The sequence below is a fragment of the Malania oleifera genome, chromosome 3 (genome assembly GCF_029873635.1).
Source record: "Malania oleifera isolate guangnan ecotype guangnan chromosome 3, ASM2987363v1, whole genome shotgun sequence".
NCBI classification, from domain to species: Eukaryota; Viridiplantae; Streptophyta; class Magnoliopsida; order Santalales; family Ximeniaceae; genus Malania; species Malania oleifera.
In genome coordinates, this window is record NC_080419.1 from 126795923 (window position 1) to 126868011 (window position 72089).

At 35.7% G+C, this 72089-nt stretch overlaps 2 protein-coding genes across 3 annotated transcripts; both read left to right on the forward strand.

The window, feature by feature from the left end:
* Window positions 1-3568: 3568 nt before the first annotated feature.
* LOC131150397 (la-related protein 6B) lies at window positions 3569-14233 on the forward strand. 2 transcript variants are annotated; one of them, XM_058101099.1, is made up of 10 exons: window positions 3569-4183; window positions 8911-8992; window positions 9508-9602; window positions 9723-9794; window positions 10600-10679; window positions 10780-10879; window positions 12676-12723; window positions 12807-12875; window positions 13189-13338; window positions 13741-14233. In XM_058101099.1, the coding sequence occupies exons 1-10, from the start codon at window positions 3668-3670 to the stop codon at window positions 13993-13995; spliced, it is 1467 nt and encodes a 488-aa protein (XP_057957082.1). In that variant the 5' UTR covers window positions 3569-3667; the 3' UTR covers window positions 13996-14233. The 2 variants fall into 2 exon arrangements, with proteins under 2 accessions (XP_057957082.1, XP_057957083.1); XM_058101100.1 differs by lacking the exon at window positions 3569-4183 and adding an exon at window positions 8377-8441 and having other exon boundaries at window positions 8564-8992.
* A 7488-nt stretch (window positions 14234-21721) lies between these two features.
* Window positions 21722-46184, forward strand: LOC131150398 (outer envelope pore protein 37, chloroplastic). Its single transcript, XM_058101102.1, has 6 exons — window positions 21722-22482; window positions 23742-23831; window positions 24076-24252; window positions 24732-24826; window positions 44383-44503; window positions 45745-46184. The coding sequence occupies exons 1-6, from the start codon at window positions 22075-22077 to the stop codon at window positions 45874-45876; spliced, it is 1023 nt and encodes a 340-aa protein (XP_057957085.1). The 5' UTR covers window positions 21722-22074; the 3' UTR covers window positions 45877-46184.
* The last annotated feature ends 25905 nt before the right edge of the window (window positions 46185-72089 follow it).

The following is a 72089-nucleotide window of genomic DNA, read 5'->3' on the forward strand; positions in this document are numbered from 1 at the left end:
TACCAGAGTCTATACAACTAAGACATACATTCCCATAACACAAAACATACCCCAGGTGTCTACAACTGTCCCGACAACCTGGATACCAAAACTCGTACCTAGAAGGTACTAGCAGTAGCTACGATACTCTTGCTTCCACTCGCTAGGATGCTACTTACTGCTACCTGAAGGCCTTGAAAAAATATTGTACGTACTTTCGAGGTGAGACACCTCTCAGTAAGGAAGAAAACAGTTTATATCAATGTGTGGCATACCAGTGTTATTTTACATACGTCATAACACTATACATACGATATAGTTGAAACAATTCGTACAGTTTCATACATATCCATACAGTTCCAGTATTTTCACAAAACCATTCCAGTTCATACGATACCCAACATACATACATACATACGGTCAGTGTCGTCACACTAGTTCGCAACTACACCAAGTCACCCTATCTCACAGTGATTACATTGCTACATACGCAACTACGCTGCGACGATCAAGGCCTAATGGTGAATCCATTGCTACATATGCAACTACACAAGGACACCCAGTCTCACAGCGGTTACGTTCCAACACATGTAACTATGAAGATCTACGACTTAGGGCCAACAGTGAATCCATTGCTACATACGCAACTACACAAGGTCACCTGGTCTAACCCTGATTACATTACCATGTGACAACTACGCTGCGACGAACCAGGCCCACTGTGAATCCATTGCAACATACGGTGTAGATCACACCTTCGGTGACCAGCCGAACCATACTGGTGATATTTCACACCCTGGATATAGAGCCAGCCACTCTCGGCGTATGGTAATTAGCCATCACTAGCCGATTTCACAAAACCTGGAATCATTTTGGGAACTCACGTCCCTATACATTTCAGCGTACAGTAATAAACCACCACATAGCTGTTTCACAAATATCTGGAACAACATACATATATTCATACGTACCACACTTATTTGGTTTACGGCAAATCAAATTGTTTACAATTCCAAGTATACAGTTTATGCAAATAAGGATTATGATCACCTCAATAATACAATTTAAACAAGACAAACGGTTTCCCAAACAAGTAAGAGATGATACCCGAAATCCCCAATTTTCCCGAAAACTGTAACTCGAAAAATCCCGTGTTTTCACCCGATAGATTTCCACAAATAAGTAGTCAAAACATACATACGATCGTAGCCTACAGGCTTACCGATCCTGATTTCAAAAATGGACTAATATAAACGGAATCCCCTTACCTGAACCGAAATCCAACTACGAACTCTACGGTCCCCAAACTACGAACCGAGACTCCGAAACCTACAAACCGCAGTACTAAACATACTTACAATCCGTACTATTACACATATACCAAATCAGAAATGAAAACCGAGCCTTACCTCGATTTTGGCCCGAAACCCGAAAATCTCTGAAACGAGATTCTGATCCGTAGAAGTTGTAGAGAATCCTTCCATAATCCTCGTGGTAATCTCAAATTTTCGATTCTATCAACGACCAGCAAGGAAATCTAGAGAGAGAGAGAGAGTAGAGAGAGAGTTTAGAGAGAGAGAGTAGAGAGAGAGAGTAGAGAAACTTAATGAAGAAGAAAAGTAATTTTCCTTTTATACCCCCTTTGACTTGACTGGTTTTTGTCGACGAAATGTGCCTTCGTCGACAAAAAGTCAAGGATTTCGTCGCGGATGTCGGCAGCCTCGTCGACGAAGTCTGATATTTAAAATTTTCCAGACCTCTTAGCTTCTGTTCGTCGACGAACCTCTGAATTTCATCGACAAAAAGTCTACTGCCTTCGTCGATGAATTCTGGCTTCGTCGACGAAATCTGCAGAAATCTATTTTACATTTTCCGGGTTCTTACAACTAGGTTATAATAAAACAGTGCATATAAATACAGAACAATGTAAGTGAATACAAAATATATGAAGCCAGAGGATGTGAAATGTGATAACAGAGTATGTTATAGGAGAACAGAGCATGTGAAAACAGAGATTATGAAGAGTTCGATTTTATAGAGATAACAACATACACAGTAAAGTAACAAAGTATTAAATGTATTAAATATAGTAGTATTATATGTATTTGGGGCGAAGTAAACTCTCCGCTTGAGGGCTTGTTGAGAAAGGTGAGTGCCCTGCTAAGTATCAATTGTAGCCATACTAGGTTGCATAACGTATTAGAGCAAAGGGGAGTTACATGTATGATGTAATCTCCCATATTCTCAGGAACTTTCGCTTGTAAATAATTGCGTGTGTGTGTGTGAGAATGGTCTGAGAATGATTTTATAATTGTGGTTAATTAACAACTTATGATATTTTACATACACTAAACTTATGATAGCCACACACTGGTAATAATCTATTCCGTCTGACTGAGATGTGTCTCACCCTTTACGCAATTCATCTTTTTTAAGACCTCTGCGTGATCGAGCTTAGTGAGCTCAGGACTGGGTTTATTAACATAGCATTTTTGTGAGAGGGTGCAAATCTTGGATGTATTTTTGGGTTTATGTTTTTTTAGTTTTCTGAGATGTATATATATATATATATATATATATATATATAGATATTGGATGTTGGAAAATTTTTGGAATGTTTATATAGAACTCTGATATATTATTAAGGATGTTTATTTTATTTTCCGTTGCATGATTGAGGCCATAGTATCAGACACAGGTGATTGAATCACATCACACCCCAGGCCCTACTTGGCGAGTTCGGGGCGTGACAATCTCTCATCCCCATTTAACCCACATTACATTGTCACCCCCTAACACCATGGTTTATTAATTTACTAGGACATTTTTTTGGTTTAAATTTTGAGAGTCAATTTATGTTAATCTTGTCACTCTTTTGACAAGGGATAAAATTAATTTATTGAATTGCTATGTTATCAAGGGCATATGTCAAACATACCAATTGTCGTCATTCAAATCGACCTAATAAGACATCATAACACATTAGTTTGGATGATTGACAATCATGTCAATGATGAGTGATGAGGAAAGCATCAGTATGACAACTGATATTCCGTTAATAACAAAATGAATAAATTTCAAAAGACAATTATTTGTTTTAATAAATGATATACTTTAATGTGCCGATGATGACATGTTTTTTAAGAAAAAGATAATAACACAAATTATTGAAGACAAAATTAACATTTAAACAAAAAAAAAAAGATGAAGACGTCAAAAATTAAATTCACCATTTCTTGGCACATTTTAAAAAAAATGCTACTTACATTAATATATCTTGAATTTTTACAACTTTATTTGTCTCAAAATTTATATTAAAAAAATTATTATTCTATGTCCAAACTTGCTAATTTATGTGAGCTTGTAACAATTTTTGAAGGCTAAAAATTCAAAATTTAAATATGTGGTCTTATTTTTAAAAATGGAAAACATTTTATTCCCAAAATTAGTTATCACTTCGGCCTTTAGTCACTTACTCTTTTAAGTCCAAACAAACTGCTCATTTTTTTTAATTGCACCGTACGTAGTGGGTTGTTGGGTCCCACTCCTCCCTCCCAACTATAAATACCCTTGCCCCAAGTCCTCTCGAACCCGAGAAATCCTCTCCATTGTCTTCGCCCTCAGGGGCTTTCTTCCCTAACCAAAACCCTAGATCCATCGTGAAAACCCCTCGCCTCTACAGTCCACAATGGCCGAAGAAGACTCTCCTCTATCTCCTCATCCTCTTGATTCGCCTCCCCTCACTGCCGATCGCACTGACGCTGACCAGTCCTCCTCCTCGTCTTCCTCTTCCGATCCATCCCTGCTCTCTCGCAACTCATCTTTCAGTCGCCTAAACGCTCAGGCACCCGAGTTCGTCCCCCGCGCTCCAACTCGGTCTGATCTGCAGCAGCCACGCCTCGTTATTCCTCCCGCTCCTCCCCCCGGCATCGTTCACGTCTTTCCCCCTCCGAGTTCTCCTTTTCAAGTCCCGATTCAGCCTCCCGTCCCCGTTCCTCACCATCATCATCACCCACATGTTCAGTATCATTCCCACCATCATCATCCTCATCATCACCGCCCTCAGTATTACGGCGGTTTTGCTGAGCACGAGGCTGTTGTTCAGTCTCAATCTCAATCTCAACCATCGCCTTCTGATCCCGATCATTCCACTGCACCCAGAAATGGTTTATCCGAAGAAGCTACTCATAAGATCTTGAATCAGGCATGTTCCTATTCTACCAGATCACAGTCATTACTCCTTGCTCCCTTCCTTGCTGTTTAAACCTGTTGTTTGGATTGAACCGATGCAGCTGCATGTTTGCTCGTTTGTTTGCTTTCTCGCTAACAGTGCTTTTGTTCTTTTGGTATTGTTTCAATTATTTATACTTCGAGATATTCATTATTGATGAGTGCCTCATCCTTCGGAATTGGAATTCAACAGCAAATCCCATGATTTCATGTTAAAGTGTTAATTATTATTATTATTACTACTACTACTACTACTACTGCTACTCCTGCTGCTGCTGCTTCTGCTGCTGCTATTACTACTATTTTTATTCCTTTAGTGTTACGGAGAATCATTGGATTACATCATACATTTGTTGAAAGTCGTTAATACTTACATGGTCTTATCATTGTCTTCCTCATCTGTCACAAGTGCAATTCAACAAATATGATGAGTCATTTACAAGCTTCTATTTTATACAATTATGATTTCGAGCATATTTGTTGCACTGAAATCCAACTACATCACTTGATGAGTTTGTTGACTTTTCATTGTATTTCCTTGCTGAAGGAGTACACAGCCTCAATATTCCAGCACTTCTTGCAGATAGTTATTGTTTTGAATACGATGTCTTTGTTTGGTCATAAATTCTCATATATGCAGTATCATAGAAATTTACTTCTGCATGGATTTGTGCAAAAATGAGAAGTTCCCTCTACTTGTCTAATTGTTAAAATGTTCATATATTAACACATGCATATTCTACACGCTCATCAAAGTGCTTCTTAATAAAAAAAATGATTTCACTGTGATTTGTTACATATGAGTAGACTTTAGGCTTTTGTTTTTTCTTTTGTTTTCTTGGTTCTACCACATACAGTTATATATCTATCCTTGGGTACTATATAGAAAATAAAAGGGCCTTTCTTGTAAGCTCACTAATCTGTAACGCCAATACCATATGCTGGGGAGAATTTATAGTTCTTTATAAAGTTAATTGGTATAAATGTTAGAACTTATTGGTAAAATCAATCAGTACACCTCTTTTAGTTGATTTTTTATGATTTTATCAGTATTTGTTTTAGCTCAAATAAAACTCTAGAGAAGAAGTTGAATTAAACTCAATTAACATTAGTACCAAACCCTACTCCTCCCTCTCCTGGTTGCCATTGGTGTTCTTTCCAGTGTCTTCTATCGTCCTAATTATTGCTGTTATTGCAGTGTCCATTTTTGGCACTTTCTGTTACTACTTTACAACGTTTATCACCTTAACACCACAGATGCATTCCTTTGTTCAGATTAGCTGGAGTTTGGACATTGGAGGGTACACCTCTGTTAGGACTCCAGGATCCTGGACTAAGTAGTAGTGTGTACTATGACTATTTAGGATTTTAGCTTTCCTTTCTCTAATCATGTTTGTTGATGATAGGGGGGAATGGTTTGAGTTTGATGAGGGCCTGGATGCAAAGAGGGGGAAGAGCTGTGAAATTTTAGCTTTGAAAAACTTGTAGGTTTTCTGCAAGGTGCCTTGCCTTTCCAGCCCCATATAGAAAACAAATATGGTGCCATAATACGGGTTTTGGGCAAAAGTAGGTGGTCATAGGGTTGAGATCTGGTTCTTGCAGACGTGCTTCGCAGGGCATTCTTCCTTGACCCCACCCATTTGCTCTCATCTCTTCCGGCCTCTAAGTGCCATTATATTTTGCTTTCTCATTTCTTTTGTTCTCATAAAAAACATGAACAATAGCACTATGACTGTTGCACTCACTGGCATAGCATTTATTGAACAACACTACCAATAGACAACCACGGTCACACGACTATAACAAGTGCACTATTACTATTGCCCTCACTGGCATAGCATTTATTGAACAACACTACCAATAGAACCACGGTCACGACTATAACAAGTTTCACCTTACTACCAACTACTAAATCATGTTCATTCTAGTTCTTATAGTTAGCATTAGCCTAATTTATTACTATTTTTTTAATTTTATTTTTCTTTTATGCATCAAACTCAACTACACCTTTTAATACCAAATATTTGAGAACAGCTGCTTGGATTCTTTTAGTCATTTAGAGCTATTTAAGCGTATGCCTATCCCTGTTCTCGAATCAAGTTTTATTGATTCTCGTTTTGTACTAGTTTTGTAATGCATTCTACTTATTTTAATATTAATGGATTGCATGTAATGGATAACAAATCTCTCAATTGATTCTGTATCTACATGCACAAACACATTTTTGTAAATATCACTTGTTATTAATTTCTGCTTCTGATGTTGTTTGGTTTTTGGGGGTGGGATAATGCAATAATTAAGCAGATTTTGGTTGACTGCTTGATAATGGGTTTAGATGAATATGAGAAATGCAAATAGATGCCATTTTTTTAGAAATTTCAGACCTAATAAAGAGATTTTGATGTTCCCTCTTGAAAGATGAGAATGCTATGATTTTGATGGGGGGCTGGATGTAAAGTGGGGGGAGATTTTTGTGTATCTCTGAAAAACCTGTAGGTTTTCTGCAGGGTGCCCTGTCTTTCAGCCCCAAAAGGAAACAAAGATGGTGCCATAGTACGGGTTTTGTGCGAAAGTGGGTAGTCACAATGTTGATCTCTGGTTCTGGGGACCTTGCCTTGATGGGCAAGCTTCCTTTACCCATACCCATTTCTGTTCATCACAGACTCGCCTCCAAGTGCCTTTACATTTCACCCTTTCACTTCTTTAGTGCTCATATACTAAAATTAATGGGATTCCTTTTTGATGGTTAATTTGGTCTCATTATTCAAGTTCCTAAAATACCCCTAAAACTAATAAACTTTTCCACTAAGCAAAAGGGGGTATGATAGTAAAAATAACATTATGGTTATATTCTGGAAACTGAAAAATAGGAAATTTGGGACCCGTCTATGTGTGTCCCAATGGCCAGTCCTTTTAATTAGAATTAGCTTGATTTCTCTTATCTGCAACAACTTCAACTAAGTTTTCGTTCCCATTTATTTGAAAACAGCTGCACGAGTCTGCTTTTGTTTGCTTGACCCATTTTCATCTTGGATCCTAATTGTCTTAGCACCTCTACCAGTGCTTATTTTCTTCATTTTTATGATGCATTTGTTTTTTCTTTTGCTATTAACGCATGTCACATTGTATATGCATAACAAATCTGCCATCATTTTTCCATCTATACACATGCACCCATACATTCTTGTAAGTATTACTATTTATTAAATTTCTATTCTTGCAGTGTTGGTTTGAGGGATATTAGGAGTCATAGTAGGCTTTGAAAATTTTTGAGTAATGCAGAAAACTTTTTTTAGTAATTTCAGATCTAAATGTTGAAATTTGATTTTTGGGAGATAATGAGTTGCTCAAGGCAATACAAGGAGATCTATCTCCTTGAAATTGAGTTTTATCTGGGGCTGAATGCAAAGAGGAGAGAGGTTATGTGAATTTGTAGCTCTGAAAAACCTGTAGGTTCTCTGCAGGGTGCTCTGCCTTTCCAGCCCCCCTACAGAAAATAAATATGGTTCCATAGTACGGGTTCTGTGTTCAAGTGGGTAGTCATAGGGTTGATCTCTGATTCTGGTGGCTTTCCATGCCAAAGCTTCCTTTACCCTTCCCATTTCCTCTTATCACTTGCCTGCCTCCAAGTGCCATTACATTTTACTCTCTTCTATTGTTTTTGTGCTCTGATGAAAAAATGCCAGTGATAGATTGATAGCACTATGGCTATGACTGCCATTGACGTAGCATCTCTTAAACACAAATGCCAACATACGACCACTGTCACAACTTCTACTTCACTACAAAGTACCATCATTGGCACTCCAGCCTTTCAATTTGCTTAAATTGTTATTATTTTTATTTTCTTTATTTTTTTTCCAACAACTGCTACTCAAATTATGGACCTTTTTATGAGACTAGCGGCAGATAGATCACTGTTTTGAAGATTTTTTTTGGTTATATTAGATGTTCCTTGATTCATTGAGGTCCATCTTGCACCTGATTTTCTTGCTGCATTTGGGTTATCTGTACCGAAAGGATTAAGCTGGAATTATTCCAACATTTGGAATAAAATCATTTGCAGTAACCTTTATGAGGCCTGACTAATCTTAGTCAATTATATTTATCCCTCAATTATCATTCAAGATTGATTGTTTATGAATATGTGAATTTATTTCAGGAGAATCTGATGGGGTTCTGGATTCTGTCTGATAGGGTGCCCTAAGCTTATTGTGGTTGGAAATTTCTTGGTGAAACTACAATCTTTGCTCTAGTCGGCTCTTTTTGTTTCCCCTTTTTAGGTTGCAGTCATTAATTTTTAAGATATGTTGGTTATGCTTTCGTAGCGACTCCATTTTTGTGCTGGTGGCAGCTGCTGTTGCTGCTGATTTAGAAAGGGGCTTTAGAGGAGGGGCACAGGCTTTGGACTTCCTACCCAAATGTGTACATATATTCACTGCTGCTGTGCATAATAATTAGAATTATGCGGTTTATCAAATTATGGTGTTGCATGAATATTTTATATCCATTTTAAAATTTGTCACATAAAGCATGCCTGATAATGTCAATGTTTGCTTTGTTGGCGATTTTTGGATTTCTTAAGTTGGGACATGCTCCTGGCTTCAGTTTTATATTGAAGCATGTCCTCTTGCTCTTTAAACCTTTCTTTATATCTTCATCTAGTTTTTAGTTAATTCTTTTAAAAATGACAACTTGTAGGTGGAGTATTATTTCAGTGATTTGAACCTAGCTACTACAGATCATCTAATGAGGTTCATTAATAAAGATCCTGAAGGATATGGTACGATTTGCTACTCAGATGCCTTGTTGATTGTGACCCATGTATAAAATTATTTGTCTTGTAGGTTCCTTTATTTATTTCAGCTTCTATTTTTGCATGCAAATTTGTCCCATCATCATTCTCTAATTTTTAGAAGAAAAGCTATAGTCATATTGTCAAATATTGTGAAAATAAAATCATGTATTAATGTTTATGTGATGAATCATTCATTATCCAAAAAATAACATAATAAAGCATAAAAGGGGTGTGTGTGTGTGTGTGTGTTTATTATGGCAAGAAATTAATAGTATAAAGACAAGATTTTGGTGCATTATTTAAAATGAAATTGTACTTCAATTAATTGATCTTTGTCAAATTTTCGGAGGAGTTATGCTTCGACATAACTCTGAAATCATTGGTCCTAATTGATTAATCCTGTGGTTTTTTTTTTTGTTGTTATTGTTGATTGATTTGGTCTTTGGATGAAGTGTTCTATAATTGTTCTAACAAGTCTTTTTTTGTCTATTGCTAAATAGTGCCAATATCTGTTGTCGCATCTTTCAAGAAGATAAAAGCTCTGACAAGTAATCATTCTCAGCTTGCTGCTGTTTTGCGGAACTCTGCAAAGCTTGTGAGTGCTTTTGTATGCTTTCTTCATATGTTTTTTATATCCTCAATAATGACATCTTGCTCTGTGCACAAAATACTTTTATGCAATGTTGCTGAACTTTCTGTTGCATTATGTTTTCAGATAGTTAGTGAGGATGGGAAGAAAGTCAGACGGCAGCATCCACTGACTGAGTCAGACATGGAAGAGTTGCAAGTAGGTTTTTTTTGTTCTATTGTTAGTTGTTTAGGTTATGTTTGGTTTGTAAGATGCCTATTTGTAGGAATCAATTAGTTATAATAGGTTAGCTACGATTAATTATACAAAAAAATAAAAAATAAATTATTACTATAAATCTAATAACAAGACGGGACTATTTGTGAATCCATAATAAGAAATAGACAAGGAAAAACTCTTCCCAAATTTCACCGCAGGAATGTCTATTCCTTTCTTATTACTTATTGGATTAAATAATAAGGAACATACAAGGAATGGCTATTGCCTCTATTACCTAATTTCTCATTGTTTTCCATCTTATTTCAAGGTATACCTATTCCATGAACAAAAGAATAACCTTAGTATTTGCGAGAATTTATCTTACTGAAGATTTGCAACAATTAAATTTCACCATGGGAATGTCTATTTCTTTCTTATTGCTTATTGGATTAAATAATAAGGAACATACAAGGTATAGCTATTACCTCTATTTCCTAATTTCTCATTGTTTTCCATCTCATTTCAAGGAATATCTATTCCATGAACAAAAAAATAACCTTAGTATTTGTGAGAATTTATCCTACTGAAGATTTGCAACAATTAATCTGCACTATACCCCTATTACATTCCTCTACTTCGGTAAATCAGTAAGAAATATGTGAAAACTTATTTCTTTTTACTTCTTCTAGTTATGCTTTCCTATGATTCTATGTTAAATCTTTTTGTTGATTAATAATGATTTTTCATAACTTTTCCTAATTTACTTTTGCCCTTGTTTTTATTCAAATCATTACATTACATGCAGTCACGCATAGTTGTTGCTGAAAACTTACCTGAGGACCATTGCCACCAAAATCTTATGAAGCTTTTCTCTGCTGTTGGGAGGTACCATGATTATTCCAGCTAGAAAATTTCCATAGCATGTATAAATTTCTATGCATCATAGTATGCAAATAATTCTTGAACATGAATTCTTTGTTGCTAGTGTGAAGACAATTCGTACCTGCCAGCCTCAAACTTCCAATGGTGGGGGTTCTTCAGCATCTAGATCAGCAAAAGCAGACAACTTACTCTTTAGTAACAAGGTAACACTGCTAAAAAGTTCTTATTTGACTTGTATGCTGAGACTTCAATTTTACCGTAATTTTTCAAGTGGTATTGTATGAATGGTGCATTGTTTTGCATTTCCAAAATGGCTAGATTTGAGTATGATTTTGATTATATCAGGGATTTTTAGGGCTTTATGGATTAAGCGCTTAAGTTTTTTGGTTCTAATTTATTTATTTATTTTTAAATTTTATAATGATTTCACTTAAGGGTTTGATAGACTGTTGTTCTTGAGGGAGAGTAATATAGGTACCTCCTGTTGCGACATTATGAGTTCATTAGAAGTTCTGCTTCAGATGTTGGGTTAATGATTACTTGCTGGGAGATGTGATCCAAGCAATAGATCGCCTGATGTTTTACTGTTTGGAAGCATGAATGCATAGTTTTTTTGCTTGTCAGTTGTTCAATTATGCTGATGTTTTTGTGCTTGGAAGGCCTCTACTTCATCCAATTACAGCTCTGATCCCAACTATTATGTGACATGTGCTTGGAAGGCCTCTACTTCATCCAATTACAGCTCTGATCCCAACCATTATGTGATGTAGTTGTTAGAATCTTATGATTAATGATTTGATTCATACGATTCGTATCAATTCCAAACAAAATCGATTCAAATCTTACTAGAGAATCTAAAATCAACTGACTCACTGCCAAATCTATCAATTCACCTTGCAAATTTAGTGAATTGATCTGAATCTTATGATTCATGATTCGATTCATACAATTCATATCAATACACAAAATCAATTCGAATCTTACTAGCGAATCTAAAATCAACTGAATCTCTGCCAAACCTATCAATTCACCTCACAAATTTAGCGAACTGATCTGATTCTTATGATTCATGATTCGATTCATACAGTTCATATCAATTCCACACAGAATCGATTTGAATCTTACTAGCGAATCTAAAATCAACTGAATCACTGCCAAATCTATTGATTCACCTCGTGAATCTAGCAAATCAATTTTGAATCTATTGATTCACACAAATCTAGACCTATCACATCTTTGATAAGCCCGACTTGTGTAAAACCCCTTTTTTTTAAATTGCTTTTTTTACATGATTAGCTTCAATTTGCCCACGTCAGAATTTTGTGCTAAAAAAGAGGAGAAATAGAACTTTAGGTCTTATGTTGCTTTTACAAAACCATTTTTCACTCTTGGAGTGTAGTGCTCTACCATTGAGAAGAAGGGGTAGAACACACATCGGTTAAAGGTGTTACAATTTGTTATGTTGTTAAGATTCAAAAGTTGTTTTTTTTTTTTTATTTTTAGTATATTGTTAAATTATTATCATTTTTAAAGTTATTTATTTATATTTATTTTTAATTCAAGAAAGAATATGCATGAAATGTTTTTTTAAATTGTTGATAAACACTAAGTTCAGTTTTTTTTTATTTTAATTTTTTCTTGATTCCTTCTCTTAAACAGAATAATGTTCATTTTTGAAATTAATATTTCTGGACTCATTTCCTTACTTCTTATTTGTTCAGGAATGCATACACATGAAATGTGATTTTTTATTATCAAAATGTAAATGTATTGTACTATTTTGCTTGTCGTTTATATATCAATACATGCAAGTCATTTAGAATTGGTTTTTTGGAAACTTGTACCAAATCTTACAATTTGATTCTCAATTCACAATTAGTAGAATTGGAATTTCGATTCATGCTTTGAATCTTGATTTGACAACTATGTTATGTGGTTTCACACTGATTTTAGTGGGAGTACTCTTACAAGTCCTTAAAATCCAAACTCTTCTTTGTAGTTGCATGCATTTGTGGAATACGAGACTGTTGAGCTGGCAGAGAAAGCTGTAAGTTTGATATTTTCCAGAACTTAAAGGTGTTCTTTTGCCATGTCCTTTGAAACAAATAAAATATGCATTTAACTTTGCAGGTTGCGGAACTGAATGGTGAGGGGAGCTGGAGGAGCAGCCTCAGAGTACGCCTGCTGCATAGACGCACGGTACGTCCTTATAAAATAATTTAAATGTTTTGATTGCTGTCAAACCAGACACTCTGGAAAACAAGTTCCCAAATTCGACAACTTCAGATACAAGAATGATCCTTCTTCCTGCTATTAAGTGGTAACAAGAATAGAAATGCATTGTAGACCTGATATTGCAAACAAGTAACAAAGTTTTGAGTTCTTCACCTTCTGATAATCTTGTCTCTTCTGGTCAAACTTTCAACAGTTCGACTCATTTCTAATTTTTTTTTTCTTTTCTAATGTAGGTTGATTAATCCACCTGTTTATGTTTGTGTTCTTATACCCACAGGCAAAGCCTGCACAAGTACGAGGGAAAAAAGGGCATGAAGCTGACGGGAATGGTGAGGAAGATGATGTTTCTACATCTGAGCAGCAGTTAAATGAGAAGCAGCCCGATGATCCTTCCCAACAATCTGAACTCTACCATCAGGATCATGCAGTAAGTTCTTACAGATTTTGTCTTGTGGTATTTTAAAAACAGAGATGATAATGAGATTTTGTAAGTCCCTCAGCTTGTAAATAGGTGATTTATTTTGATAAGTGGACCTAGCTGAATTTCTTAAAATTGGAAGAAAATTGGTGGTGAAAGTGTCACTCAAGACTTTGGTGAAGAAAAGTACTTTTCTATAAGTGCTTCCAATTGAACCCTTAATGACTTTGGGCGTGGCTGCTTGTATTATTTGGGTTGGGAGAGGCTGGCTTCTAGGAAATAAGTTCTACTATTTTGTGTGCTATCAATCGAATTTTGATGTGCTCTATTCCAAATTATACTTGTTAACTGTGCTATCAATTGAATTTTGACATGTGAATATTTGAGATTAATGTAACTTGTATTGAACAGGGGGAGGAGCATGTTAATGACAGGGAGGGTGGTCCTCGAAAGGGTCGGGGTCGTGGCCGGGGCAAGGGACGTGGACGGGGTCAATACCATCATCACAATAACCGTGCGGGATCCATAGGAACTCCGCCTCCAAATAACTTGCCCAATAATGAGCAACCAAGTGTAGTGAAGCAGCCTCCTGGTCCCCGCATGCCAGATGGCACAAGGGGGTTTGCAGTGGGCCGGGGGAAGCCAGTTGCTGTCAATATTGCATAATAAATATAACTACTTACCAAGTTATTACTACAGATAAAAGGAATGTGTTTTTGGGAAGCATCTGGAGCTAGATTGCTGTAGAGTTGATTGGGGTGGCCAGTGTCATTTTCATTTCTTTTAAGTATTGATGGCAGGGTTTTAACAAGGGGCTATCAATCCATTGTAGTTCTTGTTAGGGTCCATACATAACAGCCTTTTTTTTTTTTTATATATATATAATTTTCATTTTTAGTAGCTATGCTTAAATCTTTTTTATATCCAGATGAGAATGTCTGAAGAACAATTATGGGTTTGGTTTTCTCTCTCTTTTGTTTACTATTTTTTTTTTTTTGGATGGTTATGTAGGGGGCCTTTTGATGTAGAAATAAAACAGGGCCCATTTATACTTAAATAGATAAATGTGAGCATGGGTGCATAATTTTTTCTTTTCCCCTTAAAATTTTCTACGCCTCTTCCTTGCGTAGAAAAGTCTATTTGATGATGGTACTTTTGAAAGAAAAAGATGTGTAACCAGCAGTGTAAAGTTCATTTACTAGGGCTACACGGCCTGCTCATGGTTTGAATTTGAAGACGTTTTAACAGCAGGTTTAAAGTGAAGATGCTTTGAACGGGTTTGATTTTAAGATGTTTCATACGAATTGTTAGAAAAGATGCATCTGATTCAGCAGGTTTGATTCTGTTGATTTTCAGTTCAAGTTGGTCTACAATCATCAGAAATGGTGAAGATGAATCTTATTTATAGGACTTAAAGCTTCAAGGAGAAGGAAGTGCCATTGAGTATTGAAATGGAGATGAACCATTGAAAACTCATCAAGAGGATTATAAACTCAATGCAGAGTAGAGCAGTGCATCTTGTGAAAATGAAGGGAGCTGGAGCAGATTGTTCAATGATTCTAATATTTGGTAACCTGAATTGGAATTTGTGTACAAAAAATTTCAAATGGAAAGATTTTGGTTGATCTACCCATGGGGATATTTAGCATTAGGAAAAATAAATTGAGTACTGCTTTGTTGGGACAATTTTTAGGTATGGCTCTTTCTTTTACATATTTGAATAGTACCATTGGAAAATTTTGGAATAAGGTCGAAGGGATTATGATTCATTTGTTGATGTAAGATGAGAAGTAGTTATTTGGATGGGTCATTTTGACCCAATGGGGAGGATTATTTAGTTTAATTAGTTGTTCAAGTATATGTGTGGAGTCGCTTGTATTAGGGTTATCAATATGACATAGATCCTTGAAAATGGCCTATGGTTCATAGATAATTATCTTATTTTCTTGTGTTAAGGGGGAGCCTATGTGAACTTAAGGATTTGGGTGAAGTTCTACAATATACTGTCTATTTATTGGACAACTGCTGGGCTGAGCTATATTGCTTGTTGGAAAAGCACTCTGACAAGATTTGTGAGGAATCTATTATTTGTTAGCATTTGTGTGGAAATTGACATAAGTAAGCAGTTACCAGATGCGAATGTGATGTCAATTGTTATTGAATATTTATGAAGGCCTATAAAATGTTCCAAATGCCTGATGTTTGGTCACAATGAGAAAATCTGCAAAAGGTAAGTAAATGGATCCGCAAGAATGATGAAAAAGGAATTGTTTCTGAAAGCAAAATGGGGATAAAAATCAAAATGAGGTTATTACAGTATCTAATGGCTTTGAAGTGCTGAAAGGAAGGGGAAGTGGTAGAGAATGGTAAGATGAAGGGTCCTAATGAAGAGAGGATAATGAAAAGTGATAAATCTGATTCAGATAAAGTGTGAGTATCAAATAATTAAGGAAGGGGAAAGTTATGGACTTCAGATTGGGAGTTGTATAAAGGATGGAAAATTTACATATGGATCAAGGAACAGTAAATGTGAATCTAAAAACCATGAAAGTAGGGCTGAGGAAAGTAATAAGGGAGCTGGGAACATAAAGGAAGGAAGTAAGGGCAAGAAAGGTAGACCTCTCAAAAAACGGGTTGATCCTGAAGAAATAAAGGGTGCCTTGTTTAAATGAGTCTTTCCATTGCTTACTGGAATATTAAGGGACGTAATAATCCTCTAAAGATAAAAGAAGTAGAAATTGGTTTCTTTACAACAATTGAATATGGTTGGTCTATTGAAATTTAAAATAAAAGCTAGAAGATTTGATGAACTGACAAAAGCTTTGGAAAAAGGTTGGATATTTCTTCAAAATTATAGGGAGCATGAGTCTATTTCAAGGATATGGATTGGTTTCGATCTTGAGGTTATAAGGTTGATAGAAGTGATTAGACAACAGTAACTTATTAAACTTTTTTGTTTGTTATGAGAACTTAAAAGTTTGATATGGCAAGTTACAAGGTTGTATGGGTTGAATTTTGATAAAGATAGGAAAGAACTTTGGGGCTTCTTACTTAATACTTGAAACAAATTAAAAAATATCCTTGGTCGGTGATGGGAGATTTCACTACAATATTGAGAACTGATGAAAGTAGCAGTATGCTCTCTGTTAGTTGCCTGAATAGCATGAGGTTTCAAAATTTTGTGTATGATGCTGAGTTGTTGGATGATTATCCTATATTTGGGCCATTGTTTACTTGGTCAAATAAAAGAGAGTCTGGATTTATTGCAAGAAAATTGGGTACGGTGCTAATTTCTAGTACAATCAGTGAATTTTTTCCAAATATTTAGGTAGAGTCTCTCTCCGAGTTTATCAGATCACAGTCCTGCTATTTTAAAAAATGCAAGTTGAAGTCCATGTACAGAGTAAATGCTCCATTTAGGTTTTTGAACAGTTGGATGAAACATGAGTGTTTTATGGACTTGGTGGTTGAATCATGGATATAGTGGTGAATGGATCTCCTATGTTTGTTTTGGTACAAAAATTGAAAATTCTCAAGAAAAATCTCATTCTTTTACAGAGAGCATTTCAGTAAGACTGGCAACAGAATTAACGGTGTTAGGGGAAATGTTGCAATTTCAAGCAGGTTTATTGTCTAGCCTTTCAGCTGCTAGTTTGAAAATGAAGAACATGAGACTACAATGAGATTGAAGAGGATATTATAAAGCAGAAACAATAGTTTTTTTTTTCTGCGATGGTGAAGAATAGGAATGCTAAATCCCAAATAAAATTTTTGATCAATTCAAAAGGTGAAAAAATTAAAGGTCTAGAAGAAATTTAAGCAGAATTACCAGACCAATTGCTTACTGCAACTTGGTTTTATAAAGGTATATAAAAGATATTGGCTAACAGACTTCAAAAGTATAGTGACTTTGTTGATATGAATTTGTCTAAAATCAATTGAGGAGGGAGTATTTGTGACAATGTATTACTTGCACAAAAATCACTGAACAAATATCATCTGAATAGAAAACCTTCAAGATTGCTTTGAAGGTTTGATATGATGAAGGTCTATGATTTATTACACTGAGGTTTCCTTTTTAGTATGTTGGAACTTGGAATGTATTGAGACAGCAAAGGAATTTCTGGGTTGGATAAAGGAGTGTATTACTACTCCTAGTTTTCTTTAATAATTAATGGTTCAACCAAGGGTTATTTTAAAGAAGCAAAAGCAATAAGCCAAGGAGATCCAATATCCTCTACTTTTTTTATGATGATTATGGAAGTGTTCACTAGGGTTTTGAAGCATGCCTCAATGTTAAGATTGACAAATCTGTGTTTTGTAGATGATATGATCATTTTTGCTAAAGGTGATATGAATTCTATTAAATGTATTAAAAGTATACTATCAAATTTCTACTTAATTATTGGTTTGGAATGTAATACAGAAAAATCAGAAATGTTCAGCTCTGGTCTATCAGTAGAAGAAGCAAATATAAGAGCTCATATTCTTGGCTTTTCAGTGGGAAACTTCCAGTGAGGTATCTTGACCTCCCCCTGAATTTGAAGAGGCTTAAGTTGGACTGTGAAGTGTTGATTGAAACTAATTGGCAGAGTTAATAAATCATAAATGGACATATAAACTGCTATCCTATACAGGTAGGTTGCAGTTAATTAAAATTATATTTTAATGTATTAATGCTTGCTGGTCTTATTTTATTTGTTTACCCTTTGTTGTAATCAAGGACTTAGAAAAGAAGCTTAAATCATTCTTATGGAAAGGGAACAACTGGAACTCATCTTCCTGTTCCTGCGAACCAATTGAAGAAGGGGGGTTTGAGGGTGAAAATGCTTTCTGAATTGAATTCAACGACCATAATGAAATTGATATCTACAAATTTAGAAGTAAAAGCTTTCGAATTTGTGTTTCAAAGCAATATTTGAGGGTGGCGTGGATTCATATCTACAAAATTAGAAGTAAAAGCTTTTGTTAAGTACAGGAGAGAGCAGAAGACACAAATATGAAAGAGTATTCTTAGATATAGATCTAAAAGTTACACTTATATAGTTATATGGCATAGAAAGTTGGAAATGGAGGATTAGTTAATGTGTTGTATGATAATTGACATCTTCAGAGTCCCATTATTGAGAAATGTGGAACTCAGACATCCAGAGATATAAAATTGCGCAGGTTTTTGTTAATGGCAAGCAATGGGTTTATCTGAAAAGAAGAACAAATAATATAAACTGCTTGATAAATTCTACTGCAGGTTTTCTTAATGCTGAGCATAATGATGTGATTTGTTGGAAACCTTCAGATATGGAAATTTTGAGTTATGCTCTGCCTAGGAAGTATTTAGAGAGAAGAATCCGTTGGTAACATGGACAGGTTTTGTTTGGAATAAGAAAATTATTCCAAATCACTCTTTTATATGTTTTTTAGCTATTAAAAACAGATTATGCACGTTGGACAAATAGGCTGCTATGGGGAAATTTTCGGATGGGAGATGTAAATTATGCAGTGGATGTGTGGACGCTAGAGAACACTTGTTTTTTTGAATGTCAAATATCCAGTCAATTGGTTTAGGGAGTGTTTAATGAGTTGGGATTACAGCATAATGAGGTGAGGTGGAATGATAATATAAGCTGGTTTTCAGGTCTTGACAAATCTGAATATGGAATTTTGGGTAAAGCAGCTTGGGCTTTGGCCATTTATCATACTTAGAAATTGAGAAATTGTGTTGTATATGAAGGCAATATAGGCAGGATATCATCCGGATCAAACACAACTAGACTCCACAAAGCCCAATAGAAGATAAGGCTAGCTACTATCGAAATTTGATTGAATTGTTTGTATTTGATTAGTTTAATTTCTGGTTCAGAGTTTAGTTTTGTTGTAAAGGACTTGGTCATACGTTGTCCATTTTGGTAATTAAATGGAGCTTAATTGTTTGCTTATATAACCTTAACATGCATACTGCCCTTGGGTCCCGCCCAACAGCTTGTTTGATTAGCAAACCCATCTCCAAAATTTATTAAATCCCATGTGTTAGTCTTAAAAGTCTTGTGACTGTGACATGATTTTGGCGTATTATTCTAACTTTGGAGTGAACTTTGATTAACCTGGATTTGACTATGGAGATGTCATGGGGATGGACTCAGTATGTTTTAACTATCATCCATGTAGTATTTATGATAGTTGATGGCATTCCTAAGTTTAAGACATATGATCATTAGATTCCTAGTGTTACTCGTGTGTGAACAAGAATGTCTCAAGGACATTACTCTTGGGGGAACATTAATTGAATCGCCTACTTCCTTTGATATCTTATTGGGTACTAAGTGAACACCTTGAAGAGAGTTTTGGGGAGGAGGGGGGGCTCTTGACATCTTCAAGGGGTGTCTTGGTCTTTTGGGTAGGATTAAGACCCTCATAGAGACAAGTCGCGTGGCACTTTTAGCCCAGGGGCTACGATGTTCACTTTTGTTGGTCCTTGTCTATGTTATTGGCGGTGTCCTTTGAGACCCGATTGGATTATTGAGAGATGGTAAACCTTCATATGTCTTTGCTCAAGTAATGTATAGTGTCACTTCCCTTTACTCGGACTAGTGGGTGGTACGTAATAGATATTTTGATACAAGGATTGTGTTGTGGGGATGAAAGTGACCCCTAGTGTCAGTGGAGAGTGAGTTTAACTCCTTAATCATTTGAATCATGGTTCCTTAATGTCAACCTGAGTACGGACAAGGGTCTCCAAGTCGTGAGACTTGGCCACTAGGTGGACATTAGAATGTTTTCATAGATGAAAATGAGTATGACTAGACATGACTTAGTGTAGTCTTATTGCCACATGTGCGTGACTCTTATCACATTTTAGGTAGAGCAAATCAAGGATGATTTCTTGTGGACTTTGAGTAATTCCTTTTTGCAATTGATGCTCGTGGGAAACTTGATGCCATACATTTGAACTAGACCACCATTTAAATCTTTAAATATTCCCATTTGCGGAAAAAACCATTGAATATATGAAAATTTCCATTCAAACCCATTAAGAACAACATTTCCAAGAGGACCACTAATTGAAGAAAATGTAGAAAAAGAGGTCAAAGGCTTGGGATGTTTGTTGAAGAAGGTAGGGGTTGCAGTGGAGGTTGTTGAAAGGGAAGGTGTTGAATGGTGGCAATCAAGCAACCGATAATGATGCAACACGATAATGACTTGTGGTCATGATTAGGAGCAAAATGTACATTAATCTCGTGTTAAGAGAGCAGTGGTTAGCCATACTAGAATGAGTTCTTGTAGTTGATGGAGGCAAGCACATTTTGCTTTGCTCCAAGTGCATTTTGTTTCGCTTTGCTGTTACGATGGTAATGGGATTTAGGGTCTGTTTGCATCTTCAAGGTAAGCATAACCCTATATTTATAATAAGTCTGCCACCAACTCCATTTTAATAATTTAAATTTTATAGAGTGGTGAAAAATTCCATGATTAAATTCAAAACCATGTATATGAGCATAATTTTGAAGTGCTATGGACCATGTTATTACATATGATAGTTCATAAAAAGGTTCAACAACATAATATGCTGCCTATTAGTAATTTTTAACCAAAACTCGCACGTTTTGTTTTTAATAGGAAAGTTTATCAAAACACTTATGCACACTATTTCATTTGCCATTGGAATGATTTTTCAATCAATAATATTGTTCTGTCAAGGATAATTTGATTTCTATATGATAGTTTAGCATAACTAAGCATTGTTTTATTTTACTGGAATGATTTGTGTCAATTGAACTAACTTAAATTGATTTGACTAAAATATATAATTTGATTGATTAGTTACTAAATTTTACTAATGTTTTCTAACTTGAATAACACAAATATTATACTTTATAATATAAAATAAGATGTTAACTAAAATGTTGAGTATATTTATGCTTAAGATGTGGCTATGGTTTATTCCCGGATTAGAGTCTCTTTATCTATCAATGATTTGCATAGCCTTTATATTTTATTATTATAATAATAAAATTGCACATTTTGTTTTTGTATGTTATTCATACATTTTTTTTAGAAAAAAAATTCTCTCTAACTTGGTTAATTTACTCTAAATTATCAAACATTTTTTATTCAATCTAAGTTGCGAATGGAATGATGGAAAAAAAAAAAAAAATTCCAAATGAATGCTAATTTGAAAATTAAAGTTTAGATTCATTTAAGTTGCAAAGGAATGATTGGGAAAGTAATTAAAAGATGAGATGTGAATTCCAAAATTAAATTTTAGACCAACTTATACAACAACAACAACACACAAAAAAAGAATAACTGAACAACCAAATTATATTAACAGTCAAAACTCAATTTTGATCTGGGCATAGGGAGGATAAATAGCAACAGCTCAGCAAATTTGTGTAAGTTTATTCAACTAGAATTAAAAATAACAAAAAATGTAAAGGCTGAATTACAGACTTATAATGCGAAGATCGTCTGTACATGTGCCACTTCATCTCTTCCTTCTTTCTTCGTTCCCTTTAAGTCGACCGACCCCATCAGTCACAATTTATTTATGTTTTCGGTTTAATTTTAGTTTTAATTTTTAAATTTCGAATTGGAAGCGCACTTGAATGATTTGGGAGCCCCAACCTCATTTCCGCTTAAAACCAACAGCACAAATTCCAAAATTTTTTGCTCCTCACCTTCCTCATCTCCGTCTCTGTCTCTGTCTCTCTCTCTCTCTCTCTCAACTGGAGTTTGAGGGGGAGTAGAATGGTGGACTCAGCACCAGAAAACCCTATTTTCTTCGCGCCTCCTCCGCCGTCGCCCGGAGATCCTCCGCTGCCACTTCAGCTTCAATCAGCTCCACTTTCTCCTCCTGCTCCTCCAACTGCTGGGCTGTCGTTCCCCAGACCGGCGATCAGAGTAACCTCTGAGTTTGACAGCGACAGCTCCGTCTTCTTCCACAAAATCTCCTGCAAGCTCTTCGACAGCCTCGCCAAGCTCAAGCTCAAGCTTTCCTTTCAGAATAACGATAAAGGTGAGGTATTTGAGCCCCAGGTGGCCCTCATCTCTAAGCACCTCTCACTTCACTACGACCTCCAAGACCACAACGCTCTTATCAAAGGCTCCTTTGAGGTCGCTGATACCTTGCACTTCAAAGCCGCTCACGATGTTAAGGTTCTCCCCCTCCACCCCACTTTCTACGGGTCAATTTTCCTTATTCGGTCCATTTTGCTTCTTGTATTGCTTAATGCTCATATTTAATTTACCCCAAAGATAATTTGTATGATTTGTGGATTTTTTTTTTATAGAAAAAGAAATTTCACTGGGAGAAAACAATGTGCTAGTAGAACAATAAATTACCAAAGAAATTGAAATCAATAATAAGAAAAAAAATTGGTGAAATCAAATCAACAGTGCTACACAATCATTCTGAAAACCTGCAATGTGAATCCCTTCAAAGCAGCCAGATGAGAAAGCCCAGCTTGACGCAAGAAACTCAATTTTATCTGAAAGTAATGGTAGAATCAATGACTGCCCATTGAAAATAGGAGCATTTCTTTCCAGTAAAAAATGCACAAGTCTACAATCTCCTAGCATCCTTATTCATATCATATCCTCTAATAAATGAATTAAGATATTCACCAACTAATCCAAATGCACAAAAACTTATTTATGGCTTGTTAATTTGCTTGAGCAATTCATATAGTGTAAATAAAACATAATTGCAGGAGAACTTTTTTGTATGATTGGATATTTTTTGGTTTGGGCAAAATACACTTGCGTGCCTTGAGATTTATCAACAAGACATGAACTTCTGCTTACACTCAAAAAATGACACTGACCTCCCTTAACATATAAATGTGTGACACTTATACTCCCTCTTTTAGTTGATAATCTCTTATAAAAACAAAATAAAGTTGATCTATTGTCTTTCTTTGGAACTGAGGTCTAAATTGTGAAGATACTTGAAGCATTGAAGACAAATAGCAAATACGTGATACATTTTTTTCTAAAATTATCCATTTCTTCATGCATGTGTGACAGAGCCTACTTTGCATTGGCCAACACTATTATTGTCAAAACTCATCCAAGAACATATAACATTTTTGGACATTAGGCCTTCTCAACTTACCATTTTCTGAGGTTAAATTTGTTATTAAGAAAAATATATCAAGCTGGCATTAGATGTAACTTGCAAACGGGGCATAAATTTTATTCTATTTAAGCATCAGAATACTATAGCATGCTAGTGTGATTAATGTTAGAGGTGGTTCCTGTCTTTTTGTTGGATCTGATGCATGGTTCTCCGTTAGCACTTTGTTTGATGCTTGTAAAGATTGATATATCTCCTTTTTTTATGCCTCTGGATTCAATTTGAACTGCTTTGTTCTCATTTGATGGTTTTTATGAAATGAATTCTCTCTGTTTTCCAGTTACAACAAGGAGAGGTGGCAATGGTTGCAAACCTTGCAGATCCTGCCTATAAATTTGAACTATCATCTGCTGTTCCAGCAATTGGTTTGGTGAGTATGATTTCATGTATGTTTAACATGATTAGATATTCATTTTCAGCCAGTTTTGTGGTGTTAGTGCCACAGGGCACACCTTTATCTTTGTTCACGTGCCTTCAATCATGGAGGCTGTGCCTTGAGTGGCATAATTTTCAACTGCTGATAGGTAGTAGTGCTTCTGTATTAATTTTGTTTTATGTTACTCAAAAAGATTGTGGTGTTTTTTCATCATTTTATTCTCTTTCTGGTACTGCAGCCGAGAGCAACATTTAGATTTCCCCTTGGTGAAGTTTCATTGGAGGAGAAAGAGGAGGAGGAGGAGGAAGTTAAGAGAATGTTGTCCATAAATGGGATTGTTAAAAGTCAAATTATGAATGGCATGTGCACTGCTCAATACAAGGATGAAAATTTAAATCTAAGATACTCTTACAAGGTGGGTTTTCCTAGCATTTTTCTCATGAAATTATTTTTTGTTGTGTCTTACCATTGGTTCAGAGTCTTCAGACTATTCCAAACTGAAGTCATTTTGACTGCAGATGGTGGCATGATAAAAGGCCTTTTTTTGTGGTTTAATATGAGGTCAACACCTTGGGTTTGGGATCACCTAAGCCCAGAGGTGGGGGGCTATCGCGGCCTGGGTGAGGGTGGCCTATGACTGGGCTCAACCCTGCTAGTGGCATTTGTACATGCCATATCAGAAAGATTCTGGCTGTGAAACATGGGTGCATGGCATTTTCCTTTTCATTAATGCTTTCTGTTGTAAAAGCCAAGTTTCTTTTTTGGCTGACTCAACCATAAGTATTATGTCAAACACTAGAATTATTCTCTGATTGGCATCATATGGTTCTGCCAATGTGAATTACTTCTGTGTGTTTTGAAATATGAGGCTAAAAGTTTTTAATTTTAATGCAGGACAGGGAAATGTCATTCATCCCAAGCATTTCTTTGCCTTCTAATTCCTTATCATTTGCATTCAAGCGTCAATTCAGCCCTTCAGACAAGTTGAGGTAAGCATCCTCTCCCTCTTCCTCTCTCTCATGGTTCGTGATTCATTGGATTGCTCATATGTTCATCTTCTAGTTGTTTATTGTAATTGGTCACAGATGGCACTTGTGGACACAAGCTATTCTGTGCTAGGGGACCACTGTATATTTATAAAATATTTTATTAAAGGGTTCAAAAGTAATGCATGTATCAAGACATTTGCATCTCTGACTCTTTAATGTTCATTTCTGCTGCAAGCAAGGTATTACATTTAAAGTTCAGCTAAAATTTAGGGGCTTCAGAAGTTTGGAAATTTCAATTTCAATTTCAGTTTTAAAAAATGATGGATAAATGCAGGGAATTTTTTATAGAACACTAGATATTGTTAGTGAACATAATAATGCGAGATTAGGGTTCAAATATTATAAATAAAATACATGAATGATTGGAATGTGGTGTATAAGGTGCAATAACTATAAGATAAGAACAATATTAAAAGGGGTTTTTTGGGATAATGTCTCTGTAGTTTAATTAATTTATTATTATTTTTATTTTTTCTTTATTTAGGAATTCATGTCCTCGCATACATTATAATTTATCTCTCTCTTAATATATCTTCTTCATTTATAAAAAAAATGATATTCTTAAATCTGTTAAATATTTGTTTTCGTGCAAAGAAGATTAATTTAAACGTAAAAGGTTGAATAAAATGTTATAGCTAATATCTAAGTTCAATTTTGCATAAAATTGTGGTAGTTTGAAAACTATCATTCATATCATTCTTGTAATGATCTTTATTTTCAAGGAAAAAGAACAACAATTTTAGCAAAAAATTTTCAATTTGAGCTTTGAATCTCAAATTTCAATTCTGAGGCAATTTTGTTCCATAGATAAAAATTTTAACAAATTTCATTGAAATTTCAAGATCATGGATGATTCATTGAAAATTTGGAAGAAATTTAGATCATCATGTGGAAATGTAATACCATAGCTTCAAGCATGTCTCTCCTAAAGCGATGGGAAGAAGGAAGAACATACACGTTGTTCATTTTATTAGGGTTTCAGGTGCACTCTAATCCCAACTTAATTCATTACCATTAATCAAGAAAAGTATATGAAATGGTTGAATAAAGTAGTGATTGAGCAACAAACGTGGGCATTGTGCGTCTGTGACAATTGTTGATGTATGATGTAGTGAAGTAGAGGAACCTAGAACGTTGGGTGATTGTGGGCATATGAAAATATTCAATAACATGCCCAAAACACATACATATGTTAGAATGTTAGATGTTATGACCCTCATAGTCGTAGGAACTTTGTCAAATGTTGCCTTTTTTGAGGGTTCACCTTATTTCTCGATGGCTGGGTCCTCCCTAGATGAATCCACTTTGAGTCCATCAATGTTTTCTAGATTCCCCTCGTGTGCTGATCCCCTTGTTACCACAATTCTTCTGAAGAAAACTTTTACCCCTCTTCCTACTACATTGGTTACTAAACTAGAGATGATTGAGGGTTTATAAACACTCGAAAGCAGGGGCAAACATCACTACTACTACAATGTACCTCTTTTGCCTTTCACTATTGCAATTTTTGGCTTTGAAGATCCATCTCATTTGACTTGGATTTGCCAATTGCTCATAGTAAAGGGCCCAAAACTCATACTCAACAATCCGTAGTTGCTTATCTTATGCTAAAAAATTGTTCAGTTTGATACTTTCCTATTATTAAGCATTCTTTTGCCTTGTCTCTCTCCTTTATTTCTATCCCTTCCTTCACCTAAGTCTTTGCATTTTTTTTCTCTAACTCAAGCAAGCTTATAAATGTTTTTTTCTCCTTCTTTTGTATTTAGTCTAGTATATAAATTATCAAAAGCTCCATGTTTAGCTTCACTAATAGTCTTTTTTGCATTTTTTCTCATTTATTTATCATTTTCAAGATTTTCTATATTTCTACAATTTTTCCATATTTTATACCAGTTTCTTTTTTTCTTAACAGCTTTTTGGGCGTCTTGATCCTGCCACCAACTTTCTTTACTACTTGAGTTAAACTTTTACGTTAGAGTTAGCCATTTTATTCCAAATAGTATTTGCATCTGTCTTACCCCCTACTATCCAATCACACTCTTTGATCATTTTATCTTTGAATTTTGCCATATTATCTCCCTTCAAGCTCAACTAGTCCTCTTCTATTGATTTATGGTACTTTTCTATTTTTTTTCCATTTTTTTATATGTAGATCTAATATTTGGATTCTATGTTGTGTTGTCAAACATTTACTTGGGGATGACTTTACAATCCTTATAAGATAGACGATCCCCCTTCCTAGTTAAGAAATCTATTTGGCTTTTATTAAGCCCATCTTGAAAGTTATTAAGTGTTCTTCTGTTTTTTTAAAACAAGTATTCAATATAACCAAATTGTAAGACATGGCAAAGCTAAGATTGCCTCATTTTTGTCTCCATATCCATGACCTCCATGTATCCTCTCATAGCCTATATTATAATTCCCAATGTGTCCATTTAAGTCAGCTCCTATGAATGTCTTTTTAGATGTTGGTATCCCTTATAAGATGCTATCCATATCTTTCTAAAATTGTCTTTTAAGATTTTATGCTATACCTATTTGGAGAGCATATGCACTAATGGCATTTACTATCTCCAGGCCTAAAGCTATCCTAATTTTAATGATTTTATCCCCTATTCTTTTAACATCTAGTACATTATTTTTTAGTTCTTTGTCTACAATAATTCTCATCCTTTTTTAATGTTTCTTTTTCTAGTGTACCATAGTTTAAATTCTGATTTTTTAATTTCTATTGCTTTCTCCCCTATCCATTTTGTCTCTTGAAGATAGATTAAGTTAATTTTTGTTCTAAACATTATTTCCACTCTTTCCATACTTTTGTCCGTAAGTGTCCCTATATTCCAAGTTGGTAATCTAATCATAGTTTCTTGTGCTAACATCTTAGTCCTCTCCCTCGACTTAGGTAATTTTGGTAAGAATTTATGATAATAAGATATGGCAAAGTTTTATGATGGTTGTTAGCAAACTTAATACAATCCTACTCCTTTATTTGGGCTTAGGACCGGCTACGTGTACAAAGATAATTTGTGTTACACAGGTGATGTACAAGTTTGAGTTTTTTTTTTTTTAATGCGAACTTATTTTGCAAAGACAATTTTTTAATTCACGCCTACAACTAGTAGAGACCACACAAACAACACAATGCATTTAAAAATCTAAAGCATACTATTTTTTGTGTGAATTCAACCTAGGCTACAATTGGGAGAAAAAGTGCAATAGTACATTTTGAAGTTTTGTATGCTCGAAATGGAAAATATAAAAATGCATATGTTAAGCCTACGAACCATAAACACAAAACCTACTCTACTAATCAACTATTAAATAATAATAATAATAATAGTAATAATAATAATATGATGATGATGATGATCTAATAATAATAATAATGATGATGATGATGAAGAAATCTAGATCAAATTCAAAGAAACCTCTCACGAGGGAAGAATCAGATTGGTGATGGAAGGGAACAAGAAGGGAACGAGGATCAAATTGAAGAAGAAGAAGAAGAAGAAGAAGAGAATTGATCCTAAGAAACCCAGAACAAATTCAAAGAAACCTCTCACGAGGGAAGAATCAAATTGGGGATGTAAGGGAACGAGAAGGGAACGAGGATCAAATTGAAGAAGAAGAAGAAGAAGAGAAATTTGAATCCTCCTCTTCAGAGAAACCTTTCACGAGGGAAGAATTAGATTGGAGATGGAAGGCAATGAGGGATCAAATTGAAGAAGAAGAAGAGAAATATGAATCCTCCTTTTCAAAGAAACCTCTCATGAGGGAAGAATCATATTGGAGATGGAAGGGAACGAGGATCAAATAAGGAAGAATCAGATTGGGGATGGAAGGGAACGTGGATCAAATTGAAGAAGAAGAAGAAGAAGAGATATTTGAATCCTCCTCTTCAAAGAAACCTCTCACGAGGGAAGAATCAGATTGGAGATGGAAGGGAACGAGGATCAAATTGAAGAAGAAGAAGAAGAAGAAGAAGAAGAGAAATTTGAATCCTCTTCTTCAAAGAAACCTCTCATAAGGGAAGAATCAGATTGGAGATGGAAGGGAACGAGGATCAAATTGAAGAAGAAGAAGAAGAGAAATTTGAATCCTCCTCCTCGTGAGAGGTTTCTTTGAATTTGATCTGCGTTTCTTTGAATTTGATCCTCGTTCCCTTCCATCTCCAATTTGAAATCGGAATTTCTAATCCTCGTTCTCTTCCATCTCCAGTTTGAATTTCTCTTCTTCTTCTTCTTCTTCAATTTGATTTGATAGAGTTGGTGCAACCCCAAGAGAGAGAGAGAGAGAGAGAGGGGGGGGGGGATGAATTGGGTATTTAAAAATTTATTCTTAGGTTAATTGGTTTTATCAACAGTGGAATACAACTTAGGGTCAGTTTACGCAATCAACAGATAAACATACACGTGCAGTAAAGGTAAAGAGTAGGAATGTAAAGAACACGCATGAAATGTTATCGGGGTTTAGCCAACTATGCTTACGTCCCCGCCTTGGCCACACCAACACAAGGATTACCACTATAATGAACACTTAAACGAGTGGAGCGACACCTAATACAACCGGGTCAATTAAAGGGGCTGACCTCAACCGACATGCCTTAACAGGATGACACACTTAGCTTTCCTAACCGGGTTTAAGCCAATCCGGGACTATTCCACAGGGCTAGTCTCCCTCTTTCGGCCCGCGCCTGGAATACAACCAATGTGTATAAAAATGTGTACACGAAAATTCGCTTTTAGACAAGCAGATGTGTGCACCAATACGGCTCAATCAATAATGCAAGCACGAATGATATGTAAATATGCTTAGTGTTCTAATGTGTGCTAAGCACTCAATCACGTATAGGTTTTTAGTTCAGATCTAGAGTGTATAATATTCAAGCAGTATTTGAAACACACTATGTGAATAATACAATATCAGATTAGGGTTTCAAAATATGCTAAGCAAGTTCAACCAAACAAACTCAATAAAATATTCTAATATTCAAGGCACAATGGAGTTGTTTTGAAGTACTAGCTTTTTGAAAAGGAATTTTGCACATAAAATCTAGGTTTAGGTATTTTGCAACAAGAATGTAAGACCCACAACCCTCAAAGTCTTTCCACACTAGATTTATCAAATGAAATCGATGGAAGAACTTTAATGCTAAACTCTCAAATAAAAACACTCACACAATAATGCAAATGAGAGTTTTAGCCACAGAGATCAAGCACAATAGCCTTAGAAAATACTCACAATACTTGGAGAAATCAAGAAAGAGGAGTATGTGATTGTTTGGAAGTATTATTTGGCTAATATAGGGTTTTGAATGTTGAGAGAATTTTGCCCTATTCAAGTTTTCTAATCCTTGCTAATTATGACAAATGAGTGGGTATATATAGGTAAGGAGAAATTTTTTGACCGTTGGGGACACAATGGGTATAATTAAAATTGCTTAAAAAGCCATTAAGAAAATTAACCTAGTTTACCCCATTTAAAAATTCAGTAAAAATTATTTTAACTCGCGAGGTTCGGGTGTTCGGCCAGAGGTTTGGGTGCCCGAACAGACACAATTAAAAATTCAACTTTTAGAGGTTCGGATGCCTGAAGGGTGAGTCGGTCAGCTGAAACCAAGTTAGTAGCAATTGTTCGATAGTTCGGGTGCTCGGCTCACAGTTTGGTTAACCGAACTAGGCAATTCGGTTGCCCGACCCCTCTTTTGAACGTAATTGTTCGGTCGTCCGAGTAGTTGAAAAGTACTTTGACATAGCTTCGGGTGCCCGAGGAAGATACGTTCAAAATAGGTTTGGGTGCCCGAAAACCAAATCAACATGTTGACTTGTTCGGTTGCCTGAGCCGCTTTACATGGCATAGGTTCGGTCGCCTGAACCCTCTCAATTTTTTCCATTTAGTTTATTTTAGCCTTAATTTGATTCCCCTGATTATGATAAGTGATGTAGGGGACTTGTGTTTTCAGTGTAGGTACCTAAGGTCCAATTATGGTCGTTTTGAGCATACCTACCTACCATGCATGATGTAAAATATTACAAGCCATACGAGTGCACAATTCATAATAAATTACATCCTAAAATGAAGAAATAAATTAATGAATACAAAATACAACACATAGATCTTCATTCTTCGGCACGAACACCGCATGCCATCATGATATTTCTTTTAGTCCTGAAGCATGCATAAGGTGAACCTGCAATCATTAGTACCAAGAGTATTTGTCATAATCAAAATTGGGTGTGACCTATTAGGTCAACATGATCCTCGTTCCCTTCCATCTCCAATCTAATTCTTCCCTCGTGAGATGTTTGCCGATATGTTTATTTGAAAAATTATATTGCATCATCAAAATCTTTAATAATTACTTATGTCAATGTCTTGAGTTCTAGTTGCCATCTAGGCTGTGAAACTAGCAAAACAATAATAAGTCAAGAATCATGTTGGAATGATAAAGAACTCTCAACCTGAAAATTACTTGATCTAGATCGAGACAAAAATACAATTTATAAAAAGGCTAAGATATTAGAATTTAAGTCCATGATAGGACAGAAATTAAAAGAAATTGATGTTAAATTTACAGGCAAATTTTAATACAACCAATCTTCTTTCCAAAAAATCCTTAAAAGGGATATGGCAAATTAGGATATAACAATTTTCATATAGGATGCGTGCAAATTGGAATCAAACCTCTATCAAAATTAGGTCTCAATAATTCCCTTTTAGTTTGTCTAAGTGATGATAGGATCTTAGACTACAAAGAATCAATCTTAGGGATGGTAGAAACTTCCCTTACAAATGGGCCAGTTTATTTTAAATGTTGTCCAGATTTTACAATCAACCTAAGGGCTGATGATCTAAAGGAAAAATGCTTAATCTTAGATATTCAAGCTCATAATTACAATTTAAACATGGTGCAGCACCGTACAAAATAATCTATAAGATTCACTATAGAGTCTTACATCTGGAATTATCCCGCTTTTCAATCCTTCAGATGTACCTCCAGGACAAACCATTTGTTTCGAAGCAACAGGCCATACAAATTTACTAATTCCCAAAATTCTAAAATGGAGTGAGATTAATCTACCAAAAGAATGGACTAAACCAAAAGTTAGCAAACCACAAATTCAAAATGTTTCAAATAGAAATTTTGAAGGATTTATTACATATGACTCGGGAGATTTAGGAATTAGATTTGGGAGAAACAATTTGGTCTCAGATGATGAGTCAGTTGAAGAATTTCAAACAGCCAGGGAAAACCTTCTTTCTAGGCAAAGATCTTTTGTTCAGTACAGGCAAAATATGTCTGCATTTGAAGAATCAGGCCATCTTCATAAAAAATTAATATTCCAGAAAAACTCAAATGGAATAAAAATAGAGGATCAAATTGCCCAACCAATTTATGAAGTTGGATCAGAAAAAAGTAGTTTCCTCCCAACTCAATCTCAAGTTAATGTTTATGAAATTAATGTTATCGATAGAACATCATTCCAAATAAATAAAGCAAAATTAAAAAAAGAATTTTTCTTGAAGAAAAATGAGATTTAAGAAAGCAATTTTTCCCAAACTTCTCAGAGAAAAAGATTGAAGAATATAGGAAAAGACAGATAAAAGAAATGGAAAAACAAGAAAAGCATATATATATATATATATATATTTCTTTGATCGGTTTTGTAATAGGAAAAAAGATTGTGATCCAATTGGTAGAAAAGGAAGAATTTACAAAACAACAACAAATACGATTGTAGGAAATCATCCCCCAAAAGGCAAGATTCAATTTCAACATAATGAGAATGAGGTAGAAGCCACAACATTCGCCAAAGAAAAAATAGAAAATCCTCACCAGCCTGCCAACCCAAGGCTAGGGTAACACAATAATTAAACAAAATAATTTTGCAAATGAATATCTTACAACCATAGGGGAGCAATTAGATAGAATAGAAAAAAAGTATTGATAAGATAGAGATAAAACCTCCCCAAGCTACAAAATTGCATACACATCCAATATTTAAGGCAAAAGAAACTCAAAAACTTGGTCCAGCCAATCTAAACAAGTTAGGCAATTATAAATGGCCTCATCCAACTCACTTGAAAGTATGTTTTGATAAAGATGACGAAATTTTGAAAGATATCAATGAAAAACTCAAAGACATCCCGACCACATCAAAAGGAATTCAGGCGTTGGATGACCAAATCAGTCCAAATTAGCAATCTAGCCCAAAAGATTCTGATCCAGAAATAGGACAGGATAATTCTAAAGACGAGATTTTAGACAATATTACTGAAATATAAGAAAACTTTAAAAACTTAACGGCCAATCCTTTTGCTTATACAAACAGATTAAATGATAAAATGGCCATTCCAATAACCCAAACTAAAACAATTTACCCTAACCAAGTGCTCCAGACCTGCAATATGAAGAAGCAATACCCTACTGAGCCTATTCTGGTAATGCTGTGTATAACGGGAACATTGATGGATTATTAGAATATCAAATTTTAACATTATGTAGGCAAATGTTTATAGTAGGTCAAATTTATGTGTTGAAACAAAAACATGTGGCCCCAGATGTTGTTAGGGCACTTGTCATGGGATTTGAAGGCCAACTATGTCACTGATGGGAAAATTGTCTATCCAAAAAGCAACAATAAGATATAATAAATGCCTTGAAATTAGATACAAATGGCAACCCAGTTTTTAATGAAAGAGGACAAGCCCAATGTGATCGGATTGGAACTCTCTGTTTCACAATTGTCCATCATTTTACAGGAGGACTTCCTTTTAATGAGGAAAGGCAAGTTGAACTCCTACAAAATATTAGATGCGAAAAATTGTCACACTTTAAATGGTATAAAGATACATTCCTAACAAGAATATTTACGAAAACAGATTGTAATGCAAAATATTGGAAAGACAAATTCATAAATGGATTACCAACTTTATTTGCTCAAAAGGTTAGGAAAAATATGGCAAAATATAAAGACTGTGATACTTATCAACAAATGGCGAAACAATCCATGTCATTAATATGACAGGGATCAAATTATGTAGTGATCTAAGATCAAAAAAGCAATTAAAGAAACAAAGATTAACAAAAGAATTGGGCAATTGGTGTGAACAATTTGGATTTGATAAAATACCATCAAAAGTTAAAAGAAAGTAATAAAGGCAGCTAATTAAGTCTTCAAGACCTAGGGTCTATAGAAGATATAATAATTATAAAAAAAAAAGAACGTGAAAAGAGCCCTAAAAAACGAAGGAAAGCAAAAAGAAAGAAGGCCACCAAAAACCATTCTAGCACAAAAAAGGGAAGATGCGTATTTGTGGAAGCAAAGATCATTATGCTAACAGATGGAAACTCAAGCAAAAAATAAATAGCCTAAAAATTGAAGAAGAAAATAGAAATAAAATCTTCAATCTTCTGGACAATCTTCAAGAATCGTCCTCCTCAGGCTCTCCCTCAGAAGTTTCAGAAGGAGACCTCTTGGCAATAAATTCAGATTCTTCCAATCAATCCTCTTCAGAAGAATCAGAATGCTGTGGTAAAGAATTATGTTTATGCAATAAACAAATTAATGTTCTTGATAAAAAAGATTATAAATTATTTCTAGAAATGATGGACGATGTTGAAGATCCAATTCAAATGGGAATTTATCTAAAGAAACTAAAACAATCAAGAGAGCAAGAAGTAATGCTTGACAAGCCTGACAGTTCGAAGAAGGCTGAAAATATTTATGACCAGTTGCTCTATCAAAGAATTCCAACTTTTGAAGAAATTTTAGGAAAGTTTAAATCAAAACCAAGAAAAACTTCGATTCAAGATTTGCAAAAGGAAATAATTCAATGAAAATAAGAAATTAAGATCCTTAAGCAAATAACCCAAGATTTACAAGAACAGATTTATAAAAACCAAGAAAAACATCAAAATCTCTCTGGATCAGATTCAGAAGAAAACTCAGAAAATGAATCCAGTAACCCAAAATCCAACAATGAATAAAGTTCTTTCATAAACCTGATAAATAAAGTTACCATCCAAAAATGGTTTTGTGAAATTGAAATTAGGATAAAATCAAATTTCTCATAGAAATTTATAGCCCTTATTGATATTGGGGCTGACTTCAATTGCATAAGAGGTTGACCCCTACCAAATATTTCCAAAAAACAACAGAAACTTTGTATGGGGCAAATAAACAAAAACTTCAAATTAATTACAGTTCCTTTGGCTAGGGTCTGGAATCAAGGAGTTTGTTTTAAAACAAGCTTTATTTTAGTAAAAACAATTACTCATTCGATAATTCGTGGTTTACCATTTCTCTACCTCCTTACCCCCCTTCCAAATAACAAATAAAGGAATCTTGACAAATTATGCTGGCAAAGAAATATTATTCAAATTTTACCTTCCACCAATTGAAAGACAATTAAATCTCTTAAAGGAGAAAATGAGAAACAAATAATCTGATAATTCAAGAAAAAAAAAAACCAGCTCAATTTTTTAAAAGAAGAATTACAATATGAAAATATAAAAAGAGGTCTAGAAAGCAAAGAAATCAAAGAACAAATTTGAAATTTACAAAACCAAATAAACAAAGAAATATGTTCAGATCTACCAAATGCATTTTGGCAAAGTAAAAAGCATATAGTTTAATTACCCTATTAAAAAGATTTTTCTGACAAAAATATTCCTAGAAAAGTAAGGCCAATTCAAATGGCCCCAGAAATTCTAGAATATTGCAAAAAAGAAATCCAGGATTTGCTAAACAAAAACTTAATCAGGAAATCAAAATTGTCGTGGAGTGGCGCTGCATTTTATGTGCAAAAAGCATCAGAAATTGAGAGAGGTGCCCCTAGATTAGTTATAAATTATGAACCTTTAAATAAGGCTCTGAGATGGATAAGATATCCAATCCCAAATAAATCAGACCTTATTGTAAGAACTTAAATTGCAAAAATATTTTCAAAATTTGACATGAAATCAGGTTTCTGGCAAATCCAAATTGCTGAGAAAGGAAAGACCAGTGTTTTAAAAGGCTCAATCGAGGCTCGCCTCAAGGCAAGGCATGCTTAAAATGCCTTGAGGCTCCATTTAAAATGCCAAATTCCAAAAAGGCTAACGCATTAAATGCTGAGGCTTATGCATTTTTACAAAAAGCACGCTTTTTGCGCCTTTCTAGTTGAGGCTTACACATTTTGGGTGTGTGATTCTCAAGTTAGAATTGGTTAGAAAATTTTAACTACATGTTTGTACAAAAGGAATGTCATAATATGAGTTTATTTCTAAAACTCTTGAACCTCAACCTTTTCAAAATAACTGGACTTGTGTCTTAAGACATGAAAATAGTTTGAACTTTGTAATGGTATAGCTATCTCTTGTCATGATTTATGTCATGTATTCAAGGTAGCAATTTTTGAATGGCCAACAAGTATTTTGTGAAGTACATCTAGTTTTTCTTTTTCACATTATATTTGTGATTTTATTAATTTTTACTTTATTTTAAATATATATAATTTATTTAACTATTTTTTATCGTTAAAAACAAATTCTCAAAAGGCTTACGCCTCACCTTATGCCTCACCTTACGCCTTTGCCTTTTAAAACAATTGAGAAAGACAAATATAAACTGCTTTCACAGTACCTTTTGGTCAATATGAATGGAATGTTATGCCATTTGGTTTAAAAAGTTCTCGCAGTGAATTCCAAAGTATTATGAATGATATATTCGATCCTTTTTCAAAATTTATTATTGTTTATATAGATGATGTATTAATATTCTCTAAAAATTTGCACCATCATCTTAAACATCTCAATATCTTTATTAATATTGCTAAAACCAATGGTTTAGTTATCTTGGCAAAAAAGATAATCTTATTTCAAACTAAAATTAGATTTTCTTGGCCATAATATTGAAAATGGAACAATTATTCCAATATATAGAAGTATTGATTTTACAAACAAATTTCCAAATGAAATCAAAGACAAAGCAATTACAAAGATTTTTAGGGTGTTTGAATTATTTCTCTTATTTTTATCAAAATCTTAGAAAAGAGTACATAATCCTCTATGCTAGGTTAAAAAAAGCCCTCCTCCATGGGGCCAAAGCCATACCCAAGCGGTAAGAAAAATAAAATCCCATGTCAAAAAAATTCCTTGTATGGCAATTTCTGATCTTAATGCTTTCAAAATTGTTGAAACGGATGCCTCTGATCTTGTCTTTGGAGGTATTATGAAACAAACTAAAGAAGGAAAAGAACAATTAATAAGATTTCATTTTGGGATGGAATGACACTCAACAACGTTATTCTACCATTAAAAAAGATATCTTATCAATTGTCCTCTGTATCTCAAAATTTCAAGATGATCTACTTAACCAAAATTTTTTATTACGAGTATATTGTCAATCAGCAAAATATGTTTTAGAAAAAGATGTCCAGAATTTGGCTCACAAACAGGTATTTGCAAGATGGCAAGCTCTTTTATCAGTTTTTGACTTTGATATTGAACCCATCAAAGGAGAAACAAATTATCTACTAGATTTTATAACTAGAGAATTTTTGTTGGGGACACAATGACTGAGTCTTCTCCTCAGAAGACAAGCTAAAATAAATATATAAATTTGGGAGTCCTTGATGAAGCTCCGGTAACAAAGCTCCCGGAAAATTCTCCTTCAAAGATGGCAATTTTGGGCAATTTATCCCTATCAAATATTCCCCCGACAACATCTTCTCCTAAAAAAAAATCCCTCTTGGCAATATCTATGACAAACCGATTTTCTCCATTAAAAGATTTTCCGGAAATATCATCAAACTTAATCGCCGCGCAATCCTCTTACAAAGTAAAATTATCAAACTCTTTTGAAACATCATCCTCAGATTCAAAGGCCAATCATGGATCCAAGACAAATCTTGCTTAGACAAAATCCTCGGAATCTTTCCCATGTATTGACAAAGATTATTTCAAAAATTTCTTCACAATAGAAGAATCCTTCTATGTGGCGGCCAATCTTGATGCTAAGAAATTTGCAGACAAATTTATTAATGACAAATTTCATAGGATTTTCAAAGATCCTACTAAGACCCAATTACTTTACGAATTTATACTTGTTGATACCAAATCCGTGGATATTTTTTAGCAAACTGACAAAAATGATCCTTCAAAAATTGCCTTCTCCAAAATGAAAATTAACAAAGTTTTTTCTCCTTCTGAATGGGGAAATATGGCAAAGTCAAGGAAGTTTTCACAAAGCTGTAATCCTAGTTTCTTTAACTATTGGGATTACCGTGATGCTTGGTTTAAGGTAATTTTGTATCAAAATAAGTCTTTTTCCTTCTCTTGGTTCATTTACTTTGACAAAGATTTCTTCGGCAAAGTTCCATTTTGGTTTCATGAATGGTGGGATAAATTCGGTCCTACCATTGAAATCATTTCGGCCAACTTAAAAACCTCACATTCTTTTTGGGTGGACAATCTTTCTCCTCCCGATGAATGGGCAAAGTTTCCAAACCTATTCTTATTTTTCAAAATTTTCAATCTAACATGGATTTTGTTGATGCAATATAATTTTTCAAATAAACTTATCGGCAAACATCAAATTCTATATTTCGGAAGGCAAGCCCAAGTTAAATGGTGGAGCGGCATGAAGACGGATCACTTCGCCTAAGACTTCTTCGTCTCTTGGTTTAAGAAGAACCCAAGTTTTTCAAGCTCTTTAGACTTAACTGGACAGATTGAGTTTTTACTAACAAAGTCTCAGGTCCCAAGAAAAGCTAGTCCAGGCTAAGACTCCTGAAGACTTCAAAGCAATTCTCAAGGCAATGGCAGACTATTCCTCTTCAAAGAAGAAATTAGTTATGATTTTGATTTTCTTGGCAATTGACATGTTCCCAGTGATTTTTTTAGAAAGCAGTTTCCTGGAAGATTCCCTCTCCCGGCAATTAAAAAGCTAACAAGCTTAAAAGCACACATCTGCATTTTGTCTGCAATCAATTTTTTAGCAATACTGAAATCTCCAAGCTTGCGGACTACATCGCATCTACTTTAAGCAAGATGACAAGAGTCACCATCATGCTTTAGTCCCCATCAATCGTCCTTTTCAATTTACGTCGTCATTTCAAACTACTTTTTTTCAAAATTAAAGTTTGAAAGTCTGTTTGTGGTGGGACCTAGCTAGGACTCCCGTCTTTCATCTATCGGCCATGCGCCAATACTGTTTCAAAACCCAATTTTATTCTGGTTTCAAGTCCGAGTCTATAAAAGACTCTTCAATCTAAGCTTAAAGCAACACTTACTTCACTCATCACTCCCATTGAGAAGAAAAGCGGTGAAGCGGTGCCCAAAGCTCTAAAGAGTTACAAAGTTTGTATCTAAGTTTGTATAAATTGTAAGTTTGTATTAAATAAAATCTTATCTGTTTAAATTCCTTTATTTTCTTTGCAAGTCTTCTGCAATTTAAATTATGCAATTACTTTGATTTAATTATTGTTTTGTAGCTAGAAATTAGTACCTCATATTAAGAAGAAGAAGAAGAAGAAACCCCTAGATAGGGAATGGAGTTGAGCATGAGGGAAGAATCAGATTGGAGACGAAAGGGAATGGAGTTGAGCAGTATATGATGTCCTTGGAGGAGGAAATTCTAGAGTTCAATCTTCTTCTAAAACTAACCTTAGAGTACCTTCTACCCCAAATAAACCTTTCTCTAATCCTACAACCTCCCATAAAAGAGACCTTTACCTACAAAAAGATTAAACCTATCATAAATTCCTCCTTGTTGACTCAAACTCTAGTCTTAGAAAATCATGTGGACAAATACAATGAATCAAAGGTTGCCTTCAGTACGGTAGAAATACTAAAATTTCTCACTCCTACCGATTGGAATCAATCTTTGTAAGAAATCATATGGAAAAATACGATGAATCAAAGGTTGCCTTAAATCATATGGACAAATACGATGAATCAAAGGTTGCCTTTAGTACGGTAGAAATACTAAAATTTCTCACTCCTACCAACTAGAGTCAATCTTTGTAAGAAATCACTCCTATCGACTAGAATCAATCTTTGTAAGAAATCATATGGACAAATACGATGAATCAAAGGTTGCCTTTAGTACGGTAGAAATACTAAAATTTCTCACTCCTACCGACTGGAACAATCTTTGTAAGAAATCATATGGACAAATACGATGCCTTCATTACGGTAGAAATACTAAAATTTCTCACTCCTACTGGCTAGAATCAATCTTTGTACATTGAAAAATCATTTAGTAAACCCTTTAAACTAGTTGGATATAATTACCTTGACTACAAGACAACTTGGTTCAACGCGTTTTACTTAAGAAATTTCAGTCATTCATGGTTTTTTTCATTTCAAATCAAACTTTCAAAAAATTGTTCCAACTTATTTCCTTCATCTAGTCCTCCTGCATCTTCATCTGGTTTGAGTCTTTCTTATCGCTTGGATCACCCCAATCTACAAGTGTGCACACGACGACTTAAGGGAGGGGAGGCTCCTCTAGATTCCACTTCTATGCCTCTAGTTTCCTCATTAGATGATCCTCTTTCCCAAGTGGTTGATCCTCCTCTTGCTGTTCGAAAAGGTAAACGCGCTTGTACCCAACATCCAATCTCTAATTTTGCTTCTTATGATTTCTTGTCACCCGCATACTGCTGTTTTGTTGGTACCTTGTCTTCTATTGCTCTTCCCAAGTCTATATCTGAAGCCCTATCCCATTCTAAGTGGAGGAATGCAATGATGGAAGAGATGCATGCTCTATAGGATAATGATACTTGGGACTTGGTACATCTTCCTCTTGATAAGCCCATGGTTGGTTGTCATTGGGTGTATAATGTGAAGGTTAATCCAAATGGTTCCTTGGCTTGATTGAAGGCTTGCTTTGTTGCTAAGGGATATACTGTATGGCGTAGACTATTTAGACACATTCTCCCACGGAGCCAAACTTGCCTTAGGACGTTTGTTCATCTCCTTAGCCACCATCCGTCACTAGCCTCTACATCAATTAGATGTGAAGAATGCTTTCCTCCGTAGTGATCTTCAAGAGGAGGTCTATATGGAGCAACCACCTTGGTTTGTTGCTTAGGGGGAGCTAGGCTTAATGCGTTGGCTCAATAAGTTACTATATGATTTAAAACAGTCTCCGAGGGCATGGTTTGGTTGCTTCAGTGTTGTAGTACTTGAGTTTGGCCTTCAAGGGTGTACAATAGATCATTTTTTATTTTATCGTCATACTCCATCCCAAAGGATTCTTCTTATTGTGTACATAGTTAATATTGTGATTACTAGTGATGATGATCAAGGTATTCAGAGCCTAAAGCATTTCCTATAGACTAAGTTTCAAACAAAGGATTTGGGACCATTGAAGTACTTCTTGGATATAGTAGTATTGAGATCTAGTACCAAAATTGTCTTATCACAGAGGAAGTATGTTCTTGATCTTTTTTATGAGTCTGGATTGTTGTGATCCAAACCCATTGATACACCTATGTATCCTAACAGTAAGCTAGTGCTAGATATATGTGATTTGTTGCCTAACCTAGGACGATATTGGAGACTTGTTGGCAATTTGAATTATCTTATAGTCACTTGGCTGGATATATCTTTCCTAACAAGTGATGTGAGTCAGTTTTTTGATTCTCTGAGAACAAGTCATTGGGATGCAGTAATTTGAATCTTGAGATATCTCAAAGGTGCATCTGGGAGAGGTCTCTAATATCAGGATCGAGGTCACACACATATTTAGGGATATAGTGATGCAGATTGGGCCCTAGTCACCTTCTAATAGAAGACTTACAAGTGGGTACTGTATCCTTGTTGGTGGAAATTAGGTTTCTTAGGGGAATAAGAAACAAACTGTGGTGACCAGGTCAAGTGCTGAGTTAGAGCATAGGGCTATGGCTCACACTACATATGAACTTGTTTGGTTGAAGAACATGTTTTAAGAATTGGGTTTTCCACATTCTCAGTCTATGGAGCTGATATGTGATAATCGAGTTGTCTTTCATATTACTTCCAACCCGGTTTTTCATTAGCGAACAAAACACATTGAAATTGATTGCCACTTTGTTTGGGAGAAACTTGTGGAGTCTAATTTGTAGCTTGCTAATTTATTTACTAAAGCCTTGAGGGGTGACAAGCTAGGAGCATGTGATATATATGCTCCAGCTTGAGGGGAAGGTGTTGATGGTTATCTTAGGGGCCATTTGGTATTATTGTCAAAAATTAGAGAAACGAAAATAAAAAATTAGAAACAAAAGCTAGCAACCTGTTTGGTTAACATTTATAAAACTAATACAAATTTAAAACTTAATTAAAAATGCTCATTTTCATCTTTAAATCAAATAATATTATAAATATATGATTAAAATAATAAAATTACAAATAATACACTTTAAAAAATTACTATAATAAAAATAAAATTTATTATAATTATTTTCTTTAATTATTCTAATTTCAAAATTTAATTTACAATAAAAATTTTATTAGACATGAGAATTGAAAATTAGTAAAAGTATTTGTAGTTGACTTTATTATTATTTTTAAAAATTATGTATATTTTTCTTTTAATTATATTTAAATTCATATGATCATTTAATTTTAATTTTAATTTAAATTTAAAAGTGTATAAAATGAATAATTTAGTTCAAGAAAACTATTTCTAGATATTAAAATTTCTAGTAACAGGTTGTCAAAATAACTAAAAACCGTAAAATTTGGTTTTTCAGTTTTTTGGCAAACAATGGACGACCGGAAATAGAAACAACAAACTGATAGGATAAACAAGCGCGTTTTATAATCTATTTCTTCAATATGGAAAAACAGAAATAGGAAACAGAAAACAACAACAATACCAAATAGACCCTTTGTCATTAGCATTGCGACTGTTATGTTAACAACAGTTAGTAAGGGCATTATGGTCATTGTATATTGTTAATGAGACACAACAGAAGAGTATCAAGATTTACTTTCAATGTAAAATAAATTTGTTGAAGCAGAATACCAAGTCATATTGTTAATGAGACTGCGTGGTTGAAATCTCTTGTATCTGAGATGAGATTCTTTATAGCAAAGCCTATTAATATATTTTGTGGTAATCTGCCACCTATATTGCTAGAAACTCAAATGTTTTAGAAAGGAACAAAGTACGGTGAAGAAGGGGTGGCAAACCTGGTGAAAATGGGTTGGAATCAGGTTGACCTGTTTATAAACGGTGAGTGCAATATAAAGCCAATTAATTAACCTATTATAAATACGTATGTATTCTTTTTATTTTTCATTTTTTCAAAAAATGTGAGTTGAAATCTAACAAAAACAATATCTATTTCGATTATTTTTTATTTTTCTCTTTAATATCTCCAAGAATATGAGTTAAAATTTTAAAATAGGCTGCTGTGGAGTGTGGACTCTGTGCTACGACCTATGGCTATGGATCATATTCTTGAATTGTGTTTAATGGGAATGAATTTGGGTTAGGCCTGATTGGTGGGCAAGTGCCAAGTGGGATGTGGTTTAAAATAGCTAACTTGTTGGGCACCCAATCTCAACTTGCTTAACCTGTTAAACGAACAGGTTAGGTTTGGGTTGACCCAATTATGAATGGATCACCACATACGAAACCCAAATCCGATTAAATGGGTTGGTCACAGATCATGCATTGGGTATTGAACTGTTTTGTCACCCCTTTAAAGTCAACTCTCATTTTGCAAGGGATGCTGTGTTGAAGAAGGTTGTGAGGACTCTCTGTGAATTGTGGACAGTTTGGAGATGTTTTCATGAAGGCTATATGTAAACCTGCCTTGCCTAATTGTTGTGACAAGCTGGAGTTAGGTGATAATTATATACCTCCAGCTTGCAGGGGGAGTGTTAGAACTTAGAAGGGAATATATTATTTTAGTAATCATGTGGATTGGGGTATTCTTGTCCATCATATCTTTTTTTATTCTCTCTAGGACTGCCTGCTAGTGCTGCCTGTTTCTCCTCTTCATATTTCTTCCCTTTTTCTCTACTTTAACCCTAATTGATGTATTTTCTTGTTAATTATTCAATTCATTTCTGATTTGTGTTCCTATCTTATTCTCCTTGATTCTTGTAATCTGATTTATATCTTCAAGATTTACAAGATTCTGGAAAAATGTGCAACTGCTGTCATGTTTAAATATTTTATTTACCCTGTATTATTTGCATCTTATAGTTTGAAGTCATTTATAGTAAAGATGCTGCTAACAGTGAAACATTTTCTTTGGCTTATAATATTTGCATGCGTGTGTGTGTGTAAGAGAGAGAGAGAGAGAGAGAGAGAGAGAGAGAGAGAGAGAGAGTATTTTCAAGCACTTCAACAGTGCAAGTGCTTGTAGGGTGGGTTTACTTATTAAATTGTTCTATATTGTCAACCTTGTCAACCTGTTACAAAATCTTTATTTTTTAGATCATTTATTGGAGCTTGGTTTTACAACTAACATGCTGTTTCCTTAATGTGTTTTAATTATGCATTGTCTAGTTACTGGTACAATTTCGAGTCCAACTACTGGAGTACTGTGTACAAACACACAGTTGGCAAGGACTATAAATTAAAACTTGGCTATGATTCAGAGGTGCGGCTTGGCTGGGCATCTCTCTGGGTAAGTGCTCCTCTGCTCAAATCTGTTAGCCAGACTTATCCTTCAAGTTATCATCTTTATTACCAGAATTGTCTCCTGGCAGTTTCTGGTGGCAATATTTTTTTATGCCACCTTCCTTTTACATGTATTTTTATGGAGATAAAGCAGATGGTAATACTGCTAGCTGCAGGTACATTGCATTCTAACTTGCAGACCCTATGAAGATTAGTAGTTACACTCTTTATTTCTTTCTAATTGAGTTAATACCTAGGGCAGTTGGTAAAATTAATACAACCATTTACAATATTTTAATAGGGCTCTCATGTTTTTGAATTCGGGAATTTCCTAGATAATTGACTTGGTCAAAAAATGAGACCCATCAAATGCTGGATTTCCATTTTCCAGAATCTGCTTCTCCATTGCATACCATTGGGCATTGGCCTTCTGTTATAAGCCAGAGCCTTGTGAACAAGGTCAGACCTTTTTGTTCTGTGTGATGTTAATGTATTGACATGTAATTTGTCAATTGTGGCTGTTTCAATCCTAGCCTACCACATCACACGTGGAGGCTTAGAGAAACACACTAGAAAAGATAATGAAAAAAAGTGGAAGATATATTATTGGCCCATGTCCTGACATTTGGAACTTTGGAACCAGGGGACAAGGCGTTTCTTAACAAGCCTAACCCTGTAATTAATGTGGAGGGCAAATTAATTAATTAATTATTTATTTATTTTGGCTACATTAAGCTTGTCTGCTTATTCTTAACTATCTGCTGATGGAATGCAAGCCAAATATTCAGTGTTGAGGTTGTGAACTCTGTAACCTATTCTGCACTTTATGTGAGCACACACATACAGTGCCATCTTGATACATGCCTTCCTAAATACATTTTCTTCTGCTGGTTTCTTGCATCAATTCCTGTTAATGTGCAACTTAAGAGCTCTGGTATCTGCTTCCTTGCTTTTGGATCTGCCCTCTTTATTAATGGCTGGGTTCAAGTGGAGTTTGAACTCTTTCTTTCTGTCCCCTGTTTTGCTGTGAGGTCTAAACCTTGTCATGATGAGAAGTGTTCGTATGGGTTTATTAAACTGCCAAGCCTATTTCTGAAATGCCTCTGTTAGATGTTGTGGAATTTCAGGGATGACATTGCTCCTTGGAACTAATTGAAAATATTATGGAGTGTTTTATGGGATCTTCAATAATAACAATATGTAATTGACTGGAAAGCGTTGGCATGGCTTTATAATGTTTGGTTTCAGGTTGGAGATGAAGAGGGCAAAGCTAAGATGGCCCCTATGAAGATGAAAGTTCAGATTATGCTCCAAGTACCACAAGACGACATTAGTTCGTCAGTTTTCATGTTCCGCGTGAAAAAACGGTGGGATATATGATGTTTTGGCACGGGACAAACTCCTCGCTTGCACACGTTAAATGTGGTTCTAAACTCCAGCAGTGGTGTTGGGACTTCATGCCTGTTGCAATGATGGTACTGCCACACAAACTATACGGTTATGGTTAATAAATCCTCCCCCTCGACAACTTTGTTCAGTCTCTCAACATGATATTTGATGAACATCTATCAAAAGCCCATTTTGTCTACTGTTTAGGTTGTTTGCCTGTTATTGTAAAGCTCTAAAATGAAGTGTTTAAATCAAACATGCAAGAGTTCAACAGAAGGTTTCTACATTGATTGCCAGCTCATACGTATGTTGATTTAATCTTTTCTATGTTTCTTCACATTCTATTGGGTTTGTCCATCCTGAGTAATGGCGGGCATGCTTCTGGAGAAGGATTCTCTGTTGGAAACAACAGCGGCAGGATGCGAAGGCTGGTTAAATGCCAAATTTGTTTGCCAATCTGCAAAAGCAACCTGTGCAAGGAGAAATGGAAGAACCAGGGGTTCATCTGTTGGTGGCAGAAAGCAAGCAATGAGACTAGCCTGAGGATGACATGAAAACTCATTGCAGAATTGCGAATGTAGAGCAACCTGCTGGCACAGAATACTATTGGTTAAGCAAATAATCAAATTTTCACCTATAATACAAAATAGGGGGAAGCAGAATTCTTATACAACATAAATCCAGATTTCTTGCTCAATCATTTAATTACATTAATATATCTTCACAAAATTTCTAGTTTGTGAGTCACAAATGTTCATCAACATGGCTTTGAGCGCGAAATGTCCCTCTTCACAAGTGTCCTTGCTCGGTTTCCTTGATTATTGTGGCTCAGTTCCTCTGCTTATTGTGGGACTTCTGGTTCAAGTCAGCTTATGCTTATTTCCTAAACATAGCTTTATTTCACAATCCATTTAATTTTTAATCCCTCTTGTTTTGTTACAAAGAAAACCTGATTTAAGTTTTTTTTTTTCCATAATAATTTTATTGCAATGATGAGGATAAGAATCTAATTCTACTAGTATAACTATCAATATTTTGATCAATGGCTACATTGATTGAAGTAAAAAATTGCAATTATTTTGGAGAGCAGAACTGCATACACGCATCCCCCTTGATTTGAGTTAATTGATGGTTCGTATTGTTTTGAGGCATATGATTTTGCTTGCTACTTTTGAACTTTCTTTGAAAATTTGTATGTTTTTTGTCGGTGAATTAGTGTTTCTTTGTTCTTTTTTATTTTTATTTTTATTTTTTTTATTACGTCGGATGTCTTGGCTTTCTCGACACATTTAGTTGACACTCCAGTTGATCGGACACATTTTGACACACTTTGGTAGTGACATAGGGTACTCAGACTATTTCCACTCCCACGCAATAAGGTCCCTCTCACTGCTTAGGGATAAATACAAGATTTGCTCGCTTGGGGCAGGAATCGAACCTAGGACTTAAACCACAAGTGGCCCATCCCAAGCCCGCCCTTGCCACCTGAGCCATTGCTCGGGGGCGTGTTTCTTTGTTCTTAATTGGTGAAAATAGTTTTAATTAATGAAAAGGAGATTGTTCAATTTTTATTTAGTGTTTTGAGGCACAAAAAATATCTCTCATGGTTCTCTATTTTGGGTAAAAAAGGGAAATTATTCAAGAAATGCTATAAAGAAAGCGAATTACAAGCCTCGGTCTTTGCAAGGACTAAGAGCCTCTTAAAAGTTTCATATTACAATTGATACATATTATTAGGGGTGAGCAAACGGTCGGTTCGGGGAAATTCGGTTAGTTAATCGAATATTTCGGTTAATCATTTTCATTAACTGAATCGACCGAATAAGGGATGTTAATCGAACCTTGGCCGACCGAATTACCTGTTTGAGTAATTCGGTTAACCGACATTATTAAAAATAACACGAACATGACAAACTTCCTTAACCTCACAATCACAGCATAAACCCTAGAAAAATGATTAGAAACCAAATTCTCAATCAATATGCAAAGCTCAAGAACAATTCCTCAAGGGAAAAATAACTAACAGAGGCTCTCGATTTGAATCTTCAGGTTTTTGTCGAGTACTTCTCTGCAAACAAAAATAAATAAATAAATGCAGAAGAAAACATTGAAAAGAAAAATATTCATAGAAAATTAATAAAGTAAGGATTACTCCTAAGTAGAGGTTAGAGAGATCGATAATTGCGGGTTTAGATTTTAGAAGGGTGGAATTGGACCAATTAGTAAGCCCTGGAAGCTGATCTCTGGTTTGGATCCATTTCATGTCAGCTGAGAAACGTTAACGGAGTCCCAAACCTAAAACTTTTGAGCAATCGGCTGTCTCCACTCTCCACTATCATTCGAAAAAGGAAATAGAGAGGGGAAAGGAGAGGACTTTTTCGCAGACCAGCAAACCCTACTACCCTAGCCCAATAGCCCTACTCACCGTCCTCGACTCCTCGGCTCCTCGACTCCGCTTTTTTTCCCCAATCCCTAACAAATTGTTTGAAATTTAATTAATTATTAAATCGGTTAATTGGTTAACCGAATTTATATTTTATGTTCACCGAACCGAAACCCGATTAACCGAATTTTTGTGAAGCCCAACCAAACCGATCGAACTGATTTTTGTACTCGAACCGAATTGACTAAATTTGGTCTGTTAAATAGGTTAGTTCGGGTTTCCCCGAATTATGCTCACCCCTACATATTATTACATGCTCCTTTTACTTTTCAGAAAGGGGAATATATATATATATATATATATATATATATATATATATATATATATATTTAAGAAACCCACCCAGAGTTACCTAAACTTATTTGATTGAACTATTTAAATAAGTTTCAAAAAAGAAAAAAAAATTGAAATGTAACAATCCCATTAAATATTTTACTAACAATAATTTTTATATTTTTCATTTAAAAAAAAAATACCAAAAGAATTCTCAAAAGACTTGTTCCATACTAACATATATCAAGGAAAATCATGAACTTAGGAGGTCTTATGATGTTCGTGTATCTTCATCATTGACTAATAACAAGCTAAACCCAAGTACGCATAAAGTAAATGTACTAACCTTCATTATATCCTATGTTATAGTCTAAAAACACGATATTGCTCGAAGAGAAACTCCTTCACCAACAGCCCTCGCTGCTTCCCTTTGTCAATAACAAGGGAGGTTTCTCAAATTTCAACCTAATTAGGAGACCCCATTCAACCTTGCCTCCCCTTATGCTCGAGCATTCATCTTCTTGTCCTCTTATCACAAGCCCTAATTCATATACCCTCCCTATCTCTCTCTTGGCCAAACCTTCTTCTTCTCCTCTCCTTGGCCATACCTTTGTTTTCGTTTGACACGCATTGGGCCCTCCTCTCTGATTGTTTCTTCAACCTTTCTTTTTTTCTTTTTAGTGCTCATAAAATTTCCACTCGTTGACTTTACAAGCTCCTCCAGTTCGAAGTTGGCCTTTAGTTATTTGCTAGAAGGGTTTTTTTCTCTTATATTCCTTATTCTCTCTCGAAAGTTTTGTTTTGTTTGTTTGTTGATTACCTTGAGGAGAAGCCAAGGGATAGGGAGCGTACTGTGGTGGTTGAAAGGAACTCCTTTGACCTAGTCTTAGAATGGGGAACATATGATTTCCTTAGAATCATGGAATATTGCAGGGGAAGAAGGATCTCCATCTTTATAGATATGGAAGAATTCAGATGATTTCTTGAATCTTGGGAAGAATTTTGGGCTTTGAAAAGCCATACCCTAGATAGCTTCTTGGTTTCATCGAACAAGGAATAAGGATGGAACCCTCACTTTGTAGTTGAACTTGAACAAGTTTGGGAACTACCTTGCCTTTATAACTTGCATTTCCGAAGAGGTATGAATCCAAGGTGATGAGGATCTCCTCTTCAATAGCTGAGCTAGGCCATTATCTTTTTCCTCCCACAAAGAATGGTTCAACATCTTCAATTCTTCAACAAGTGGAGAAGAAGCATATGACCTCCTTAGTGGATATAAATCCATTCCTTAACATATCAGCTCCCATGTGCCTTTGCTCTCATTGAGCCTTTGAGTCTATTACTGAGTGGTGGCTTGACACCCAACTCAGAGGTGGTGGGGAAGATGAGTAATCTCACACAATCCTTTTTATGAGTGTTATTTTGGGGGGGGGGGGGGGGAATAAGTAGTGTTTGCATATGACTCTTTTAATTTCCCTAACTAGGATAAAGGCATGCTCAAAGCCTTTGTCTCATTTAAGGATGTTGGAGCGGGCCTTAACTTAGGCCTTGGATGTAATAACCCAAGAAATTAATCAGGGTCTCGTCGATAAACACAGGGGATTCGTCGACGAAGGTACATGAGGATCTCGTCGATGAAAACACGTCTCGTCGACGAGAAGATACCGAGAGGGGTTTTAAGGCAGTCTAAAATTCATCGACAAGGAATGAAGGTTCGTCGACGAAATTCTTTAGGGACTCATCGATGAGATGACGTGTCTTGTCAACGAATCCGGGGCTATAAATAGTTTAAACCCGAATTTTTCAGTGTATTCTGGCGCAAAACTCTCTCTCTTTCTCTCTCTCTCTCAAACGTCTCCCTCTCCTTCCCTCTTCAATCCTGGCCTCGTTTCTCACTGGATCGACGATCTGAGACCACCACGACGCTCTTGGGAAAGTTCTCTACAAGTATGCTTGAGCGGATCGTTGGTGGGAGTGGTTCGAATTTCATCCCAATCTTAGGGTAAGACATTAAATTCATAATTTACTTTCCCTACAGTTATAAGAAACGTAATATACGAAGAAATAATGAAATTTTGTTTTGGGGGATGTTGTTTTCTGGTTGTTGAGCAGGGAACCTTGTGGGTATAGGGCCAGAGTACAGTAGGAACTTTTCAGAATTTAGGTAAGGAAAATATGCTATACTAGGAGTTTTAATTGTACTATCAGAGATTTTATGTATATCTATATATGCCAATTTATTATTCAATTTTTACAGAATGAGAATTTTTAATGAATGTGTGGTCTGAGTAGATGTTTACTTGATATAGAATTTATACAGTTTTCATCATATCATGTTATACAGTATATAGATAGATATTCACAGATATTTAACATACAGATATAAACAGATTTTATCCAGTTCAGTATATTATAGTATTTACAGAATGTCATGTTTTCCTAATACCATAACACTTAGTTTATACAGACAATTTATATAGGCAGATTATATAGTTAGAGCATCAAGATGCTATAGTTATGTTATTCAGATAATACAATATTTACAACATAGAATTATAGTGTTATGGTTATTTTGGAAACATGATGAAAATAGTAAAGATTATTATAGTGTGTGTATATATATATATATATATATATTTATACAGTATCAGATCCCTATGAAATATTATAGACAAATCTAGTTTACAGAGCACGGTACTGTTGCTATTTACAAAATAGAGTACAACCACATATCTCAGATAGTGTGTGGATACCATCAAACTGTACTCGGAGTGGATGTAGCTTCCCAATTCGCTGGGTGGAGGGGGCCGGTTTGACGAGGCCGTAGTCCAGTCCCGTGCCTAGGAGAGGATGTAGTTTGGCTAGGCTGAGGTAGTGTATAGTATAGTGACTTACCTGGTGGGCCAACCAGAGTTAAGTCCAGCCTACGGGCTGCACAACCCTATCATGAGGGGTTAAATTATGACATACAAAGTTCAAGGGAAAAGCAGAGTTATGTATATGTATATAGTTTTATAGCATTTGATGAATATAGTATGATATTAGCAGTATGAAAGATAAAAAGCTCAGATGATATCGTTATATTTTAAGCAATGATGAATGTAAAATATATTTTTACTGATTTTTTAGTTTATACAGTTTTGAATGTTATTATTGTAGTTATGCAACTTAGTCGCCACACACTAGTAATAGCATATTTCCACTTACTAAGTGTCGACTCACCCCATTATTCTAATATTTTTCAGGTGAGCTAGTTAGGCGAGCATATCAGGCTCGTGAATAGAGACCCCTTGTTGCCTTGTATTTAGTGTAAGTTGGCACAGGGTAGTTGAGTTTTTGGGGAGATGGTACTGGTATGTGTGAATGTGATATGGGAAAATACAGAATTCTGGTATTGTATATATGTATATATATATGGTTATGTGATTTATGTTTTTCCGTTGCATAGGAGTGCCCATTGCATATAGGTATCGGAGTAGTATATAGTTATATATATATAAAAAATAATAAAATAATAAATTTTGGGTCGTTACATTGGAGCTACAAATACAAGGATTTTTTTGGCCTTGCAATGTCACTTGGTGGTCCTTCGAAACCCAACCTTTTTCTTATTTTAAGCTATAGGACAATCCTTCTAAAGCTACCAAGAAGTTAGTTTGCTTTGGGAAAGTTGTCCCCCTATCAAGGCCTCCCCTTGCAGGTCTTGAACCTTCCCAAAAAAAAAAAAGAAAAAAGAAAAAAGGCTTACACTCACAAATAGATGTTTTCTTTTGTATGGCTAATGCATAATCGATCAACCACATTCTTCTCCACTGCTCCCTAGACAAACGACTTGTGGAATTTAATTTTAAACTTGGCTGAATAGTAGTGGGTTATAGCAAATTCAATTGGTGGGGAGATTTGGGCTTAGAAAGGCATCAAGGCCACCAAGGAGAAGTGAAATGCTTTGAACCTCATCCCTCTCATCATCTTTTGGTGTTCTTGGAAAGAGAGAAATAAGAAAGCCTTCAAAGATACAACCACTTCACTTCAAACTTGCATATATTGGTGGATTGATGTTGTCTCCAATAGGCTTAGTGGGCAAATTGTTAATGGTTATAATGTAATTATTGATGTTTGTGAGACTCTATAAAGTGGTTGATGTTTTGTATTACGGTTGGCATACCCTTGATGCCTTTTGCTAATATAATTTCCTCTTTATCGATATAATAATAAAAAAAAGAATTCTCAAAAAACATTCCTATTCAACATGTCTATTGATAAAATTGGATAAAATTTTGTAAAAGTTGTAAACCCTTTAATGTGAATTATGCACAAGAATATAATTCCATTAGCAACAACTAGTTGTAGCACACCTTAGCCCATGGTTTTTGTTTTTTAGGAAATATTAAGGAAGTTTCTATTTTTTGAGCAGATAATGGGATAGATATAAATAAATTTAAAAATTTTAAAAGTAAAATTATTTTGTGGAATTATTTACCTACCCATAGTTTGTGAATGTTGAAATGTTTTTTGTAACAACCTGCCAATTTTTTTTTTTATTTAATATTAAATCTAGTTGTCAACCTAAGCAGTGAGAAGCTGAATTCATATAACCACAACCATATGTATATTTACAATACCAGAGTGCCGGAATATTCTCAAAATACAAATATACAACTGAATAAGGGCTATAAAAAAAATACTTTCCACCCCAAAAGACTCACACTACTGACAGGGCAACATAGTAGCCGCTCTACCTGCGAGCCTGATCTGCTCGCCTAACTGGATCACTTGAAAAATGTCAATTTATTGGGATGAGACGACGCTCAGTAAGATGAAATATGCTATTGCTAGTGTGTGGCAAGCGAGATACATATTAGTAAAATCTGACTTAGAAAATACCATAAATAACAAAGTTGAGTCAAACCTGTAAACCAGTTGTAATATAAACCATACCTATGTTGCTTAACATAAACTGATTTTCCTGAATATTTATTTATAATACTGCTAATATCTATAGGTATGACTATTTTCTGAAAATATGATCATACACATATATAATAACTGAAAAGATTCCCTAGATGGATAACTGAAAGTCATGATTTAGCCCCTCATGACAGGGTTGTGCGGCCCGAAGGCGTGATCTAACCAGGCTAGCCGACCAAGGTAAGTCAATTGAACTCCGACAGTCAGATTGGCCCCCACAACCCATATCTGATGGGGAGCCTGTCACAACATAGACTTGATCGACTTCTGAATACCACATACTATCTGAGTAGTGGTTGCACTCTAAACTGAATACAGCTACGGTACCGTGCTTTGCTAGTTGAATATGGTCCATCAGGGTCTGATACTATATAAAAATAACTGATATTTCTAAAATACTACTTTTACCATGATTTTGTAACAACTGAAATAACTATAACATTATATAAATTGATTTGAATAAACTGTAATAACTGATTATCTAAGATATCTGCATAACTGAATGACTGAAATATCTGATTAACTGTAATAACTGAATGTTATGGTTTTGAGGTTTGTAAATCATAGCATTCTGAAAATACTATAAAATACAAGTTTCTGTACGTATACTGAAAATCATGGTATTCTGAAAATTATATAAACCCTGTGCTGATCTAATATTAAACTTATGTCACACAACTAAATACCAATATTATCAGGTTCTAAAAACTGTATATATGGTATGAATAATAATTTGCTAAAACATATGATTTGTACTGAATCATAATAGAATTGCCTAGCATAGCATATTTCCCTTACCTGATTCCTACTAAAATCTCCTACTGTGACGGGTCCTACACCCGCAGGATTCCCTACTCAACACCCTGAAAACAACATTTACTAGAACAAAATATTACCATTTCTTCGACTACTACATTTTCTACAACTGCTGGAAAGCCAAATATTGTATAAAAGACCTTACACTGAATTTGGGATGAAATTTAACTGTCCCACCAGTGATCCGCTTTGGTAGACTTGGAGAGAACTTCCTCAGGAGCGTCGTGGTAGCCTCAGATCGTCGATTTGGCGAAAAATGAAGCTGAGATCGAAGAGAAAAGAGGGAGGAACTGTAGAGGAGAGAGAGAAGGAGTTTCGCTGAATTTTCTATGTAAAAATCCAAGTTTAACACTATTTATACTTTGGCCTTTAGCGACAAGTCACGTCACCTTGTCGATGAGGTCAAGAAGGAGGTTCATCGACGAATGCCTTCTCCTCGTCGATGAAATTCAGAACTTGGGAAAACAGCCTCTCAGTATTTCCTTGTCAACGAAATGTGCCCTCGTTGACGAGATCCTTATGTACCCTTATCGAAGAATTCCCTGTATTCGTCAACGAGAACCTAATTAAATTCCTTGGGTTATTACATTCTCCCCCTCTTTAAAAAATTTCATCCTCAAAATTTACATATCCATAAGTTTCCTCATCCGGTAAGATAAACGTTCTACTTATTTTATTACTTGCCCTCACTTATGGCGGAGGAATACCGTGGTTACATAGGTAGTTCTGGGAGATTACAATTATAAAATAAAATTTCCCAAAACTAAAACACTACCTATCCTATACTCTATATTTCTATCATACTGTACTAAACAAAATAAAATAAAATTATCACTACTTTAACTTACACATCACTGCTATAACCCACTGAACAAATAGGGGTATTTCTGTCTGATCTCATCTTCAAGCTCCCACGACGTTTCTTCTATCGTGTGATATCTCCACAGGACTTTTACTAGTAATATTTTCTTGCTGTGAAATTCCTGTTCTTTTCTATCTAAAATATGTACTGGTGCTTCCTCGTATGCTAAAGCATCACTGAGTTCCAATTCTGCGTAGCTGAAAATATGGGAAGGATTCGGGACGTATTTCCTTAACATAGAAATATGAAATGCATCGTGAATCCTGAATAGAGATGGTGGTAAAGCTAGCCGATAAGTAACTGACCCAATCTTCTCGAGTATCTCAAATGGGCCAATAAACCTAGGGCTCAACTTATCCTTCTTCCCAAATCTCATGATTCCCTTCAGTGGTGTTATTTTCAGAAATACATGATCACCCACTTCAAATCTTAATTCCCTATGGCGAGTGTCCGCGTAGCTTTTTTGCCGACTCTGGCAGCATTGATTCTATCTCGAATAAGTCAGACTTTATCATACGCCTGTTGGACTATTTCTGGCCCCAAAACTCACCTTTCACCTAACTTACTCCAGTATAAAGGGGAACAACACCTCCTACCATAAAGCGCTTCATAAGGTGTCATGCCTATGCTAGTTTGATAGCTATTATTGTAGGCAAACTCCACCAGTGGCAAATATTGGGTCCAGCTACCCCCAAAATTCAATACACACGCTCGCAGTATATCCTTAAGCACCTGGATTGTTCTCTCTGTCTGACCGTCTGTCTGAGGATGAAAAGCGGTGCTGAATGCCAATTGAGTATAGGGTGGCTAACCTTAATGGGCAGAAAATGAGCCGTCTTTGTTAGCCTGTCAACAATCACCCAAATGGCATGACCATGCGGCGCTGGTGGTAGCCCAGTAACAAAATCCATGGATACGTGGTCCCACTCCCATTCAGGAATGAAAAGTGGCTATAATTGTCCTGCGGGCCTCTAATGCTCAGCCTTAACCTGCTGGGACGTCAAGTACTGCTGTACAAATTCTGTTATTTCTTTCTTCATGCCACTCCACTAGTAATACTCCTGCAGATGCTTATACATTTTCGTACTGCCAGGATGAACAATTTATGGACATTTGTGAACCTCTTCTAGAATTGTTCTCCTAATGCTATCATCCGTAGGCACGCACAATCTAGTGCGAAATCTGAGAGCCCCATCATTAGAAACGCTGAATTCCTCTCCTTGACCATCCTGTATTCTGGCTATCACTTCTGCTAACTCTAGATCACCCCCCTGAGCAGCTTTAATTCTTTTATATAATGTAGGCTGTACAACCAAACTAGCAATAAACATCTGAGGATCATCTTCTACTAATTCCACACCAAGCCTTTCCAAAATCATTTGAATTGGATGCTGAATTACTGCTGCTAATTGTGTTGTATCTTTTTATTTATGGCTTAGTGCATCAGCCACCACATTTGCTTTACCTGGGTGGTAACTAATGGTATAGTCATAATCTTTGATGAGTTCTAACCATCTCCTTTGCCGCATATTCAATTCTTTTTGTGTAAAGAAATACTTTAGACTTTTCTGATCAAAAAATATTTCACATCTCTCACCATATAAGTAAGGCCTCCAAATCTTCAGTGCGTGCACCACTGTAGTCATAATCTTTGATGAGTTCTAGCCATCTCCTTTGCCGCATATTCAATTCTTTTTGTGTAAAGAAATACTTTAGACTCTTGTGATAAAAAAATATTTCACATCTCTCACCATATAAGTAATGCCTCCAAATCTTCAGTGCGTGCACCACTGCAGCTAATTTTAGATCTTGAGTAGGGTAGTTCTTTTCATATTCTTTCAATTGCCTGGAAGCATACGCCGCCACCCTACCATGTTGCATCAATACACAACCGAGCCCTTTCAAGGACACATCACACGTTCTTCGGCCTAGCCCAACTCACCATCGCATCAATTTTGCTAGGATCTATTGAAATACTATCTCTTGAAATCACATGACCTAAAAACGCAACCTTCTCGAGCCAGAACTCACACTTGCTAAACTTGGCATAAAGCTCTTTCTCCGTGAGCGTCTGCAACACCTGTCTCAAATGTATCTCATGATCCTCAAAACTCCTTGAGTAAACCAATCTATCATCAATAAAAACTACTACAAACTGATCTAGATACTGGTGGAAGACTCTATTCATCAAGTCCATGAACACGACTGGGGCATTCATCAGACCAAAAGGCATAACAAGGAATTCATAGTGCCCATACCTGGTCTTAAAGGTTGTCTTCGCAACATCCTTTGCTTTTACCCTCATTTCATGATAACTCAATCTAAGGTCGATCTTGGAATATACTCATGTACCCTATAGCTGATCAAACAGATCGTCTATATGGAGTAGAGGATATTTATTCTTAATAGTGACCTTGTTTATTTCCCTGTAATCAATACACATCCTCATAGACTCGTCCTTCTTCTTTACAAACAACACTGGAGCTCCCCATGGCGACACACTGGGTCGTATAAATCCCTTATCTAGAAAGTCTTGCAACTGATCCTTTAATTCCCCTAATTTAGTTGGAGCCATACGATAAGGAATCTTAGAGATCGGTACTGTCCCTGGAGGCAAATCTATAGAGAAATCCACCTCACATTCGGGAGGCAACCCTGGTAACTCCTCTGGAAAAACATCTGAAAATTCTCGGACTGCTGGTGTACCGTCAAGCTTCAATTCATTCTTTGACACTTCTTTTACAAAAGCCACAAATCCTTGATCTTCGCCTAGGAGTAATCTGCTTGCCTGCATGGCTAACACTAGTTGCGACGGAGCACGTACGTGTGAACCAATAAATCTGAATTCCTGCTCACGAGGAGGTATGAAAATTACTTCTTTTTTATGGCAATCAATACTGGTGTGATTAACTGCCAACCAATTCATACCCAGTATTACATCAAACCCACACATCTCTAACACGATCAGGTCAGCTGGTAGTACTCTCCCCTAAATTTCTATTGGATAGCCTCTGAGTACCCTTTGACACCTCATCACTGACCTTGACGGTGTAGCTACTGACAATTCTATATCTAATGACTAGGTCTCATTTCCAGATAATTTAACATAAGATGCAGAGACAAAGGAATGAGTAGCACCTGAATCAAGTAAAACAATAACAAAATGTGATAAAACAGTAAAAGTACCTATCACCACATCCGTAGCAGCCTCAAGATCACCCAACGTCAATGCATAAACCCTTGCCGGGGCTACATTCCTCTGCTGGCCTCCACGAGGTGCCTAATATCCTCCCCGATAGGGCCTAGGGGTTGGAACTTGGTTTGGCGGTCCTGGGCATGCACATTCTATGTGGCCGGGTCTCCCATAATGGTAGCAAACATCTCTTCCTGCCCGGCATTCCTCCAAATGAAGTCTCCCGCATGTCCAACATACTAGGAAATTCTGCACACCTTGATTCTCCCGAGGTCCTATCATTTGCCTCTGATCTCCCCTATCATGGCCTCCTCTCCATGGTCCTTTGTTGGAGCTAGCCTAAAAACCCTGAGGCGCAGGCCTCTTCCTTTGATTCTGAGCTGCTATACCTCTTTGTATACTACTCTCAATAATCTTAACTCTGTTTACAACCTTCGTAAATGTATGAGCCCTGAAACTAATCATGTAACGACCTAAATAATTAAAATAAAGGGAAATGGAAACAGGAATAGAAGGAGGCAGTCGACGACGTTGCATTTTGGATGGGATAATCCCAAGAAATTTTACAGGCCTCGTCGACAAACACAAGGGCTTCGCCGACAAGGGTTCTTCAAAATTTCGTCGACAAAGTTCCGTCTCGTCGACGAGAAGATACCGAGAGAGGATTTTTGAAAGTCTGAAATTCATTGACGAGGGTTGAGATTCGTCGACGAACTTTCTACAAGACTTGTCGATGAGGTGACGTGGCTCGTCGATGAATCCCGCAGTATAAATAGGGTTAAACGTGATTTTTCAGTTCATTTTCTGCCCAGATCCTCTCTCTCTCTCATCCTTCGGTTCCCTACCCTTCTCTCTAAGATCTTGGGTCGATTTTCTACCGGTTTGACGATCTGATGTCACCATGATGCTCCTGAGAAAGTTCTCTACAAGTTTGCCGGAGCGGATCATCGGTGGGGCTAAGTTGGAAACCATCCCAAATCCAAGGGCGTTGAACGGGGAACCCTGTGGGTAAAGGAGTATTTCTTTTAGGGGCTTTTTAGAACTCAGGTAAGGGGATAAACTAAGCTAGTATTTTATGAAAGGTATGTATAATATTATAGCATGTGATTTCAAGGAAATAAAATATATTTATATATGATTTATATTTGGGAAATACTGTTGAAAATGATGGTATGTTAGATATATGAAAAACTTGTTTCGTGTGGCATGAGTAGAAATTATAATGAAAAACTATTTTATGGGAATGTGCTAATGATACAAATTTTTATAATGGAAAATCGGCGTACGAGCTGATATTTTGATATGTTTGCCGGCGTACGGGCCGAGCTATGTGTATGATTTGCTGGCGTATGGGCTGAGCTATGAAAATGATTTGCCAGCGTATGGGCTGAGCTATGTATATGATTTTTTGGTATACGGGCTGAGCTATGGATGTGATTTTCTAGCGTACAGGCTGAGCTACGGATATGATTTGCCTGCGTACAGGCCGAACTATGGTAAAATGTGAAATACCTGCGTATGAGCCGATGATTTTCATGATATATGTATATATGCAAAATGATATGATTGATTTGATAATTAATGATATGAGATATCCATGTATCACATTTTCAGTATATGTTATATGATATCAGAACCTGGTTGGCTTGATCTAGGCTAGCACTTGCACGGTATCGTTGCTATGTGTCCATGGTCATTATGATCATGATATTTGTGTTAACGCCGCTGTACGGAGTGGTGTGAGATTGGATGGTCGATGTGTTTTTTAAGAAGTGTGTGAGCACCCCTAGTGTACGTACCAGGTCTGGCAGACCCATCGGATTTATAGACTACACTTTTGACTTGCCAGTGGTCGGCCAACCATTGTCAGGTCCCGCCTTCGGGCCACATAACCCAATCATGTGGGGGTAATACATGACAATATCCAGCTAGCCTACTAGGATTGTTTTCATATTATGTTATACGAGATGAATTATATTTATGAAAATCATGTATGTTTTGCAATGATTTGAAAATATATGTTTTCCACATATGATACAAACAATTATGTTTATGTATGATTTTATATAGAACACGGAAATACTCATGTTGCCACATATTAGTGTTAGTTTATTTCCCTTACTGAGAGGTGTCTCACCCCAAAATTTTATAAACATTTCAGGAGCCCCTGATAGGAGAGCGGGTAAAGTCCCGCTGATCTAGTACTGTTGATCTGTCCTTCCAGAAGGGTAAGTGTTTTTGATAGGGTCGGATGTACTTTGTGGGATGGCCCTAAGATATCTTTTGGATTGTGTACTGTGTGTATATAAATACAGTGGATGTAGTAACTATGGTATTGTGATGGATGATTCTGTAATTATGATATTAAGATTACATGTTTCCTGCTGCTTAGACTTCCGTTATGTGTTCTGATGTATCCCTAGTACCCACGGGTCCAGGTGGAATATGATTAGTTAAGTTTTGTGATATTGATTTTATCACAACCCTCTTCAAACTTCCTTGCCTTTTTTTCTCTTCATTTGGTGCTAGATGTGGGGCAAATCGCAACAACTCAATAAATCGAGCTGCATACTAAGATACTGTCATCTACCCTTTTACTAGGTGTATAAATTTTGCTGCATTCGTGCTCCGAACGATAGAGGGGAAATATCGATTGAAGAATAGCTCCTTGAATCGATTCCATGTCATCGGCACTGGAACCAACCTCTGCTCCTCAATTAGAGGTTGGTTCTCCTGTCAGTTTTCTACCAGCGTTTTGCCTCTTCTGTTAGTTTAAATGCTGCAAATACCACCTTCTGTTCATCTGTACATGGAAGCATAGCCAATGTCTCCTCAATATCCTGGACCTAATTTTCAGCTATAATTGGGTCATCTTCTCCAACAAAATATATGGGCTTCATCCGCGTAAACTGCTCGATCGTGCAGCTACGCTCCCTTGAGCTTCTGGCCATCTTAGCCATCACCTGCTAGGTGACGCTGCGCAGTACAACATTAGTATCCCCTCCTCCCATGCTGGAAGGTCCTGGCCTGTCCTCTCGAGCATTCATGCCACTGCTTCTTGGGTCCATCCTGAAAACAAGGAACACACTTAAGAACCTTATCGCTCGTGCAAACCTATACTATTTCATTTAACTTGAACTCCATATTCATAACTAACTATCTCCCTTGTCTAAGTTCAAAATCAAATCCTGTAACCTAGACACACGACCTGATAATAGTTTACTATGACTTTCCTGAAATTGTCACCCCAAGAAAAACACAGAAACCACCACGGAAATCATGTACGCAGACTACAGAACAAACCTCAAGTCCTTTCCTATACTCTAGTATTGCTTCAGCTGCACTCTAAAGTCTACATAACCTAGCAACCTAGGCTCTGATACAAAACTGTAATGACCTGCTAATTTTTTTTTATTTAATATTAAATCTAGCTGTCAACCTAAGTAAAGAGAAGGTGAATTCATATAACCACAACCATATGTATATTTACAATACTAGAGTGCCGGAATATTCTCAAAATACAAATATACAACTGAATAAGGGCTATAAAAAAAATACTTTCCACCCCAAAAGACTCACACTACTGACAGGGCAACATAGAAGCCCCTCTACCTGCGAGCCTGATCTACTCGCCTAACTGGATCACCTGAAAAATGTCAATTTATTGGGATGAGACGACGCTCAGTAAGAGGAAATATGCTATTGCTAGTGTGTGGCAAGCGAGATACATATTAGTAAAATCTGACTTAGAAAATACCATAAATAACAAAGTTGAGTCAAACCTGTAAACCAGTTGTAATATAAACCATACCTATGTTGCTTAACATAAACTGATTTTCCTGAATATTTATTTATAATACTGCTAATATCTATAGGTATGACTATTTTCTGAAAATATGATCATACACATATATAATAACTGAAAAGATTCCTTGGATGGATAACTGAAAGTCATGATTTAACCCCTCATGACAGGGTTGTGCGGCCCGAAGGCGGGACCTAACCAGGTTGGCCGACCAAGGTAAGTCAATTGAACTCCGACAGTCAGATCGGCCCCCACAACCCATATCTAATGGGGAGCCTGTCACAACATAGACTTGATCGACTTCTGAATACCACATACTATCTGAGTAGTGGTTGCACTCTAAACTAAATATAGCTACGGTGTCGTGCTCTACTGGCTGAATATGGTCCATCAGGCTCTGATACTATATATAAATAACTGATATTTCTAAAATACTGCTTTTACCATGATTTTGTATCAACTAAACTAACCATAACATTATATAAACTGATTTGAATAAACTATAATAACTGATTATCTGAGATATCTGCATAACTGAATAACTGAAATATCAAATTAACTATAGTAACTGAATGTTATGGTTATGAGGTTTGTAAATCATAGTATTCTGAAAATACTGTAAAATACAAGTTTCTGTACGTATACTGAAAATCATGGTATTCTAAAAATTATATAAATCCTATGCTAATCTAATATTAAACTCATGCACACAACTAAATATCAATATTATCAGGCTCTAAAAACTGTATATATGGTCTGAATAACAATTTTCTAAAACATATGATTTGTACTGAATCATAATAGAATTGCCTAGCATAGCATATTTCCCTTACCTGATTCCTGCTAAAATCCCCTACTGTGATGGGTCTTACACTCGTAGGGTTCCCCACTCAACACCCTGAAAACAACATTTACTAGAACAAATTATCATTATTTTGTCGACTACTACATTTCCTACAACTGCTGGAAATCCAAATATTGTATAAAAGACCTTACCCTGAATTTGGGATGAAATTCAATTCTGTCCCACCAGCGATCCGCTTTGGCAGACTTGGAGAGAACTTCCCCAGGAGCGTCGTGGTGGCCTCAGATCGTCGAACTGGCAAAAAATGAAGTCGAGAAGAGGGAGGAATCGTAGAGGAGAGAGAGAAGGAGTTCCACTGAATTTTCTGTGTAAAAATATGAGTTTAACACTATTTATACTCTGGCCTTCGTCAATGAGCCACGTCACCTCGTTGACGGGGTCAAGAAGGAGGTTCATCGACGAATGCCTTCTCCTCATTAACTAAATTCAGAACATGGGAAAACAACGTCTTGGTATTTCATCGTCGACGAAACGTGCCCTTGTTGATGAGATCCTTATGTACCCTCGTCGACGAATTCCCTGTGTTCGTCGATGAGAACCTAATTAAATTCCTTGGGTTATCACATTTTTAGTGGTTGAAAAAAAAAATAATTGAAAACCTTGAAATTAGGAATAGCTTCCCAAGAGGGGGGGGGGATGAATCGGCTTTTAAAACTTTCGTTTTAGTTCTTTTTTAAAGTCCTTAACTTCTTTTAATATTTAACCAATTCTTTGACTTGTTTATCTATTTTTTCAATCAAACAATAACCTGGTTTATATTAAACAATAAACAAGACAACTAATAAAACATTCAATCTTCAACCACACAAATATTTAAACTAGTCAAGCCTATCAACCACAATGCTCAAACCAACAACCAATTTGATTGCCAAATATAAATTCACTTCAGCACTATTAGATTGATGAAATCATTCAAGGTTTAGCACTTTCTGAAATATAATCACAATTCACTCAATCTCAAGCTTTATACCATACAATCACAATATATTAATGGTATATGTAACTTTCAGCTTTTTTATTGTGTTCAGCCCTGTAGTAAATGCGAGTTTGAACAAAGCCCTGTATATATGAAAATGCTTCTTCAATGTGATGTTCAATATAAGATCCAATTGCTCTTTCCAAACTTCAGAATTCAAATAAACTCTTAAGTTAGTTTATCTTTGGAATGTTTAGCCAAGTAACGTACTCCCGTATGGTTTCCGTAAAGAATGGTTCAACCAACGTACTCCCTTTCGGTTTTCACAACCCAAATCAAAATCAAACTTTAAGGTTTACTTGATTTCCAAATATATGTAGTTTATATGATTTTCAAATTTAAACCATCCACGCAATTTAAATATGTACTGAAAATAAAGAATAGGGAAAGAGAGAGTGAAACGAAGATTTTTACGAGGTTCGGCTTATACCTAGCCTACGTCCTCGCCTTTGGCAAACCACCAAAGGATTCACTAAACCTCTTTTGTTGATAGGTGGAACAAAACCTTTACAAGCGATACTCCACGCTCAAACACTCCTTCACTAGGCTAGAGCTTGCCTCTCCAAATGATGTCCCCTCGTTCGGTTACTCCTTTAGGCTAGAGCCCGCCTCTCTAAGCAATATCCTCTTGCTTAGCCAACGATCCAAAAAATCCTTGGAATGTCAAAGAACTACAAGAAACAAAATATAATATGCGTACAAATATACTCTCACAAAGAGTGAGTTAGTACAAGTTCAGCACTATATGCTTCGATGTAAAATATCAATATGAAATAGAATGAAGCTCAAGTGTAGAATTCACTAATATCCTTCTTAGATGAGGATTAGTAGTAGGAATTCAAAGAAGGAAGGATTAGCACTTCAGAATATCTCAGCAAAAGGGATTTGCAATGAGAGAACAGGAGAGCTTTGGAAGAATAAGAGTGCTTTCAGCTTCTAAAACATATTTTTCAATTAATTGTTAAGTTTTGATTTGGAAAACCATGGATTTATAGACTTTCAAACTTGTTTCCTTGTTGCTAAAGTTTCCTTAGATAATTTCTCAAGTTTTTAGAAAGTTTGGAGTCCAAGCAAATAATATTTAAAAAATTAAATTTTTGAAATTTCTGCCCGTTAACAGTGTTTAGATGACTGAAGTCTCGGGTTCAGTCATCTGAGGTGGTTCTGCCTCTAAAAAAAATTCAGCAAAAAATCTTTAGATGACTGAACTTAATCTTCAGTCGTCTGAAGTTATTCTTCAGACATATGAAGTTACACTTCGGTTGTCTGAAGTGGCTCTATGACGACCTGCTTAATTTCTACATTTTTTTTATATTACAAAATCCAAATCTCAACTCAGCAGATCATAATCGACCTGGACCCGTGGGTACCGGGGATACATCAGAACACATAATGGAAGCCTAAGCAGTATGAAAACAAACAATAACAATATTATAAATACAAAAACATCCATCACATTACCATAAATACCAAAGTCACTATATCTACTGTAATAACTCGAAAAAATAATAATAATAATTAATTAAAATAATTAATTAATTAAGTGGTTAAACACTATTAAATTAATGTATTAAATAAACAAATAAAAAATAGTATGAAAAAAAAAGAGTAATTATTAATTAATTAATGAATTAATTAAATATTATTAAATTAATTAAATAAATAAAAGAATAGTAAAAAAAAATTGAAATAAAGATATATATATATATATTAGTTTATTATAATATATTTATATAAGTTAAAGTATATATATATATATATATAAGATTTAATAATATAATAATATATATTAAAGGTAATAAGATGGATTGGATTTCAATTTGAAATCCAATTCCATCTTCCTGCATCTCTCAGCTTCGTCTCAGTCTCTCTGTATTTTCTTCTTCTCCCACTCTCCGTCTCCGTCTCCGTCTCTCTCTCTCTCTCCCGTTATTTCTTAATGCATATTTGACCAATCGGGAAACGGAAGGTGCCGTTGGGTTCCTAGCTCCGCCACTGACATTTCTACTGGAGCAGATTTGTCGTGGGAACGATTTAAGTACTGCTCCTGGGGAAAGGTAATTTTTCCCTATATTTCTCAATTTCTAGTAAAATGTGCTGTTGAATCGACGATCAGACACCACCACGGGGTCCTAATCGTCGTTGTCGTCATTTTGACGTAGGTAATTTTTCAATTGGGGTTTTCTAGGCCCTACTTCAAAGCGAGAGTGGGATTTAGGAAATTTAACAATTTGGCTAAATTTAAGGGTATATTTATTTATTTAGAAATTATAGCCCTAGAAAATATTTAAATAATATTTTATTCAGGAATAATTTATTGGAGTTAGGAATTTTTGATTCAGGATCCGGGTGAGCGCCGCAGGTATTTTTCAGAGTCCCTGTTGGCGTAGTTCAAGAAACCAGGTAAGGGAAAAAATATATATTAAATCAGAATTTTTATGAATTTAATGAAAAAATAAATTGTGTTATATGTACGTATATATGTTTCGGTATGGGTAAAATGCCAACTGTTTAAATTATATTTCTTTCGAATTTAGGGTTGTTTATTAGATATGTATATGCGAAAATGAACTGATGAAAGTGGAAAAATATTTTCAGGATAATTAAGTAAGAAATGAAAGGTATTTTCAGTATATAAACACTAAATGTTGGTTGGTTTATTTTACAGGCAGTGTATGAATTTTATTGTTAAATTGTTTGGCATGAGAATCTGTGCAAATTATATGTTAAATGTATGAGATGCAGGCTAAGTAAGTAAAACAATGAGAATAAAATATGATATGGACAATATTGCCTGTGTATGTTAAATGCAACCATGTAAATGTAAGACAGCTAAAAGAGAGCCATGTTAGTAGATTTAGCACACTTCTGTGTAGACTAATTGATGACAGCTAAAAGGAACTGTGTTAGCAGATTTAGCACGTTTCTACGTAGACTAACTGATGATGGTTAAAGACCAGCTGTAGTACGAAGTAATGAAATGAAATGTTATGCAATGAAATGACGATGAAATGACAATGAAATGAAATGAAAAATGTAAATTATGCAAATGGGAAAGAGCCACTTAAAGTGAAACGAAATGCAAAGTTAAGTTATGAACATGAATGAATGTGCATGAATGTATAATGACAGAAAAGAATGATGTATTATGATAATAGAAGTATGTATGTACATAAAACATGTTACGATTGGGAGAGGCGTACCTTTTGCCTGAGGGCTTGCTGAGTAAGGCGAGTGCACTAGTAGCTTCAGATGTGGCAGTAGCTGCATAACGCGCTAGGGCAGAGGGAACCTACTTGTATGGGCGGGTAGAATTCCCTATCCTTAGGGCCTTTGCTGGTAAACTATTGTTGAATGCGTGAGTACGAGATTAATTTAACACTTGAGGGCTTACTGAGTAAGGTGAGTGCCCTGGTATGCTTTAGCTGCGCTCTTTGAGTTGCCTAGGTATCAGAGCAGAGGGGTGCTACTTGTATGGGCAAGTAATCACCCATATCCTCGGGTAATCTCGTGGGTTAAACATTTGCATGTGTTTGATTAGGTTCAGGGAATGATTTCAGAAATTATGTTAGCGATTTTTAAATGTTAAATAATATATTATATATAAACTCATGTTGGCCACAGACTATTTTAATATATTGTTTCTTCCCTTACTGAGATGTGTCTCACCCGAATATGAATTCATTTTTTTTTAGGATTTCTCAGGATCGAGCTTTGAGAGCTCGAGATTTTATAAAATTTTTTTGGAAGATATAAGAAAAAGGGTATATTTTTATGTTAATTCTGATATGTATATTTTATGTTTTATGTCTTTATGTTTTAACTCAGTTATGAACGGATAGTTGTAAAACATACTGATATTAGTGGATAATGTTTTGGGAGACATGCATATATTTGATTACTGTGGATGATTAATTTATTATAGTTGGTAGTTAGAATTAGTAAACTTTGGTATTATATTATGTGGAGACTATGGATATGTATTCCGCTGCGTATATTATGGATTATGGATTATCAGGGATTTTATCAGGTATAACGCCCCAGACCCGGGTTTAAGGGTTCGGGGCGTTACATCTACTGTATTTCGGCATATACATCCCAAAAACAAGATCTAGGGACATTTCCCACAAAATCCAACTATCCCTACTAAAACTTACCCTTCAAAGAGGGCAGACAAACAACACTAGATTAGCGGGGCTTTTCCCGCTCTCCTATCTGGGGCTCCTGAAAAGTTTATAAAATTTTGGGGTGAGACACCTCTCAGTAAGGGAAATAAACTAATACCAGTGTGTGGAAACATGAGTATTCCATGTTATATATATACCATACAGAACATATTAAGTAACTGCTTTGTCAAATCTGGGAAAACATATATATCATCAAAACATGGCAGAACATACTGCATTTTTATAAACATATTTCATCTCATATAATAATAATACAAAAACATTCCTAGTAGGTTAGCTGACTGTTGTCATGTATTACCCCCATATGACTGGGTTGTGTGGCCTAAAGGCGGGACCTGATAATGGTTGGCCGACCACTGCCAAGTCAAAAGTACAGTCTGTAAGTCTGATGGGTCTGCTAGACCTGGTCCGTACACCAGGGGCGCTCACACACTTCTTAAAAACCACATCAACCATCCAATCTCACACTTAACATAGATTTCATGATCATGATGACCATGGACACATAGCAACGGTACCGTGTAAGTGCTAGCCTAGACCAAGCCAACCAGGTTCTGATATCATATAACATATACTGAAATTGTGATACATGGATATCTAATATCATTAATTATCAGATCAATCATATCATTTTGCATATATACGTATAGCATGAAAAATCATCGGCCCGTACGCCGGTATTTCACATTTTATCATAGCTCGGCCCGTATGCCGGCAAATCATATCATAGCACAGCCCATACGCTGGCAAATCACATCCATAGCATGGCCTGTACGCCAGAAAAATATATCCATAGCTCAGCCCGTACTTTGGAAAATTATACACATAGCACGGCCTGTACGCCGGCAAAGCATATAAAAATGTCGGCCTGTACACCGATTTTCCATTATAAAATCTGTATCATTAACACATTCCCAAAAACAGTGTTTCATAACAATTTCTACTCATGTCACACTAACAGGTTTTCCGCACATTTAACATACCATCATTTTCAATAGCATTTTCTCAATATAAATCATATATATAACATATTTACTTCCTGAAATCAAATGCTATATATATACATACATTTATTAAAAGAATTAGCTTAGTTTATCCCCTTACCTGATCCCTGAAAAGCCCCTAAGAAAATCTGTCCTGCACCCGCAGGGTTCCCAACTCAACACCCTGGAAATAACATTTCTCAGAACTAAAGTTCAGTATTTCTATGCGTATAACAATTCCTACAACTATCAAATAACCAAATACTGAGTAGAAAGTCTTACCCTGGATTTGGGATGGTTTCCACCTCAGCCCCACCGACGATTTGTTCCGGCAGACTTGCAGAGAACTTTTCCAAGAGCGTCGTGGTGGCTTCAGATCCTCAAATCGGCGGAAATCCAGCCCAAAATCTAAGAGAGAAGGGGGAAGAACCGAAGGATAAGAGAGGGTTTCTGCGCAAGATTTCCATAAAAAAATTGAGTTTTTCACTATTTATAGGGTTGGATTCGTCGACGAGCCACGTCATCTCGTCGACGAGTCCTTTAATAATTTCATTGACGAAACCCACTCCTTGTTGAGGAAATTCAGACTGCCCAAAACCTCTCTCAGTATTTTCTCATCGATGAATCTTGCCTTCGTCGACGAGGTCCTCTTATACCCTCGTCGACGAATCCTATGTGTTCGTCGACGAGGCCCTGATAATTTCCTTCGGTTATTCCTTCCAAAGTGTAATGTCATCGATGAACGAAGTCAACTGCCTCCTTATGTTTTCGGTTTCCATTTCCCTTTCTTTTTATTATTTAAATACCATTATTCTTCAGGTCGTTACAGGCTCTGTCTGCTGTTCAGTCAGCTAAAGTTCCTCCCGTGAACAATGTTCAGTTGGCTGACAACTGTGACCCCACTTTAGTATTTTGCTCATAACTTTTTCTGTATGACTCCAAATTAGGTTTTATTGGTGTCAAACGAAATCTAAGAGAAAATAATACAACTTTCATGTTGAATACTTTTTAAAATAAGGAGTTTTAGATAGTGAAAAATGCATCTCAATGCGGATGTATAAAAACTGACAGCATTTGGAAAAACTCTTTTTGGTGCTTTTCATTCCAAAAATGATTCTAACCTTTATAAAATAATTTTTGACCTTATAAAAATATTTTCCAAGTATTGTAAAAGGTATCTAGGTCCAAGAAGTTAACCTAAGAGCTTCATAATATTTCAAACGATATTTAAACATTAAAGTACTTACATAAAGACTTCTAAGACTTTTCTCATTCTAGGTTCTTGAGTCTTTATGCTTTGTCCTTGGATTGAGTCCATCTTTTCTTCAAGCTTTCATATTCTTTGAGCTTTCTCACTTTGCTTTTCTTTGGCTCTTTTTACTTTAATATTCCTTGGCCTTCAACAACTCATTCATGTCCTCATATTCTTCAAGGTTTAATATATCATCTTTAAATCCATGCTTTGACTCTTTTAAGTTTCATTTGATCCTTGTGAGCACTTTGACCTTGCTTTCTCATATATGAGCCCTGAAATAACATTACTCACACAAATATGTTAAATTCCACTTGTTTGTTAGCATCAAAACAAGATAACAAGATTTTAAGCCTTGTAAGGCCAATAAACCTCTTGGGTTTCTCTTAATTAATTAGTAATAATGAGGAAAATAATATTTTTTAGAAAAAAGCTTTTGTGGTTTTACTAAAAATGAGGAGGTACCTAATGGTTTCATTACAATCACTCCCTTTTACTTTCGAAAATTATGTGAACAATTAATTTTGCTATTTTTAGTGAACAATATGAGATGAAAAAAATACTCACAGAAGTATTAATTGATTGGATTAATATCTACATATTTTCAAAGCTTAATTAACCTCTACACAATTGCATCCTTTTCAACTTGGTTTAGACTACTAAGAATTTTTAATTATCTACCATTCTGTTGGGTTTTGTGGAGCCTAGTTATGCTTAACCATGGAGCGAGGTCTAGCCAGAAATACTGAGAGTCTCGCCCAAGTGCTCGACCAGGAAGACCTTGAAGGGCAACCAAGTAGAGATTCTGAGATATCCTGAAGGAAGAAATCCTAAAAGGCTTGACCATCATCTTGACTAGCAAGACTTAATGGTGTGACTAGGTTGAGGATGTTGAAGTTCAAGATTCCTGATTTCCCACGAGGCTCAACCAGGTCGCGGCCATGGAGAACAGGGGTGCGACTAAGTCGACAACGATGATCTTATGTGCTAGATTTCGGCAAAACTTTCCTATTTCGAAAGTTATGATCTTGTAAACCCTAAGATATATATTTCTAATGTTCATCTATGTGTGGAGAGCGGTGTAGAAGTGTGCAGCAATGTGGAGAGTGTTGTGAGCTCTTGTGTGCACAATCCAAAGGTGTACGCTTTGGTGCTTAGGGTGTGTGCATGTTGTTTCTTCCTTGTTGAGAGTGAGAGAAAATGTAATTGTTGCACTTTGTATACTTCCATGATAATAGTAAAATCCCTACAACTCTGTGGACGTAGGCAAAGTTGCTGAACCATGTAAATATTGTCTTGTGCGTGTATGTGATTTTTCTTTGGCATGTGTGTGCTTTTCTCTATCTTGTTTCTCACAGGTTTTGTGTTTTAAGAATTTTCGCGTGTTTCCTTATTTCCTTTTCAATTGGTATCAGAGTTAGGTTAGGCTTGAGTGGGAGCAATGGCAGAGGAAGCAGGAAAGGCGTCTAGGATATAAAAGTTTAATGGCATAGACTTTGGATTCTGGAGGATGCAAATCGAGGATTCTCTCTATGAGAAGAAGTTGCATCTACCGCTTCTAGGAGAAAAACTTGCGACCAT

Excerpts from the sequence above, each read along its gene's own strand:
- LOC131150398 (XM_058101102.1), top strand. The coding sequence starts at position 22,075 with ATGGTGGACTCAGCACCAGAAAACCCTATTTTCTTCGCGCCTCCTCCG. Across the intron at positions 24,253-24,731 it reads ATCTAAGATACTCTTACAAG|GACAGGGAAATGTCATTCAT; the intron begins GTGGGTTTTCCT and ends ATTTTAATGCAG. Across the intron at positions 24,827-44,382 it reads AGCCCTTCAGACAAGTTGAG|TTACTGGTACAATTTCGAGT; the intron begins GTAAGCATCCTC and ends TGCATTGTCTAG.
- LOC131150397 (XM_058101099.1), top strand. The coding sequence starts at position 3,668 with ATGGCCGAAGAAGACTCTCCTCTATCTCCTCATCCTCTTGATTCGCCT. Across the intron at positions 4,184-8,910 it reads CTCATAAGATCTTGAATCAG|GTGGAGTATTATTTCAGTGA; the intron begins GCATGTTCCTAT and ends GACAACTTGTAG. Across the intron at positions 13,339-13,740 it reads TCTACCATCAGGATCATGCA|GGGGAGGAGCATGTTAATGA; the intron begins GTAAGTTCTTAC and ends TGTATTGAACAG.